The sequence below is a fragment of the Jatropha curcas genome, chromosome 9, assembly GCF_041381405.1.
Source record: "Jatropha curcas cultivar XTBG-Jc1 chromosome 9, XTBG_Jcur_1.0, whole genome shotgun sequence".
NCBI classification, from domain to species: domain Eukaryota; kingdom Viridiplantae; phylum Streptophyta; class Magnoliopsida; order Malpighiales; family Euphorbiaceae; genus Jatropha; species Jatropha curcas.
The window spans coordinates 7580368-7652456 of NC_143159.1; the positions used below are offsets into that span (position 1 = coordinate 7580368).

The 72089-nt window shown below is 30.0% G+C and overlaps 6 protein-coding genes and 1 non-coding gene across 11 annotated transcripts in view; 6 read left to right on the top strand and 1 right to left on the bottom strand.

The window, feature by feature from the left end:
• The first annotated feature begins 15804 nt into the window (after window positions 1–15804).
• On the top strand, window positions 15805–17938 carry LOC149493542 (2-oxoglutarate-dependent dioxygenase 19-like). Of its 2 annotated transcripts, none has more exons than XM_089725620.1 (4): window positions 15805–16076; window positions 16185–16405; window positions 16632–16977; window positions 17513–17938. In XM_089725620.1, the coding sequence occupies exons 1-4, from the start codon at window positions 15870–15872 to the stop codon at window positions 17753–17755; spliced, it is 1017 nt and encodes a 338-aa protein (XP_089581746.1). In that variant the 5' UTR covers window positions 15805–15869; the 3' UTR covers window positions 17756–17938. The 2 variants fall into 2 exon arrangements, with proteins under 2 accessions (XP_089581746.1, XP_089581747.1); XM_089725621.1 differs by having other exon boundaries at window positions 15806–16076; window positions 16647–16977.
• A 12478-nt stretch (window positions 17939–30416) lies between these two features.
• Window positions 30417–32363, top strand: LOC149493543 (2-oxoglutarate-dependent dioxygenase 19-like). Its single transcript, XM_089725937.1, has 3 exons — window positions 30417–30620; window positions 31345–31568; window positions 31775–32363. Exons 1-3 carry the CDS (start codon window positions 30417–30419, stop codon window positions 32361–32363), a joined length of 1017 nt encoding a protein of 338 aa, XP_089582063.1.
• A 495-nt stretch (window positions 32364–32858) lies between these two features.
• On the top strand, window positions 32859–33019 carry LOC149493544 (U1 spliceosomal RNA). The gene has a single exon (XR_016322763.1). It is a non-coding gene; the product is annotated as a U1 spliceosomal RNA (small nuclear RNA).
• Window positions 33020–36414: 3395 nt separating this feature from the next.
• Window positions 36415–38307, bottom strand: LOC149493545 (patatin-like phospholipase domain protein). Its single transcript, XM_089725535.1, has 2 exons — window positions 37346–38307; window positions 36415–36863 (listed from the first exon to the last, which is right to left on the bottom strand). The coding sequence occupies exons 1-2, from the start codon at window positions 38161–38163 to the stop codon at window positions 36803–36805; spliced, it is 879 nt and encodes a 292-aa protein (XP_089581661.1). The 5' UTR covers window positions 38164–38307; the 3' UTR covers window positions 36415–36802.
• An 18891-nt stretch (window positions 38308–57198) lies between these two features.
• On the top strand, window positions 57199–59973 carry LOC105629189 (Tetratricopeptide repeat (TPR)-like superfamily protein). Its single transcript, XM_012210734.4, has one exon. It carries the CDS (start codon window positions 57363–57365, stop codon window positions 59271–59273), a length of 1911 nt encoding a protein of 636 aa, XP_012066124.1. The 5' UTR covers window positions 57199–57362; the 3' UTR covers window positions 59274–59973.
• Window positions 59974–60746: 773 nt separating this feature from the next.
• On the top strand, window positions 60747–67628 carry LOC105629187 (2-oxoisovalerate dehydrogenase subunit alpha 1, mitochondrial). Of its 2 annotated transcripts, XM_037635634.2 has the most exons (10): window positions 60747–61175; window positions 64769–64798; window positions 64896–65033; window positions 65131–65313; window positions 65745–65902; window positions 66038–66137; window positions 66609–66720; window positions 66801–66940; window positions 67044–67229; window positions 67329–67628. In XM_037635634.2, exons 1-10 carry the CDS (start codon window positions 60918–60920, stop codon window positions 67494–67496), a joined length of 1473 nt encoding a protein of 490 aa, XP_037491562.1. In that variant the 5' UTR covers window positions 60747–60917; the 3' UTR covers window positions 67497–67628. The 2 variants fall into 2 exon arrangements, with proteins under 2 accessions (XP_037491562.1, XP_012066122.1); XM_012210732.4 differs by lacking the exon at window positions 64769–64798 and having other exon boundaries at window positions 60751–61175.
• Window positions 67629–68301: 673 nt separating this feature from the next.
• Window positions 68302–72089, top strand: part of LOC105629186 (proline-rich receptor-like protein kinase PERK10) — a 5659-nt gene continuing 1871 nt past the window's right edge. Inside the window, exons 1-6 of one of the 3 annotated variants that reach the window (XM_037635628.2) lie at window positions 68306–68758; window positions 69030–69200; window positions 69629–69762; window positions 70126–70223; window positions 70331–70665; window positions 71587–72024. In XM_037635628.2, coding sequence (XP_037491556.1) covers window positions 69032–69200; window positions 69629–69762; window positions 70126–70223; window positions 70331–70665; window positions 71587–72024 — 1174 coding nt within the window. In that variant the 5' untranslated portion in view covers window positions 68306–68758; window positions 69030–69031. Of the gene's footprint in view, window positions 69201–69628; window positions 69763–70125; window positions 70224–70330; window positions 70666–71586; window positions 72025–72089 lie in introns of all 3 variants that reach the window. The other 2 variants (XM_037635629.2, XM_012210730.3) reach the window with 2 other exon arrangements.

Below are 72089 nucleotides of genomic sequence, written 5' to 3' on the forward strand. Positions count from 1 at the left end.
AAACTTTGATGTTCTAAAGTCACAACATTAGAAACATCATTTTTCTGATTAGAAACACGATTCAGTTTAGAAATGCTATCATAGCTAGAACTTGTCTTCTCTTTAGAAAACGATTCTGAAATTGATTTTAGAATTCTAATCTCAGTTTTCAAAGATTCATTTTAAGAATTCAGATTTTTGCATTTTTCTTCAAGATGTGTCAGATTTTCAGAAAATTGGTTATTACAACTTTTAAGATCTTTGATTTCTATAATAAGATCTTTGCATGTAACTTCTTAATAAAAAGTATCTTTTAAATGATTACTTTCAGATTTTAATTTTCTGAAATCTTTCTTTAGAACTTTATGCTTTCTAACAAGCTTCTCAAACTCATTGCAAAGATTATTGTAAGTATTTAGAAGATCATTTTCTAATTCAGGTTCAGAAATACTTACAGTGCTTTCATCATTCTCATGGACCGTTGCATTTGTTTCGTTGATTCCAGCTTTCTGTGTTGAAATCAGAGTGCTGATTTCTTTGGAGTCAGAATCGATAGTTGCCATTAAACAGATATTAGCAATTTCTTCTTGATTGCTGTGGCTTTCAGGATTAGAATCATCTGAATCACTCCAAGCAGCTACGAGGGCCTGCTTCAGCTTCTCTTTTGTTGACTTCTTTTTTAATTTAGGACAATTAGGCTTGATATGTCCAGGTTTGTTGCATTCATAACAAACCACTTCAGAAGGTTCTTTCCTTGGTAAGTTCCCATTCTTGGGTGGAAAGTTCTTTTTGTTAAACTTTTTCTGTGGCCTTCCACTCTTTCTATAGAACTTGACAGAGATTTTCGCAAGTGTACGAAATCGCTACAAGTAATATAAAGTGAGTAGAGTATCGTATCCACAGGAATTGTGTACCAAGTACCAAAATTATATTATCCTATTATTATTTAAAGGATAAATGGGGAAATTGTTTATAGAAATTAAATTCAACAAGTAAAAATAAGAAATTAAGCAACCAATTATTGATTAAAGAAATCAAGGATTTAAAACTACTAGGGATTTTGATTTCACTTAATTCTATCCAATTTATTTCATTAGTTCATTAATCAATTTTAAATATTCAAGTAGGGGAAACAACTCTAGAATCACTAACAAGCTCTCCCGATGTATTGTTAGCTATTTTAATTCTGTTTAACTATCTATCTTCCAATAGCACAATCAAACATGAATTAAATCATTAGGTTTTGTAGTTTGTTTATGAATCCATAAATTAAGGTTGTTAATTCATGAAAACTCCCCATGAGTCAAACCATATAGCTTCCGCATCAATTTGTTATTCTCAGGTGATTTATTAACCTTTTCATATCAAAGATCCTTCTTCCGATAGTGATAATTAAAATAAATCAATCCAGGGGAAAACTCTGCCTGGAAGCATTAAGTTCATCAATAAATCATATCTTGAATAAGGAAAAATAAATCTAATTGCATAAATTGGAAAAGAGATTAAGCTACATCAAACCCCCTAGTATAAAAGTTTAGTTAGACATGACACTTAAATAAAACTCAGTAATGCTTGATAAATATTTCATAATCAATAAGAATAATGAAAGAGATAAACAAGATTAAGAGTTTAGAAATAAGAACTAGTAACAATTGACTTGGATGGCTTCCTTGAATCTTTGCACAACTCTTGAATACTTAACTTCTAAAACTAAACTATATACAAAGCTATAAAATGAGAGAAAGAAAGAGTGGAGTGTAGTGTAATGTGTGGGATGCGTGGGATCCTCCTTGGAGATGAACTCTACTCTTCTTTATGTAGACTTATTTGAGAGAGGATTCCACCTGGGTTAATGATCAAAGTCTTCTTTGTTAGGTTGTAAAGGTCTCTTTTAGGTCTCCATTTTCTTTAATCATGACTTACCCATGTGCATAGATTGGACCTTGGTTTGAATGTGAGGAAAGTTGTCCAAGATTAGCTCCATAAATTGGTGGAAGTTGGTTGGCAACTTTTGACTAAGTTTAGGATTCCTTGCTTGGCACGGGCGTGCTCCCTAGCACGGTTTGCGGCATGCGCGCCTCTGGAAGTCTTATGCAATAACAGCACGGGTGTGCTGATTAGCACGGGCTGACCGTGCTAAATCAATTTTTACCTCATTTTTGTCCTTTTCTTGCAAAACCCTGCATTTTTCCTCAAAATCAAATGAGTTGTGTTTCAAGAAAGCTTTTAAATAAAAACATATCAATATTACATAAAAACTAATTTAAATAAATTAAAAGCAATAGAAATTTTAATCAAAATTACAATAAAAATACTATAAAAATAACACTTATCAAAATTCCCCAAACTTAAACCATTGCTTGTCCTCAAGCAACAAAACTAAAAACTAAGAAAGCTAGCTTAATATAGTAGAGAATAATTATTCACAATTTCAGTAAGTATCAAAAGTCATTAACATGAGAATAAATCATGCGTTTCCTATGCTAATTATATTCTAGCAAAAATTCAATTTTTAATAAAAAACATTCCTTAATTTAAACATAAGTTAACAAGATTTTTAACACCAACAATTATTCAACTTATGATAGGTAGAGTATGAATTTTCACAAAAATCATTTAACCTTTAAATAAGAGATTTAAATTCAAGTTCAACATTCCCATAGGCAAAATTAGTCATTCCTTCTCCACAATTATAATGCATACAATTTAAAAGATCAAAAGGTCTTTATTTAGGTTGTAATGGGGTTTTAGGGGTATAATTTTAGCTAAACAAAGAAAAGGATAACATGGTAGACAAAAGTAAAAAGAATGTTTAATATCAGGATTTTTATTTATATTAAAAACAAATTTTTATTTGTAAAGGGAGATTAAATTGAAGTCTCTTACTAGCTCAAAATTAGATATATTTTCCCCATATCTCTGCATAGCAATTTTATTTTTTTTTTTTATTTCTTCCTAGCTAAAGTTCCCCAAACTTGAATTTTTGATTGATTGCTTCTTTTATGGGTTTTTTTTTTTTTTTGAAATTTTCTCCCTTTGTTGCTATTTTTTTTTTTATAAAAATCAAATCCTTTAATTTACACATTATTGTACTTAGGGTAGAAAATTAAGTTGGTTTATGGGTTAGGTTTAATACAGGTGAACAATAAATTTTGGTATAGGCTTTAAATTGGTTGCAAGGGTCATACTTTAACTTAGGTGGTTTAGGCTAAATATGAAGTTTAACAAAGAATGCCTAAATCATTTCTTTCTAAATGTAAGCACAAAAAAATTTATCTTGAAGAAAATTCTAATCTGTTCTAGGAATGCCAGGGTTAAATAAATTTTGATTAAAACACATCTATTTATCATAAATTTTAACAAAGTTAATATTTATAATCTTAGAAACAAATGGTTAAATCAAAGAAACATGTTAAGTTAAAAATTTAAATTTAAGCTGAAAAATAATTAACTTCGAAAAACAACTAAATTCATCACAAGTTAATGAATTGAAGATAATTTTTTAAACTTGCTCACAATTATTCCAACCATATTAAACTAATGAAAAAAACAAACCAAATAAAAAATAAAATAAAATAAAATTTTAACTAAAATTTTCCTTTTCCCAACTTAATGTAGCACATTGTCCCTAATGTGTGCAAAAATAAGACCAATTCCCCAAACTTATCATAAATCATCAAAACAAGGTGGAAAAATAAAATAGAGTTAAGAACACCTTACCACTATTGTATTGAAAAATACAATAAAATTCAAGGAAGCCAAGTGCATAGTTTCAATGCCTACATTCTAATAGTGAGAAAGGATTAAATACTACACAAAAATAAAAAGATATATATAAAAAAAATAAACTAAAAAGACGCAATTGTTTTTTTTTTTTTTTTGACGTAATTTTTAGAACACAAAGAAAATAACATAGTTGTGCGAAAATAAAAAAAAATAATAATAATAGTAATAAACAATACGAGAGAAATAAAAAAAATGACAATACTTAAAATAAAAGGGCAACAGAAAAAAAAAATAATGATAGAAATACTACACTTAAAGGAAAACAAAGAGAAAGAATAATAACAATAAAATAAAATAATAAAAAAAATAAAAACAAAGAATGCATGTGACGTTAATAATGGAGAATAAAAAAAATGAATGTCACTTTCACACAAAATATGACACATGTAGGAAAGAAAAATAAATAAATAAGAGACACAATTATTGTGAAGAAGCAACTTTTTTTTTTCTTTTTTTTTTAAAGGGAAAAAGACGTAATTTTTGGAACAAAGAAAAAAAAAAGGGATTAAATAGTACACAAAAATAAGAAGATATATATAAAAATAAATAAAATAAAATAAAAGACGTAATTGTTGGAACGCAAAGAAAATAATACAGTTTTGCGAAAACAAAATAATGACAGTGAGAAACAATACGAAAATAAAATAAAAGACCAACAAGTGACAATACTTAAAATAAAAGGCAACAGAAAAAAAAATAATAATGAAAAGACTACACTTAAAGGAAAAGAAAGAGAAAGAATAATAAAAATAAATAAAAATAAGAAAATAAACAAAAAATAATATGCATGTGACGTTAACAATGGAGAATAAAAAGTGAATGTTACTGTCACACACAACATGACACATATAGGAATAAATAAATAAACATGACACAATCATTGTGAAAAAGCTAACTGTTTTTTTTTTTTTTTTTTTCACATATGTGCTTCAAGGCACGGCCTGACCGTGCTGCCTGTGGTACTGGGTAGCATGGGGGTGCTGTGTAGCACGGGGGTGCTGGATAGCACGGCCTGGGGGTGCTAGAGTCTGACTATGAGTGTACCTTTCTGTGGAGGCAGCACGGGGGTGCTGTGTAGCACGGGGGTGCTGGATAGCACGGCCTGGGGGGTGCTAGAGCCTGACTCTTGCATTTTCAATTAGTTTTCAAGCCCCCTCTTTTTTTTTTGACCTGCAATATGAGTATAAAACATCAAAATAAAAGAAAATAATGGTTTAAAGATGAGAGAATAAAATGAAAAATATAAGTAATAGTAAAATAAAAATAAATAAAATAAAAATTTGCAAAGGAAGAGAAAGAAAATGATGGGTTGCCTCCCATTAGCGTTTTGTTTAGAGTCTTTAAACTCGACTTTTGAGAAGTTTATCAAATAACGGCATTGGCCCATAGTATGTGTCATGTAGTATCACACATGGGTCTTGGTTGAAAATGCCCTTAAGATTGGCTAGTTTGAGAAAATTTATGCTCGTCTTTTCAACATCTTGCTTTGAATGATGAACTTAGGGAAAAACCTGTATTAGATCATGGAGAACACAATTTATTAAATGTGGTATTATTGGAAAGAAAAGATCTTCTGGTGGTGTATATATAAAGACCATTGATGAGCTCAAATCAATAGTCTCAATTATTTCTTCATCCACCAATATTGCTTTCTGCTTACTCTCATGTAACACCCTCCGCCGAGTCCCGTGAGACCCGACGACGGATGCCACATTCGGTGCCGGAGACACCGTCATAACTGAACATACAAATCATTAAATAAGATTATGAATTAGATGTAATTGAGTATTCACAAGTGTAGCGAGTAATTTTTTTTTTTTTTTATAGATAATCATTTCATTTCGTTTTCATCTCTCTTTTTTTTTTTTTGAAAAATAGATTAGGAAAAATCCTACATAAATAGTGTAAGAATTTCCCTTTTAAAAACTGAGCTCGCCAAACATGTGAATACAAAACACTCCCAATTAAACTCCAAACTCCCAACATCTCCACATAATCATCATAACACAACAACACTTCTATATTTTCATAATTATATAAATCCTCAATAGCAGTTTAATATTCATCAATTAATTGCATTCAGTATATATATCAAGTCTTAATAAACTAATCATACCAACTCTCTTGAAATATTTTATATTCAATCATTTAATGAATCTTATGCTTATCTCCGAATATAGACACCAACATAATTGCTAATTACATGCTTAAGTTATAATTCAAATAATACAATTTCTGAAAATATAATATTTATACATGCCATAGTTCTTAAGTACATAAATCTCAATCTACTACTACCACAATAGTCACTTCTGCCCTGATGCTACTCTTCTAGTCTTCAAGCAGCAACCACAGTCTTTAACCTGCGCGTGATAAAAATCAACGCGCTGAATATAAAACTCAGTGGTGCTCATAATTCACATACTTACTAAAGTTGTGATGACAACTTACTTAAAACACAAATGGCATAAAATCATTAAATTTCAACATACATGTACATTTATAGCAAAAGAAATATCAAATAAACTATTAATTAATAACATAAAGAATTTAATTCTTTCAACTCATAAATTCATTACTTGCACATTTATTATACCAATACATATACTATTTATGTTTAAAACCATGTACCGAAATATCATACTTTGAAAATTCATTTGATAACATAATCATTAATTTCCAAAGTAAGGTTTACTAAAATAATATGATCTCATTCGTTTAATTCAAATACTTTGAAAGTAATAAGACGATTATAAATACAAATATGTTAATTCTTTAGTTAAGGCTCGTACTAATACAGAATAAACATAAGCAGATTTGATCGTGGCCTATGTTAGCGCCACCCCCATCACACAATCGTGGCCTATGAAAGCACCACCCCCATCACACAATCGTGGCCTATGAAAGCACCACCCCCATCACACAATCGTGGCCTGTGAAAGCACCACCGTGTTCTATGAAAGCACCACCCCCATCACACAATCGTGGCCTCTGAAAACACCACCGTGGCCTACAAAAGCACCACCCCCATCACACAAATAAGCGCGTCCGCCTATTTATAAGGGCTGATAACCCTAGCATATGATCATAGCTTCACATAACAAAATCAATCTCATCATACCACGTTTCAATCATGCATAGTAGAGCCCAAATCAAAATCATTCTTTTACAAAAGCAATAATTCTTAATCAAAACCTCTTCATTACTTAATACCCATCATTTCAAATTTCGCAACTTACAACTTACAAAAATTACCACATTCTTCAAAGGAAATATTGAAAATATATATATATAGATACATATACTTAATATAGGAAAATTTCTCCTAAATTCCTTTTCTTTTAAAACTTTCTTAACATCATAATGAAATTTATCATAAGAAACTTCTTATCATAAAAAAATCATACTTTACTTATGTAAAATTCAAAGCACATACACCTTAAATACCCATTTTTTTTTAAACTCTAAACATATGAAAGTTATCAAAATAATCATACTTATGTCATAGATATGTAGATAGCATACCATACAAAAAAAAAATAATTAAGTAAGCCTTACCACCCTAGAGTGGTTTGGCCTCTTAATGAAAACCAAGGGGAGGAATTTTCTTCTCCAACCAAGCATACTAACATGACTCTTATGCACCAAGGTATCCATTTCTATCCTCATCATGCATTATCTAATTCCACACTTTATCCCAAAATTTCCAACATTTTTTCTCATTTATATCCATTTAAACATATCCACAATACCACTTTTCAACCTTATATCTTATTTTTGTCAAATCAATCCTCAAACATACAAATAATCAAGAGAACCTCATCACACATGATTCATACATACATTTATCCAAATAAACCTATGAGTCAAGGCATAGGAAATTTCCAGCATTAAAATATCCTTGACCTTTGCTGTGTTTTTAAGACATAACTTGAGTTATAGGACTCCAAATTGAACGAAATTAGATTCATTAGAAAGCTAAGACAAAATACTACAACTGTTATGAAGGGACCACAGCCCAGTTCAATGTGTAAAATGGTAAACAGAAGCTAGGAACACAGACCAACAGTCCAGACCCGATTCAGCAGAACTATGTCCAATGTTTATTACATTCCTACTTCACCAAACACTCAAATTAAACCAATCTAGAACCAGGGCAGTCTCAAGACACAGGGAAACAACTTTCATGAAGACCTCAGAACCAAATCTTGTCATTATAGTGGTCAAAATAGGCACTCAATTCAGTGATGCATGTGGCCCGACATAACAGAGTCAGTTTAGGTATTTCAGCCATAAGTTGAGCTATGTATCTCCAAATGGGACACAAGAGGATGGGTTGGAAAGCTAAGAAGTAGACCTACAACTTTCATGAAGGACTCAGGCACAAATGGAAAATAGAAATGGTCGAAAACTAGTCCTTAATCTCACCCAATAAAACTTTTTCCAAAATTCAGCTTACTTTAACCATGAAAAAAAAACATGAACAACAAAGATACAAGGTAGAAATTTCTACCACATGCTAAATACTCATCAAGCATCACCCAAGAGCATGTTATTGCAACCAAAGTTCAACAAATCAATCATTTCATACCAAAATCCCAAAATACATGTATGATAGCATAAATGCATAAAATCAAAAATTCAAGTAAGGTAAGTGTGTTTATGAACACTAACCTTAAAAATAAGCTTTAGCAAGCTTAAATTAAAGCTTTCTAAGCTCTAACTTTGCCTTTACTCCATGGTAGAGGTTTCCCCAACCTTTGGCTTAAGTAGAGAATCTCCAAATTTCTTGAAACTAATCACCACAAATCACTTCTCAAGCTTAATTCTCTAAGATTAATTACTTAAATCAAGTTGGGTGGGTTTAATTTGGTGGATTTAACAAGTAAGAAGTGAAGAAAAACAAAGAATAGAAGAAGAAGAGGAAGTGGCGTTGAAGAGAAGAAGAAGAAGAGAAAAAGTGGTTGCTCAATAATTGAAGTTGACCTTATAAAGTGATCAAAGGGTATTTTGGTCTTTTCCCCATAATTGGATGGCTAAGATTAAGCTCATCTAATGGCTAAAAATATTCTCCAATTCAATTTCTTCACAATATTATTTATCTCCACAAATTTCTCAAATTACTCCATAAAAATTATTCCTCAAATTTCCTTAATTAATAAAGCATCATAATTCACTATTCACTAATTATCTAAATTCTCCAAAAATATTCATTACTTACTTTCTACCCATAAAAATCATGCATACATACTCCAAAAATATTAAAGAAAATATAAAACATACATAGTAATTTTTTCGGAGCAAAATAATACCGACTCTCGGACCGGTAGTACTATTCACAGACCGGTGGTACTATTCATAGACTAGTAAATCACTACCCATTCATAGTTAATCATACTCAATATCTTCCTCGGATCTAAATAAAATATCATCCCCCTTTCTGTAGCACCATTCATGACCCGATAAAATAATATTATTTTAAGATTCGAAAATTTTGGGGCGTTACATCTCATCCAATGTCCCTTCCAGTTGTACCTCACAGTTTTCATGGTCATTAATAATCATATCTGAAAACAAGAAATTGAGATTTAATTCGTCTTCAAAGGAGTTGCATTTTTCACATATAGGCTTTACTTCTTCTAAATATGCAATTTCCCATGAAGTTTTCTCAGAATTGCACTCCTCATCTCGATATCCATTAATGGCCATGGTTATCAATTCTACTGCTTGCACCTCCAAATTATTTATTGCTGCTTGTTGGATTTTAAAATTCTCACGAGCTTCATTCATAAATTCAATGTGAGATTTAGTAAGGGCAGTAATCAAATCCTCTAAATTCTTTTGCTTTTCTCCTTCATATTCAAAATTTTGAGGATATCGGTGATTCCAACCCCGCGATGAATGATCCCAATGACAACGGTAGTCAAAATCTGCCATATCATTTAATATGTAAAGTACATCTTCATAGCTACTTTCTAGAAGGTGAATATTGGTTGCTAAAAATCCATTATCTACCCAATTTCTAGTTTCCTCATCTAATCCATAATAGAATATGTAAGTGAGATATTTATTAGTAAAATTATGACAAGGAAATCTCTCCAACAATTCATTAAATCTTGCCCAAGCTGCATAAAATGGCTCTAAATGTTGTTGAATAAAATTTGCAACTATTTGTTGATAATACATCTCAAAAATATTGTACAAGAAAATAATGAAAGTAAAGATCAATAAAAACAAAGAAACAAGATACTACAAATAATATAAACAAATATTTCAATTAAGAAATAAAAACAAAATGTCTAAATTAATAACAAGATAATTCGTATTGATATTGGTATTACCAATCCCTGGCAACGGTGCCAAAAACTTGACAGAGATTTTCGCAAGTGTACGAAATCGCTACAAGTAATATAAAGTGAGTAGAGTATCGTATCCACAGGGATTGTGTACCGAGTATCAAAATTATATTATCCTATTATTATTTAAACGATAAATGAGGAAATTGTTTATAGAAATTAAATTCAACAAGTAAAAATAAGAAGTTAAGCAAGCAATTATTGATTAAAGAAATCAAGGATTTAAAACCACTAGGGATTTTGATTTCACTTAATTCTATCCAATTTATTCCATTAGTTCATTAATCAATTTTAATTATTCAAGTAGGGGAAACAACTCTAGAATCACTAACAAGCTCTCTCGATGTATTGTTAGCTATTTTAATTCTGTTTAACTATCTATCTTCCAATAGCACAATCAAATATGAATTAAATCATTAGGTTTTGTAGTTTGTTTATGAATCCATAAATTAAGGTTGTTAATTCATGAAAACCCCCCATGAGTCAAATCATATAGCTTCCGCATCAAGTTGTTATTCTCATGTGATTTATTAACCTTTTCATATCAAAGATTCTTCTTCCGATAGTAATAATTAAAATAAATCAATCCAAGGGAAAACTCTGCCTGGAAGCATTAAGTTATCAATAAATCATATCTTGAATAAGGAAAAATAAATCTAATTGCATAAATTGGAAAAGAGATTAAGCTACATCAAACCCTCTAATATAAAAGTTTAGTTAGACATGGCACTTAAATAAAACTCAGTAATGCTTGATAAATATTTCATAATCAATAAGAATAATGAAAGAGATAAGTAAGATTAAGAGTTTAGAAATAAGAACTAGTAACAATTGGCTTGGATGGCTTCCTTGAATCTTTGCACAACTCTTAAATACTTAACTTCTAAAACTAAACTATATACAAAGTTATAAAATGAGAGAAAGAAAGAGTGGAGTGTAGTGTAATGTGTGGGATGCGTGTGATCCTCCTTTGAGATGAACTCTACTCTTCTTTATGTAGACTTCTTTGAGAGAGGATTCCACTTGGGTTAATGATCAAAGTCTTCTTTTTTAGGTTGTAAAGCTCTCTTTTAGGTCTCCATTTTCTTCAATCATGACTTACCCATGTGCATAGATTGGACCTTGGTTTGAATGTGAGGAAAGTTGTCCAAGATTAGCTCCATAAATTGGTGGAAGTTGGTTGGCAACTTTTGACTAAGTTTAGGATTCCTTGCTTGGCACGGGCGTGCTCCCTAACACGGTCTGGGGCGTGCGTGCCTCTGGAAGTCTTATGCAATAACACCATGGGCGTGCTGATTAGCACGGGCTGACCGTGCTAAATGAATTTTTACCTCATTTTTGTCCTTTTCTTGCAAAACCCTGCATTTTTCCTCAAAATCAAGTGAGTTGTGTTTCAAAGAAGCTTTTAAATAAAAACATATCAATATTATACAAAAACTAATTTAAATAAATTAAAAGCAATAGAAATTTTAATCAAAATTACAATAAAAATACTATAAAAATATCACTTATCAGAACTTTTTAAATCTTTTAGCAACAAGTGTTAAATCATCACTATCAAGATCAGAATAACTTTCTTCACTAGAATCTACCCTCAAAGCCAGTCCTTTCTTTTTCTTATCTTCTATTGTCAAAGAAGATTTCATTTCTTCTGAAACAAGAGCTCCTATAAGATAATCATAAGTGACGGGAGTCTCTTTGTAATTCATGACAGTTCCTATAGAATCCCACTTTCTAGGTAGAATTCTAAGGATTTTCTTAACAAGCTCATCTTCTGAAATTTCCTTACCGAGAGTTCTCAAAGGATTAACTATATTAGTAAATCTAGAATTTAACTCTGCAATAGTTTCTCCTTCTTTCATACTAAACATTTCATATTCTCTCGAAAGGATATTGATTCTGAATTCCTTAACTCTATCTGTACCCTCATAGGTGACTTTAAGTTTTTCCCATACTTCTGTCGCCGATTTACATCCAGACACTTTGTTGTATTCTGTTGCATCTAAAGCACAATGAAGAATATTAATAACTTTTGCATTTATAGCAATATCATTCCAATCAGCATCTGTATATTCTTCTTCTGTTTTTCTAACTGTCTCATCTCCTACAACTTTCATGGGAATACGAGGACCAGTGGTAACATTTCTACAGCTGTTTATATCAACTGATTTCATGAAATTCTCCATTCTAGTTTTCCAGTAAGAGTAATTAGAGCCATTGAACAAAGGAGGTCTAGAAACAGATTGTCCTTTTAAAGAAGTAAGAGGAAGTGGGGTTGCCATGGGATCTTATCTCTTAAGCAGTTAAGCTTCGGTAAGTCAAGAGCCAAATCTCTGATACTAGATTGTGGGTCCCGTATATGTATGACAAAACCCAAGAGGGGGTGAATTGGGTTTTCTAAAAACAGATATAAATTTTAGAATTTCAAGATGAAATATAGAATTCTAAGTGCAGCGGAAAAATACAGAACTCATGAGATTAGAATATGATTAGAACTACCTCACAAAGTTCTATTCATAAAAGATAGAAAGTGTGCAAAGTGCAGCTATTGATTAGAACTGCTTCACACTGACTTATTCAATATTAGAACTTCTTTATGAAGGAAAGCTATTGAAATTAGAATTTCCTCATAAAGTTTAGAAAATTAATTAGAAACCCAAGCAGTAAAATATACTGTGAATAGAAGAACTGTTTAGAACATGGTATATTCACTTATCAGAATTCCAGAGTTCTAATGTTCAGAAAAGATAAGACTTATTACCGTTTTAGAACAACAAATTCATTTTCAACTTTAGCATTTCTAAAATATAAACAGAAGTGTAATAAAAGCAGTATCAAGCAAACTTCAAAAATTAAAAGATCAACACAGTGATTTATAGTGGTTCGGCACTAACTCGCCTACATCCACTCCTCAAGACGCATCTTGAGATCCTCAACTATGTTATCTCTTTTCAAGGGTAAGAGACAAACCAACAGTATAAGGCAATAGATCAACACCTAGATCTACCCTTTTATCCCACTAGATTTTTCAAAGGTTCTAGTTAACCTCAACCCTTTCTGTTTTTGGCAGAGTACAGAAACTCAATTCAAGACATTAAAATCTCACACAAGGAGAAGGTCGCTTGATAACCTCTTTCACAATAGCTTCTAACCTAAGCTATTACACACAAATGTTTATCAAATAAAAGCCTGTCTACTGTAGATTACAGAATCTAAATAGACAGAAAGAAATGCACATATAAGCACAGGAAAAACAGTTTATCAGATTAGAAAATCGTTTAGAACACATAACCATTTTTCAAAAGTAGCTGTAAAAATTCTTTTCTCTTTAAAGATAAAAACGTTAAGTGTAAAGATGAAAAGAAAAATGGGGGGTAGAGAGTAAGTTTTGAGAGATAAGAATTTGATCAATGAGAGAATGCTCTTAAAACCAAAACTCTTACTTCACCATAGTTCAAGACGTGAAAGCTCCTATTTATAGAGAGCATCGTGTCTCTTGCTTTTGGAAAGTGAATATTTCATTTGAAATCAGAATATCTTCTTTCCTTATTTAGAAGATACGAAAATCTTTGTTACCAATTTATTTTATCCTTTTTGGTAAGAGAATAAAACACGATTTTGCTTTCCTTTAAACAAAAAGATTTTCGGCAGCATTATTTGGAAAATATTTTCGAATAAGATGCTCTTACTAAAAACGAAAAGATTTCTCCCTTCATCTTAAGATAAGAGAATAAATTGAAGTACTCTTAGATTTTTCAAATGATATTTTCGAAAAGTAAAGAGTATGATTTATTACCAAAAACATTGGAGACGTAATCTCTTTAGTTTTAGGAAATTAAATTATTTTGATTTTAAAGAATATTTTCGAAAATAAAATATTTTTACGAAAGAAATTATTTTGAAGAATCTAATTTTCTGAAAAATATTTTTGTTGAGAGAAAAATTAATTTATGTGCTCATATATGGATTTTCTCTCTATCCTACAAAGTATTCTAAAAACCTAACCACTAGGGTCTTTGAATATCTTCTCACTCAATGTAGGACTTGCCTTGTACGATTTCTTTCCATAGTAATTCTGCATAAAATAATATTAGCACAAATAACATAATTTAAATTTATTTGTTTTGTATTAATCATCAAAATCCGAGATTAGAAATTGACCCTTGAGCCAACAGTTGTAACCAAAATAAATAAATAATGCCTTGTGGTTTTCTTAGAGTTTGCGTATGAAGAAATTATTGAGTGCATCACAAGAATGCAATACTTATTTAAATCGAAATAAATCTTAAAAAAAAAAAAAAAAAAAAAGAAAAAGCAGTTACGGGAGGGACATGCATGAATTACCAAGAAAAATATGTTTTGGGGAAGAATACAATTCCGATTTTGGGGAAGTGCATCAAGGAAAAAAGACCTGTACATTTTATGGCCTAAAGGGTTACTTCCTGGTTCCTAAAAGTATAAAGATTTATTCCAAATAAAAATCGAGCTTAACTTACTCGAACCTGATCCAACGGCTCATCTTGACCGAACTAATAAATTTTTTTTTTTTTTTGTTAAAATGGAGATACTTCTAACTATTTCGTAATTAATAGCCTGTTTGGAACGGGGTGTTTTTTTAGTATTTTTATCAAGTAAACCTTTTTGGGATTTAATTGGTTCTTCCATTCTTTTTTTTTTTTTTTATCAATATAACACATCAATGCAATGAGTTGGAATGACAATTTTTTTATCGTCCATATTTTTTTTGAACCTAAAGAAGAGAATTGATGATCTTTTTCAAAACGGATTTTTTTCTATCTGACCTGTATTGTTTTCAGATTTTAAAAAAGATAATGAAATAATTATTTTTACCGAACACTTCTAATTTAATAACTATATAAGCTAAAAGTTAATAGCTAACAATTAAGTATTAATAAAATATTTAACAATTACTAAAAAAATTAATATTGCGGAATAAATTATATGCAAAAGAAAGAATAGAAGGGATTAGGGCTTTTCTAATTATTACTTGCTGTTTGGATTTTTTTTAGACTTGTCATGAGTTGTAGCAACCAGCAAAGGCTAGATAACCTTCTGCATTACTAAGATTAATGTTTATATTATTGAATTATTAGTTATGGCTCACTGCATATATTGAACCCTACAATATAATATATATATAGCTTGAAATGCAATTTTGCGAGAAAGTGACTGCACAACAACAGAATCACCATAACGTATAGAAAGCGATTGTCCAGCGACAGAATCACTGAAATGTAGACTGGTGATTCTTTTTTTTTATTCTAGATTTTTTTTTTTTTTCCTAATTAACATTACACAATTTGTCCTTAGAAATTTCTTTTACGAGAACATTTGATTACCGAAATTTTACAAAAAATAAGATTTTAATGTTTAGTTGAGACAAACTTACGCACCCATTTTTTTTTCCTAGGAAATTCTTATCATTACACAAATATTTAGGATACTTATAGTTAAAAAAAATTAGTGGAATGAATTAAATTTAAAATTAATCATATACTAAGACGTAAATAATCAGTGGCAGCAGTTGCCTCCACTATTCTCATTGTATATTTGTCACTGTAGACATGATAATTCCATATTTTTAGATTTAAAAGTCACGTTCTTAATAATATAAAAATTTTAATAGCCTACAGTCTACACTTCGTGTCTATATAATGCAATGGTATGTAGTGGTAATATCCACGCATGACATAAAAATCTTGTCTCTTCTTCCTTCTAAAAATCGAAATGGCAGAAACAGCTTCACTTGTTACCCAGAACCATTTTGAGCTCAATAACATCTCTATTATTAACCCCGTGGACTCCATTAATCCAAGAGCAAATGATGAAATCCCCACCTTCGATTACTCTATGCTTTGCTCTGAAGATCCTGAAACAAGGTCTAAAACCCTCATAGACCTCGACAAAGCATTGAAGGAGTATGCCTGCTTCAATGTGTGTAAATTCATAAGAAATGTGTATATATGTTCTTTTCGAAATAGGAAATTAATTTACCATTTTAAATACTTCTCCTGAGTTGTTTGTTTTTCTATGTTTCTGTAGTTGGTAAATCATGACTTACCAGATAAAATAATTGAAGATGCACTCAAAGGAATTTCTGATTTTTATGATCTGACTGAAGAAGAAAGAAAGGAGTATCAGACAACGGATCCAACGGATAAGATTAGAAGGTGCCTTTTCACCACTAATGGTGAAAACAGAGAATGTCTGAGGGTGGTCACACACCCTCAGTTTCATTGTCCAACAAAACCAGCTGACTTCAGGTAATTATTAATTATTTTATTATTAGCCAATTGATGATATTTTTATCTATATTGATGTTTATTCATCTTTGATCAATTTCCTTCTTTTTCTAAAGTAGATCCGCCGCTGGCGACATATAAAAGAACAAAACAATGATTTGAGGGTTCGAATATAGGACCCGAAGAGTTTTTTTTGTTCTATGACTTTAATCACTTGTCTCTTTAATAAAAAATTATAAATTTCTAGCTTTGTCCTTGGCAGCGAAGCATTTGGGGAATATGTGAAAAGATTTAGAAAAATAAAATGTGGATTGGCAAGGGCATTTTCGAAGATTTTGGGAATGGAGGATTGTTACCTTGAGAAGGCACTGAAGTTGGAGTCAGGGTTTGATGTAGCAGTGTTGGGAGTATACCCACCTTGGTTCGAACTCAAAGGTTCCTACGGAGTACCGGCTCATAGCGATTCTGGTTTTTTCGTTTCGCTTATTGAAACTGCTCCCATTAGTCTTGATGTTTTAACCACTACTGGCAACTGGGTCAAGGCTAAAATTCCTCCTCATGCCATTCTTGTTCTCCTCGGAGATCATTTTGAGGTACAAATACAATTACGCAATTTAACCATGTATTATGATAAATTAGCTTTATTTTAACTGATAATTTTATATCGGCTTTACCTACAAAGAGCAACTCAAGTAATAAAATACCAATTTCGGTAAAATAAGTGTTTTGATCCATAGGAAAATAATTATAACAGGGACAAGTATCTACCAACTTTAATAGCATTTATACAACATACTTAACATATTATTTTTTTAATAATAATGTTATTCAGATTTTAATAATATTAATTCCTTTTTTTCTAAGAACTCAAATTTGAAATATAGAGGAATATATCTCAAGTCTAATAATAAAAAATTAATCTATTATCTGCATATATATTTCTAATTCATCTATTTTTTAAAAAAAAAAAAGATAAATTATTATTTAGAGTTTTTACCAAATTAATAAGTTTATTTGTTCTTCCTTTTGAAAATTGAATTAAATAGTAAATTACATTTGCTGAATTAAAAAAATTAGTTTTTCTAATTTATTTTTTACCCATAATTATGATTACATGTGTTTATGCAGATATTAACAAATGGGAAATACAAGAGTCCAATTCATAAATTGGCTCAGGACAATGAGAGAAAAAGAATATCAATGGCTACAATTCATGGACCATCTCTAGACACATTCATGGGGCCAGCACCTGAGTTTGTGGATGAGTCTCACCCACCGGCCTACCGTGGGATGACCTACACTCAATCTCTGCAAGCCAATGGGTATCACCTAATTGATGTACACTCCAACATGCCACAAGTTCGTATTTAGTTAATTAAATAAATAAATAAAATAATATGAATCAATGAAGCGTTCATAAATGTTTATTATAGACAAATAAAAATGCTTCGTCGTTTCTAGTATTAGCAATATTGTACTACGTAGGTATTTATATGTTTGGACATGTACTGTCTGTGTGCTTTTCAATAAATAAAAGTAGTGGTCATGAATAAAGATTTTGTGCTCTTCCTTTCCTTCTTGGCGGAATAAAGGTGCGAGGATTCGAATTAAATACGCATAATTAAATTAAATCGAATTAGAAAATAAAAAATAAAAAATGGTCAAACCACATTGATTTCATTTTTAAGGTTGATGTCTTCCGGTTGCTTCAAATCTCCACCCTTAAATCCTTTAATTTATATGTGTAAATTGTAACTACCACTTTTTAATGGGTTTGAATTTAACTTGTATTTGTCAGAGGATAAAAAAAGGAAGTTGAACTTTTTATCTTTTTAGATTAATCATAAATTTAGTGTCCAAAATTTTTAAAAATTTTCTATTTTGATTTCTAAATAGAAAATTTTCAAAATTAAGTATTTGAATCATTAAAATTTTTTCAATCTAAGTGTTTCAAATCTTTATGGCTCGTCGAATTAGCAACATAGACGTCTAGATTGCACCGATATGCCAATGGACCCAACCTTCGAACTGCCAAAATCAGATGCAAACAATGACATAGTGGCATGAGATCATTCATCCTTGACGAGCAAAACCAACATATTTTTTTGTTTTTCTTTTTATTTAATATATTAGTATTAGAACCTGCACGATGCGCGGTGCAATATTAAAAGATGAAATAATCTTTTATAACATCATTCAATAAAATGATAAATTGTCGTATTCGTACGTTCCCGTATCTCGTACCTTGTGTTCATGCAACCCAGCTCCTGGTATATGAGATTAGTTCATACACCAAGCTAGTCAACCAAAGTTTTTTTTTTTATTATCAATAAAAAATGAACTGTTTTTTTTAACTTGTTTTTAATTTATTTTTGTGTCATTGAAAAAAGAAATTAAGTATTTTTTATTTTATGTTTATGATTTATTATAAATGATTGTTTATTTATTTGAAATATTAATGTATTACTTTTTTAGTGTACCGTGTTTTAAACATATGGATGCCTTACCTTTTTTAAAAATTGTCGTATCTTGTATGTTCCTGTATTTCGTGTCTCGTATCCATGCCACCTAGCTCTCGGTATATGAAACTACTCTATACATCAAACTGATCAACCAAGATTTTTTTTATTACCAATAAAAAATGAAGTGTTTTTTTTTTATTTGTTTTTTATCATTGAAATAAGAAATTAAATTTTTTTTATTTATTATAAATGATTGTTTATTTATTTGAAATATTAATGTTTTATTTATTTAGTTTAGTGTATATATGCGTGTGCATGTCATATTTTTTAAAAGTTGTCATATCCGTACGTTCTTGTGTCCCGTGTTCTGTGTTCGTGTAACCTAACTCTTGATATATGAGACTATTTCATACACAAAATTAATCAACCAAGATTTTTTTTTTATTACCAATAAAAATGAAGTGTTTTTTTTTTTAAATTTGGCTTTATGTCATTGAAACAAGAAATTAAGTTTTTTTTATTTTATGTTTATAATTTTTTATAAATGATTGTTTATTTATTTGAAATATTAATATATTACTTATTTAGTGTAGTATATCCAAAGCATATGAATATCCTACCTAAAAATTATTGTATCCATATGTTCTTGTATCTCGTGCCTCGTATTCGTGGAACTTAGCTCCTGGTATATGAAAAAGCTCAATAAACCAAGCTAATCAACCGATTTTTTTATTACTAATAAGAAATAAAATGTTTTTTTTTAATTTGATTTTGTGTCATTTAAATAAGAAATTAAGTTTTTTTAGTTTATGTTTATAATTTTCGTATCCATACATTTCTATATCTCGTGTTTTGTGTTCATGCAACCTAACTCCTGGTATATGAGACTATTTCTATAGTTTTTTTTTATTACCAATAAAAAATGAAATGGTTTTTTTTTAATTTATTTTTTGCCATTAAAATAAGAAATTAAAATTTCTATTTTATTTCATGTTTATAATTCATTATAAATGATAGTTTGTTTATTTGAAATATTAATGTATTACTTATTTAGTATAGAGTGTCATAAACATATGGATATCCTATTTTTTAAAAATTATTGTATCCATACGTTTATGTATCTCGTGTCCCGTGTTCGTGCAACCTAACTTCTGGTATATGAGACTATTTCATATATTAAGCTAATCAACCGAGGTTTTTTTTTATTACCAAAAAAATGAAGTATTTTTTTTAATTTATTTTTTATCATTGAAATTAGAAATCAATTTTTTTGATTATTTTATGTTTATAATTTATTTTAGATGACTGTTTATTTATTTAAAATATTAATGTATCACTTATTTAATATACTGTGTCATAGGCATATAGATATCCTACTTTTTAAAAGTTATCGTATATTGTATGTTCACGTATCTCGTGTCCCGTGTTCGTGCAACTTAGCTTCTAGTATATGAGATTGCTCCATACACCAAATTAATCAATCAAGGTTTTTTTTTATTACCAATAAAAATGAAGTTTTTTTTTTTAATATTTTTTTGTGACATTGAAATGAGAAATAAATTTTTTTATTTTATTTTTATAATTTATTTTAAATTATTGTTTATTTATTTGACTTATTTAGTATACTGTGTCCTAAGCATATTGATATCCTATATTTTAAAAATTATCATATCCGTACATTCCTGTATCTCGTGTTCTGTGTTCGTGCAACCTAACTCCTGATATATAAGACTACTCCATTCACCAAGCTAATCAACTAAGTTATTTTTATTACTAATAAAAATGGAGTGTTTTTTTAATTTGTTTTTGTGTCATTGTAATAAGAAATTAAGTATATATTACCGTTGGTCTAATTGAGAGAGGGAAAATGTTAAAATATAATTGAGTGGAAAATGTTAAAATATAAAAAAAAAATAACTGAAGGATGGAATGTGTTATGTGCTTTGGCTTCTCATAGTGATTTACTGTGGGTGGTATTGGGGGATTTTAATGATGTATTGGCAGCTTATGAGAAGTGAGGTGGTCGTACGCCAGCCATTAGTTTGATTAATGGGTTTCGGTCTGCGGTGCATGAGGCCTGTTTGTTTGATTTCCATGTATCTGGGTATGCTTTTACTTGGGAGCATGGGAGGGGTAGTGATGCTTTTGTGGAGGAGAAGTTAGATAGAATTCTAACTAATCATGACTGGCGACTTCGGTTTCCCCAAGCTACAGGTTCGGTTCTTCAAATTACTTCTTCTGATCATCTTCCAATTTCTTTGGAAATTCGTTGCTTTGTTCCACGGGGGCAGGCTTTACGTTTTCGTTTTGAAAATAGCTGGTGCAGGGAAGTTGTAACGTCCCATTTTTCTATTGAATCGAGTCGTTGCTTAGAGTCGAGTCGGGCTGATCCAAAACCCGGTTCGATCCATTAGATTCTAGAGTGGGCTAGAATGGGATGTAATTGAAATAAGGAAAAGAAGTGGACTTACTTGAAGGAAACAAAAAGATCAAAGTATAAGGATTAAGACTTGATTTCACTAAAGTATAAAGTTGAGGTATTAAGTTGTACCATTTTGACACTTGAGGTACCATTTGGTAATTTTCATATAAAAATCAATGACATTCTAGAGACTACCCGTGGATTCCATTTCATTTATCATTTCTTCATCCTTATCTTCATCTTCTTCCTCTACTTTCCTCTTCCACTTTCCTTTCTCCATCACGTTTAATGGTGGTGAAGATTTTAATGGGAGTTAAGCATTAATTCAACTTCTATTCTATCCAAGTAAGTAAACCTTCTTGAATTTCATACTTGAATCATTTGGTGATATTTTTTTTAGATGGTTCATAAGAATTCTCATGTATAGGAGAGGTGAGCTTAAAGGTAGAAGAAAAAGGAAGCTAAGAAGAAGATTTCAAGCTTGTTAAGCGAAGGTGTGATAGCTCTTTTCATTTACCATTTTCTTTGCATGAGAAATTGTGTGGTGTATTGCTAATGAGACAATATTGCTTCATGTTGAGTGGGAGGACTGGTAATGGTGAGAAAACAGGGGAGGTATTGAATAAATGAAGTAAATATTGAGTTTATGTTGAAACAGGGCTTGCTGGAAATTTGACCAGTAACTTCATCTTGATTTTGACCCCATTTCATGATGGAATTAGGAAGTGTCACAGAAGAGTTATTTGTTCCTCTATGTGTTAGCTTTACATGGGTTTTTGAATCATTCAAATTGGAGTTGTATATTGAGAGATATGATCAAAAGAGTACAGACTGTGCAGGCTGGAAGACGCGACGCGCGCGCGCGAATTGCATGAAGAGTTCGCGTTGCACTTCTCGCGCTCGCGAATTTGAATTACGCGCTCGCGACTCTCACCTGAAACTCTCTGACTCTTATTTGGCACATCTCGCGCTCGCGACTTTCAAGTACGCGCTCGCGACTTGTGCTCGCAACCTTATTGCCTCTCATTTGGCCCTTCTCGCGCTCGCGACTTGCAAGTGCGCGCTCGCGACTTGGCCCTTGGCCTGTAAGCGCTCGCGACCTTCACCGCGCGCTCGCGAATTTGGCCTGGGAACTCACTGTCTCTCCTTTTGCACTCTACGCGCTCGCGACTTTCAAGTACGCGCTCGCGACTTGTGCCCGATAACTCACTGTCTCTCATCTGGTGCTTTACGCGCTCGCGACTTGGCAAAGCGCGCTCGCGACTTGTGTTTTTCTGCACTTTTGGATTTCATTTTCAATGCAATTGTATTCCTTTGCTTCACTTATATGCCTCCAATCATTTTAACACCAAAATACAACATGAGAACATGTATCAAAACAACATGCAAGCATGCAAATGATGTGAAATGAGGTAAACACAACTTGTAATTGTATTCTATGCAATTGTGAAATAATGTGAAATGGTGTATGAAGTTATGAATTGTATTCCTTTTCTCAACTTGTATGTTTTCAACCATTTTAAAGCAAAAAGACATCATGAACACATGTATAAACACAAAATGCAAGCATGCAAATGGTGTGAAAATAACATGACACAAGCATGCAAATTATGACACAGTTACTTGGCTTTTGTTTTATCTATTGTCATTCCATTAATATGTTCCATTGAGGTTAGGTAGAAACCATGTAGATAAGGCTATGTCGTGACATAGAATAGCAGATCTGCGCCCTATACAGTTTGTTACTCCGGCTACAGGCCGTTGAGTGGATATGATTATACAGGCCATAGCAGCCAAGCATACAGTTTCATCTAGTTTTATACAGTTTTTCTTATCACTTCGGTTTCACTATAACCTTATGGAGCTATACAGTTATATTGACTACAAATTGCATAATCATACAGTATACTAAACAGCAAGAAAGATCATCAAGTTAAACATGAAAGTATCATGATATGTGTGCTTACATTCCATATGTGAGTAAATGTGTATTTATTTCCCCATATGTATGTGCTTATATGTTTCTTCATTCATTGTGATATTCACTGAGTTTAATCAAAGTTGCAGAGTTCATACAGCATAAAGAACATCAGGTAAGATCATGAAAGTATCATGTTATATATGCTTACAAGTTTATCTATTTAATTCTTAAGGAGCCATACAGTCATGAAATGTTATTAATCATAACTTATATGATGTGATTAAAAGTGCATAAGTCATACAGCATAATGAATAGCAAGTAAGACAATGAACATATACTGCTATGTAATCATACATGTTTATTGATTTCATTCATACAACACAATGAACAGCAGGGAAGACCATGATAGTATCATAATGTGTAATTTAAGGTTCATGTAAAGGAGTTATGAGATAAGTAGATTAATTATGTTTATGAGTTAGAAGTTTATTCGTTGCTACAAAGAGACATTCATGTTGAAATTTACTGATTCTATGAGTATCAATGCTTTATGAAATTGGTATTTTAAGTTAGTTGCCATCGCACTTTGTTTAGTATGTGAATTATGAGCACCACTGAGTTTTATACTCAGCGCGTCGATTCTTATCACGCGCAGGTTGAAGATCGTGGTTGCTACTTGAAGACTTGAAGAGTACTATCAAAGCAGAAGTGACTATTTTAGTCATAGTAGATTGAGAGTTGTATTAAGAATTATGGCATGTATTAAGATTTATGGCATGTATAATTATTATATTGTTAGAGCTTATGTGATTGTAAATATAAGTGAAACATGTAATTATTTTGGTGTAAGTAGTTGGAGATAAGAATAATACTTATGAAATGATTGAAGATGAAATAGTTTACTATAGTTGGTATGATTAGGTCATGAAAACTTGATATAGATTCTGATGAAATTAATTGCTAGATATTAAATGCTATTGAGGATTTATACAATTATGAAAATATATATATAAAGTGTTATTGTGTTATGATGATTCTTTGGAGATGTTGGAAGTTTAGAGTGTAATTAGGAGTGTTTATATTCATATTTTGCATACAGTATGATATCCGCATGACAGGACATAGGTTCAACCAGATTGTAGCTTCTCAGCTCGGTTCATTCGGGTTTAACGGGTGGACCGGGAAGGGATGTTACAGAAGTTGCTTGCCGTGATTTAATTATGCAGTGTTGGACTAATTTTAGCCACTTGGGTGTTACTAAACGGTTGGAAGCTTGCGCCAGGATCCTCTCGAATTGGGGAAGGGAGTTCAAGCAGAAGTTTAAAAATGATTTGGCAGTTTCTTTAAAACCATTTCTGTGTTACGTGGCTCTCGCCATCAGGCTGATGTGGATCGTTTTAAGCAGGCTAGGCACCGTTACCATGAGCTTCTTCATCAACAGGAAGTGTACTGGAAACAAAGAGCCAAGTTGTTTTGGTTGGAGGAGGGTGACAGGAATACTCGTTTTTTCCATAACTCGGCTACTGCTAGAAGGAAAAAAAACCAGATTGTGCAATTACAAGATATCAATGGTGAATGGCAGAACTGGGGGACTAATCTTGAACAGGTAATGCTCAATTACTTCAATGATTTATTTTGGGCAAAATCTTGTAACTCAAAAGTGGTTCTGGATTGCATTCCTTTTTTACTCACTTTGGAAGATAATAATATGCTGTTACAACCATATTCAGCCGAGGAAGTGAAGTGTGCGGTTTTTTCTATGAAACCGGATAAGTCACGTGGACTTGATGGGTTTAACCCGGGGTTTTATCAGCAATATTGGGACGTTGTTGGCCCTGACATAACAGCAGCTTGTCTTAATTTTTTACGTTCTGGAGAGTTTCCTGCTTCATTAAATGAAACTGCCATAGTGCTTATTCCAAAGAAGTCGGATTCGAAAGTTATGGGAGATTTGCGTCCGATTGCACTTTGTAATGTTATGTTTAAGGTGATGACAAAGATGCTTGCCAATAGATTGAAGAAACTTCTACCTAAATTAATCTCTGAAAGTCAGAGTGCATTTGTTCCTTGTAGAAGCATTCAGGACAATTGTATTTTGGCTTTTGAGGCAATTCACAGTTTTAATTGTCGAACTCAGGGAAAGGAGTTTTCGGCTGCTTTAAAAATGGACATCCGCAAAGCATATGATAGGATGGAGTGGTCCTTTGTCCGGGACATCTTGTGCAATTTTGGATTTTCTCCTGTGTGGGTTGATTTGATATATCGGTGTTTGTCGATGGTCTCATATTGGATTTTGCAGAATGGTAAACAAATTGGGCCTATTGTTCCTACAAGGGGACTTAGGCAAGGGGATCCACTCTCTCCCTATATTTTCATTCTTTGTGCAGAAGGTCTATCTAAACTGATTCAAATGCATAATTCATTGGGTTCGTTACATGGGAGTCAGATTTCGAGGGGAGGACCAGTAATCTCTCATCTCTTTTTCGCCGATGATAGTTTGGTATTTTTTAGGGCTGAGGAATTAGAGGCCAGGACCTTGAAAATTTTATTACTGGCTTATGAACAAGCTTCGGCCAAGAGATAAGCCTACAAAAGTCGTCCATCATGTTTAGTGCAAACACTCCGGCTGATAAGCGAAACTTAATTTGTAACACCTTAGGAGTTGAGGAAAAGGACTCTTTAGGGTGTTATTTGGGGCTCCCGTCGCATATTGGATGAAAAAAGAGAGAGGTATTTGGCTATCTGAAAGACAGAGTTTGGAGGAAGGTTAGCTCTTGGAAGACTGGAATGCTTTCTAGGGCAGGCAAGGAGATTTTGTTGAAGACGGTTTTGCAAGCTATGCCTTCATATATTATGAGCCTGTTTTTATTGCCCAAGACATTGTGTTATGAAATTGAGAGCATTATGAATAAATTCTGGTGGGAATCTGGAGGTGCTAATAGCAAAAGTATTCATTGGTTGGCTTGGGAGCGTATGGCATATCCAAAAGGGTTTGGTGGAATGGGTTTTAAAAGGCTACGCGAGTTCAATGTTGCCTTATTGGGGAAGCAAGGTTGGAATATTATCTCAAGACCAAATGCTTTGATGACTCGGGTCTTGAAATCAAGGTATTTTCCAACCTCTAATTTTTTTTATGCTTCTTCGCCTTCTAATCCTAGTTATCTATGGAGAAGTATTTGGGAGACTCGTGATTTGATTAAATTGGGTACGTATAGGCGGATTGGTAATGGAGCTTCGACTTTAATTTGGGATGAGCCATGGTTACCTAATGCTAGTAATTCCTTTGTGACTTCACCTAGGCAGATGGGTTCCAACTGTTATAAAGTGTCTGATTTGCTTGTGAATGGAAGATAGAATGCTCCTTTATTGGAAAGATTGTTTAATGAACGAGATAGATCAGAGATTCTTTCAATTATACTGCCCAATGCACAGGTAGATGATAAGTACTGCTGGAAATTTGAGAGAAAAGGGCGGTATTCAGTGAAAAGTGCATATCGGAAGTTACAAGCGCCAAGGGTAGGGATGGCTACAGATTCAATCCGTTTGTGGAAGAAACTGTGGAGGTGTTATGTTCCTCCAAAGATTCTGAATTTTGGTTGGCGGTTGATTCGAGAGGTTGTCCCCTGTCTACAGTTGCTACGGAAAAGGAGAGTCGATGTTGAAATTATGTGCCCTATGTGTCATGCTTGTGAGGAATCTTTGTTGCATTTATTTGTGCAGTGTTCATTTGCCAGATCAGTTTGGATGCTAACGAGTGTTGGTTGGCAATTTCCTCGAGTTAGTTCTTGGAGAGCTTGGTTGGAAACTATTTTTCAATGTTCCTCATTGCAGGCGGCAGAAGAAATATTTATGATCCTATGGGCTTTGTGGTCGGCAAGGAACAAGAAGGTGTGGAAATTCCAATTTGTTAGTCTGTCTGGTGTTGTGCAGATGGCAGGACGTGTTCTGAACGAGGGGCGCAGCCATCGTGCCAGACCACCGCGACTTGGTGTTGGCAACCTGGCTGACAGAGCTTGGTCAAGTCCACCTGCAGGATTTATGAAAATAAATGTGGATGCTTCTGTTTTGCCAGGCGATAATGCAGCGGGTGTTGGGTTGGTGTGCCGAAACAGTTTTGGTGGGCTTATAGCTGCAAATACAATACTTTTGCATGGGAGATTTGATGCCTTGCATGCAGAAGCACTCTCAGTTCGTGAGGCTTTAAGTTGGATAAAGGCTAAGGCATGGAGCTATATCATTGTGGAATCAGATGCATTAATGGTTGTTAATGCCATTAATTCGTCTATTGAGAATGATGATTCGTCATTTGGTTTAGTTATTTCGGATTGCAAACTTTTAATTAATGAAATTGGCAATGTTGAATGCCGTTTTGTGTATAGGTCTGCGAATGCGGTTGCTCATTTGCTGGAAACTGGGTCACATTCCTTGTCAGGCCTTGGAGTTTGGGAGTCTGTTCCCCCTCCTTCTATTGTTGATCAACTTTTAATGGAGTAATGAAATACCCAATATTTATTCAAAAAAAATAAAAAGTTATAAGTATATATTACTATTGGTCCCTACAGTAGGAAACTTAAAGATCTAGTTTGATTGATTTTGTAGAAAACGTTGTGATAATTAATTGCAGACAAAATTTAATCGTTGGTCCCTACTGTTTTTATTTTTAGTTTTTTAATTTTTAATAATTAATCCCTAATGTTCCCCCTCACATGTGATAATCTTAAAGACTTTACACTTGACTTTCATATAATGCGAACTACTCAATTTTTATATATTACATAGATTTTCTTACACGAGGTTGAATTGAATTGAATTAAGAACTGGTGGGAAGAAGGAGAGAGGAGAGAGATCAAGGGCATATAGATAATCTCAATACGTCATTCATTTGCATGGTATGCTATGTGATGTTTATCAACCCACCCAATTTTAGTCAACTAAACAAATTTTAATTGGTTGCGTCTAATAGATTTTCGGCTGCCTATATCAACAATAAGGATAACAACATAGACATTTAATTACAAAATATTTCATTCAGACAAATAAAATAAAAAATTTTAAAAAAATGAGACGCTAAATTTATAATTACATCATTTATAAATAATAAAAGATATAATAATAATGTCATTTTGCTGCATAGAATAGAAATGGATCTAAAATCCTAAATTACTTATCTGTCAAAATTTTCAGATCTAAATTAATTCTAAACTCAAAAAAAAAAAAAAAATTTCTACAATCAATTACTTAAATGAATCCAATTTAGTTACAAATTATTTGTGGACCTTAGATGTCTATGTGGATATTTCAGCGAGCCACAAACACTTGATTAACAAAATTTTAGTGTTTCAAATGCTCGATCATAAAAAATTTTTTCTACAGACATCAAAACAAAATATTCTGAAAAAGTTTATAATTTAATAAATAGAATATTCATAGTCCAATATGTTGGCTGCATAAACATCTTTAAAGAATCCAAACAACCCATCGACTTGACATTATTAATTAAATATTTATGATGAAAATAATATGCATGAATTGTAATAAATTTCAAATTGTTTGTTAACTTGTACAGCGTGGTGCCCTTCTAATATATTATGTTGTAGGATATATTCTCTGGAATCCTTGTTAGAAAATTAATAATAACATATATAATTAGTAAAGAAATTGATAATAAATTGCCACAACCTACGTATAATATGAAATTGAACCATAATGTAATTAATGAAATTGACCACGTTTTGAGTCTTTGTTTTTTCCTGCATTCTTAATATATTTTTAGCTAATTTCCACTTTCATCGAAGTTAGATCTCTTTTTAGGTAGGTAAGACAAGAATAAGACAAATAAAATTCATCAAAGAAAGAAAGAAACAAAACAAATAAATAAATAAATAGCCTCTCCTTGTTTGAGAGGAGGCGAAAAAAATATAAAATAAAAATGTGCAAGGATCAAATAGATAAAATTAATATTTTTAATCTTTTATTGATTCATTTACCATCATTTACATCTAATAATTTCAACGGTTTGAGGGAAAATTTGATAACGAGCATCATCCTTCGATAAATAATCACTATGCGTTAGACCGATAGAATTTGATTAATCGTGTTTTTTTTTGTCGTTAAGGTGCAAACATATAAAGGAAATTTGGGAGGTTGAAGGTGAAGAAATTGGTTGAGCAACAAGGAAATTTAGAGATATGGAAAATTAACAATAACGGGAGCCAGTGAAAATCAAGTTTACATATTGATCAACGAGGTACATGTAAAATCAGAAATCTAACATAACCAACTTCCAATTTGGAATACTAATTTTTTGAATATAAAAATTAAAATTATATTTTCAGATGGAGATTAATTGGCTTTCTTCTAGGTAAGTGTGAACCTCTCCTTCATTTTATGTTCCTATCCCTAATCTTTTATCTATTCAAAACGTAGACAGTTTTTGCTGGCGATCATTAATAAAAATATTAATGTAACGACTTTGAATTAACTATTACCTCTCTTTAAAATAAAAATGCACAGTGGGATTAAATTATTTTTCTCTGCCGGCAGAAATAGGTTTCAAGTTGTCTGAACTCTGTAGCAATGTCACCAACACCTCTTAAATATAAATTCATTGCATCACATTCACATGCAATAATCGTTGGTTGTTAAAGACCTGCTACGAAATATATATATATATATATATATATATATATATATATATATATATATATATATATATATATATTAATTTATTGTTTCACTTCAATTTATGTGCTCCGATCCATCAACTTAAAAGGGTAGGGATAAAATGCATAAAAATGGAGGATCACCGATTTGAATAATCCAACAGGTTATATATTTATACTTATGATTATTTTTTTAGAATTAAATATTCTGTAATATTTTATAATATTACTATTGAGTTCCTCACATTTATTATAGAATTATAATTTAGTCTCTTAAAATACTTTCTGGATGAAGTGACTAAATAGTTTCATGTGATTAAACTTCAGGAACAAAATGAAATTTTGCAAAAGAATAAGGATGTATTAATAATTTTGATAAAAATTTAGGACTAGATAATTAATTACTCTTATATTCTTAGTTTAAAATAAATTAATATGTACTGAAAGTCTGAAAGGGCTCCTCAAAAAACTGCCTATATAAAGACGGAGAGGCAGAGCCATGCACGCAGATTGAGCCATTTCACAAGTTTCTATCTTTCGCTTAATTAACAAATTAATCACATCGATGGCTCAAGCACTTGTTCAAGAGGTTTACCAATCCAATAGCTTGAGCAGTTCTGCCCATTTCTCCAACTCCAAACCCATTTTGGCTGTGGATGATGAAATCCCCACCATTGATTACCTCAATCTTTTCCATGATGATCCTGATCAACGGTCTAAAGTTCTCCAGCACCTCAGCAAAGCGTGTGATGAATACGGGTTTTTCTATGTAAATACAAATTAACTTTTTGTCGAATCACAAAAAGTTCTTTTTGTGAACTTAGTTGGATTAACATACTATTCTTTCCCAAGTTGTTTCAACTTTTTTTTTCATCCCTATAACTTTTATCTATATTTCATTTTTTATTAAATTGAGCCCAATAATTTTTGAAAATTTTAATTCTACATACTAATTTAATGTATATTTTTAAATATACATGTATTTAGCCCCTCCTAGTTTTGAAATTTTACTTATTACATACTCTAAATTTCTTGCATTTTTTCTTCGTATTTTTTTTTTTTTTTTGTCATTTATATATCATTATAACTCACATAGAAATATTTTTGATAATATAATTATGAAACTTAAAAAATTAAAAATGTTTGTATTTGTTCCAATTTTTTTCTTATTTTTGCCTTCGTCCTCCACCTATCTTTTAAGTCTAATTTCATTCCTGCATGCGATGATTAACAAATCATCATACATACTATATATTTAAGATATATTATATTATATATGTTATAAGTTGTCTTGTCTGTATAGCATGCCACATGGTAATTTGCATTCATGTGGATCATCGCAGTGAGAGCCTAACTATCTCATAAATTTGCATTCATGTGGATCAAATTTTATTTAATTTATATTTAAGTCAAAACTATCAAGTAATTCTTTTATTATGTTACGATCAAGTTAAATTAATTGGTGATTTGATTATGAGATTATGTATTTGCAGTTGGTAAATCATGGTATTCCAGATAGTGTGATTGAAGGTACACTGAAGGGGATTGCTGATTTCTTTGAACTAACAAAGGAGGAAGAAAAGAGAGAGCATCAAAAAAGAACTACCAACAATAAGATTATGTGGGATCAAAATTCTCATAGTGGGGAAAATAGGGAGTATCTAAAGGTGATTGCACATCCAGAGTTATATTGCCCTAATAAACCACTTGGCTTCAGGTATCGAATTAATAGCAATTTAAGTTTAAAACTCTTAATTTTGTTAGAAAAAAATTTACTTGGAAATGCAGTTCATTTCTACTAATTTAACTATCTATTTATTTTTTCATTTGAATTAATATTAATATATAATACAGAGCACTTATCTCTTAAAATATGCACAGTATGAACACATTAATATAATTTGTTATTTATATTTGATACAGAGAGGCTTTAGAAGAATATTTTAAGAGATTCCAAGATGTAAAAATAGGGTTAGCAAGAGCAATATCGAAAATCTTAGGCTTTGAAGAAAGCTACATAGAAAAAGCTTTGAAACTCGAATCAGGTTTCGATGTAGCTGCCATGAATCTCTATCCACCAAATTTCCAATCAAAAGGTTCCACAGGAATTCCTTCTCATACAGACCCTGGTTTCATTGTTTCTCTCATTCAAGACGTTAATGGCGGCCTTCAAGTTCTATCCCATAATGGGAAATGGATCAACGTGTATATTCCTCGTAATGCCTTTCTCATTCAACTTGGTGATCACCTTGAGATTTTGACCAATGGGAAGTACAAGAGCCACCTTCATCATGTTGTGGTGGAAAAGAACAAGCTTAGAAGAATCTCATTGGCAACACTCCACGGACCTGATCTAGACACATTTGTGGCTCCGGCAACAGAGTTTGTCGATGGGTTTCATCCTCCGGCTTACCGTGGCATGACTTACAAGGATTCTTTGGAAGCTAACGGTCATGGTGTGATCGAAGTACAATCGTGCCTTGAACAACTTAGGCTTCAAAACCATAATTAATTAGTCTTTTAATTAATACATGTATTAAGTGCTAGATTATTCATTTTGCAGAAAAATTTGACTAATTATGGTTGTAATGCATGCCGAACGGTGATGAATAATTAATCATTATACGATAAGCTCGAAAAAATTGGCATTATCTCTATAGAAAATTATTAGTATATGATTATAATAAGGTTACTTTCATGTGATGGATAGTACCAAGTCAAGTTTATATAAGGAGCTTTTAATTAATTCAACAAAGGAGCCAAAATTTATCAAAAAAAAAAAGTTGCCTGGTACAGTCTGAAGTTGTAAGCGTAGATGATCAACCTTAAAAACGAAGTTAAAAATAACAGGATCTGATAGGACAATGGAAACTGGTTGGCGGTCGGCAGCCGGCAGCAGATAAGTTCTTTCGTTTTTCAAAAACTGCGTGAAACCCCACATCTAAATGTATGCTGTTGAAAAATATGGCCGAGTACTATAACTAGAGGCTAAAATCTTCAACATAACATACTTACCTGGACGGGGTCAATGGTAGATCAAGAAGGACCATGGCCTAGATCAGTGACCTCCATTGCACTTTGGAGGGGTGCTTGTCTAAGGTCTCCCCAAGAGGGAGAGCCTACGTCATAATTTGTGGCAGCGGGGTTCTGCGTTCGCGCGGCCCCTTGCCAATTTATATATCGAAACTTTTCGTTTTGCCTTATTTTACTGATGGCTTTTTCTTACATGGGCTTGTATCGTCTATAATATTAGTGGCCTTTTTCTTATGGGCCTAAGGCTAATAGTTAACCCTTTCTACATTATTTGTCAACAAGTTGACATTATGGATTTGTATAAATTTTGTGAAATACAAAGTAGTTTATTTAAATCTTATTTGATATGTGTGTGTGTATATATATATATATATATATATATATAATATAATTGATTTTAATGGAGGACATTTTCTTTTTTCTTTAATTCATAATTAAAAGTAAGAATGATTTAAACGAAAGAACAAAATAATTCAATGGGTTAAATTTCTAGTATGAATCAATTAGTTTGCAGAACAAAATGGGCGAGTTACTAATTTTAGTCCAATCTCAATGCTAAAATACTTACTGTGAATTGGGTTTTACTGTCTTGGGCCAAAGTCATTTAAATGGGCCGAAGAGCTTCTGAACCAGGCCTCTTGATCCATTCTAAAAAATTGACTTTTTCCATGTCCTTTGTTTTCGTTTCTTCCTATATATTATTTTATTTTTGGAAACTTACTATTTTATCATTGTATTATATCAAAATAAATGAGTTTTAATTTTTTCTTTTTTCCGAGATTAGTTAAACGGATGCAAAAGAGAGACTAACTGTGTATTTTTAAAAATATAAAAACAATATTGTATTATCACGGCAATATAGGAACAAAATTATAATTTTTCCTTATTTGTTACCTAAAAATTGTTGATGGTTGTATTTGACAATAACTTTTTAAATATTTTTTAAATGCTAAATGTTATCTTTATAGTGTTCGGTGCATAGCGCGTGAAATAGCTTTTAAAAGTTAAAGAAGCATTTTATAAAAAGTTAACTCATATAACTTTTAACTTTTAACGTTTTATGAAAAGCTATTAAAACAATTAATAACCGCCAAAATAACTAATTTTTACTAACAGACCAATAAATTATGACATTTCTAATTTAAGATTCTCTCTCTAAAATTAAAAAAGAAATCCCTAAAATCAAAACATTTCTTCTGTGCTTGATATGAAATTAACAATGAGATCTCAAAATTTAAGATAATTTATACTAAATATTTTTTTTAATTCTATAACAACTAAATAAATAAAAAGGAAAATTACGATTACATTATTATAAAATACAACTAATTTGTCCCTGCTTTCTAGAAATACTTTTTCAAGTTTCAATATTTTCGTTCTGTCAAAAATTTCAATCTTTCCATCAGTTTTCTTCAATTTTTCTGTTTGTCGAGTAAATAATGAAGGGTGAAAAGAGAGAGAATTTATAATTAATCGAAAAATACCCTTTTTATTTTATGTTATTTCCTCTTCTTCAAGGATGCGCAGAGACGCTTTTTGAAACTCAAGTCAAAATCATCGCTACTATTACATCGCTAGAACCATCACCGGTGTTGCCATTGTCACCACCAGAATATACCAACAAGCTCATTGCTTTCTGTCATTGCCTTGGTTATGTCTCAATAGAAGTAAATAACATGACGACTCTCCTTCTCACTACTGCTTTACCGCTATTATTTTCAATTCCGCCACCGTCGCCACTGGAATGCAGGGACGAGCGACGCCTTCTCTAAAGCTTTCAATTCCAATGATAGTAATTGCTTTTGCTACCTTATGAGAAAGCCTTTGATCTATGGATTCCTATTGAAGGATTCGAGAATGGTTTCTTTGCCTTCTATTTGTTCTTTCGATTATGGTTATGGAGGCCTAACGATGATGGACAATAGAGCTTTGAAATCGATTTGCTCAGGTTCGGATTTGAAGTACATTCTTGATTGGTCAATTATATTGAATGTTTGATTTTGTTTTTATTATTTGTCGTTTTGTTTCTCGATTAACTGAACCATAAGAAAATCTTGAACTTTCTATTTATTTTGTTTCCTTTCATATAATCAATTTGAGAATTTAGAGTCTTAGAGATCCATAATCTCAAAGTACTCTCTAATGTCTTTCGAGCGCTATAAAAGAAGAAGAAGAAGAAGAAGCATGTTATTAACCTTCAAAAACATTCTATTCGTTTTTGTCTTTTGCTTATAAGATTATTTATGTCATTTTCTATTCACTTAACGGAAAAATTAGAGAAAACTGACGGAAGGAATGGAAGCAGTGACGGAATAAAAATATAGAGACTTCAGGAAGCATTATTAAATTAAAAATTAAAATTGCATGTATAAGAAAAGACAGGAGTGATTTTTCAATTTAGACAACTGTTTATTGCCCTAATATGAACATGTTGCTTGTGCAGGGAGAACAAGTAACTGGATTTGTAAAATAGATTTCTCAATCAAATTCAAAGAAGTGTGAGACTCACCACACGATTTTCAGGTAATGGTGTGAGATGTGAACTCACTTCAGAAGAAAAATAGAAATAAAAGTTTCTGTGATTCTTGAGTGTTACATCACTCAGGAAATATTTTTTAGAATATTCAATTATTCTAGAATGTAAAGCATCCGTATTATAAAGTCATCTTTTTAGGATATATGAAATGAAATAAAATAAAAAAATCTAGCCTGTAATCGTAAATATAAATTTCATAGTCAAACACATATTTTTTTAAATATTAAGAGGACAGTTTATATTAATGAAATTAAATCGGTCAAATATATAAATTCACCTATAGATTTTATGACTTTAACCTTGCAACACTCACATTTTTAAAGAAAATTTATTATTTTCATAAAATTATGAATTATGATAACATTTCATATAATTCCACACCAAATAATAATACTTCAACCTTTTAATATATGTTTCACTATAATTTTGCAAGTTGAAAGTTCGATAAGTTGATTTTATAAGTTAAAATATTTAATAATTTACTTGATGATCCAACCAATTATTTATTGTTTTGAAAGGCAATCAACGATTAATTGGATTAATAGAATTTGAGTGGTATAATTTAATCATATCACAGATTTATTATACTTTTTATTTACATAAGGGAGGATAGACTTCGCTATGGCTACAGAAAGAATCTCTCAATTGCAACGGCAATAAAGAAACTCAGACCAGTTATTTTATTTATATTTTTTTTTAAAAAACCCTTCAAACTTGTAAAAATAACCCTTCTAATTTATACATTTTATTTTTCAACTGAACCATAATACATAAAGTTTTTCTGAAATTTATAAATTTCAGATTCCATTAATCTAAATTATCACTATGTAACTTTATCTTTACCATTGAGATCAAAGAGAAAAATTTTCTATAGAAGTCTTCAAAACTGTTCATATTCATTACAGCAATCACTCAGTTTGAAGCATATACAGAAAAGCAAAAACAACTCATCCCTCATCACTATTCACTAAGCATATTATAAAACTTCAAAGAATGAAACAAAAATGCAAAAATTGATACACATTAACAAATATCTGAAAATTCAAAACAAACTCCCTTCAAACATCATCGACAGTATATATTTATCCCTTACTATAATAATTATTATTATTATACACCAACTTATTGAGAGCGTGAAATAACAAAAAGTAACAGTTTTAGCATTCTTTGATTCTTCAGAAATTGATTCTTTAATTCCGCGCAGATTCGAGGATAGCATCGGTTAGACCATACATGGTGGTACCTTAGCTCGAACAAAGGTGGAGGATTGCAGTAGATGACCAGAGTGAACTTAAGATCACATCTCATATGATACGAGCTTAGTAGTTTAATTGAATTAAGTTTCATGAGATTGATTCTTTATTCTGCCTTATAACTCTCTTTTATTCTGCCTTGTATTCTCTCTTCCTGAAGATGAAAGACCAGCATCCACCTTTTCGACGCCTGCATTGCAATTAAGAAAACCCCATGTCAAAATCACCAATTCTTGCAATTCATTTCTCTTTTTTCTTGAACAAAGACTTTAACCAAGAAAGGCATTAGAAAGTCATATGCAATCTTTTTTTTTTTTTTTCTGTTGTCATAACTCATAAGAACCTTAAAATATTTTCAAAAATTAAGAGATAAAACGTTTCTTGTTTTGTTGAGTAAGTAGAAAATTCCCCTGTTTGATACTCTGTTTTGCAAAAGAGCATCTCAAAGAATTACAGAGATCTAGAAAAGATTAATCTTTGAAAACAATAATTTAAAAACATTGATAATTAATTTCAGAAACTTCAATCCAATTTATTTAATTAAATGAATTTCTCCACCATTGCTCAAGCACATTATGGATCCTTCAATAGATCTTCCAAAACTTAAAAAAAAAATTAAAAAAAAAGGCAATTCTAAGAAAATTGAAAAAAAAAATCCATTTCATTTCATACCTGCCACTGCTATTTCTGCTACTACTTGTACTGCTACTGCTCCGACTGCCACTGCTTTTTGAGCTTCCGCTATTACTACTAAATCCAGCACTGTCATTTTCCCCTGTTTCTGCAAATCTATTCTTCCACCACTCATTATCTACACTACTTTTAGCAGATCCATCAAAAAGCAGAGGTTTTGGTGATACCCTTCCATCTCTTACACTATTATTCACCGTTCCTGAGTTGTTCTTCTTCTTTTTCCTTCTTGAACCCAAAGAAACTGGAAAAACCATTTTTAAAAGAAACCCACCCCCACTATTATGCGTGCTTGCACTTCTATTCATTTGCACTTTCTTATCATGCCTTTTCTTCTCTTCACTATTTATACTAACATTTCTTTCTTTGCTAAAACTTTCTTGTTTTCCTTTTTCTCTTTCTTTTTCTTTTTCTTTTTCTTTTTCTTGATCAACGATTCCATGTTCGACAATATCTTTCAAGGAAAGCTCGTAACACCCTTCAGGCATTCTGCTTACCATTTCCATTAATTCTCTTTGGCCTCTAGCTATAGCTTGAGCTCTCGAAGACGGAGATAAACTCCGGTAATGGTTTTGACGGTGTTGAGGACTTCTTGCAGGGCTTGTTCTCCATAACGGCGGTGAACAGACCCCGGAATCTTCATCGCCCATTAGTTTCCTCTCTGCTCCGATTTCTTCCATATTATTCCAATAATTCAGTTCTATTTTTCTTGGGGCTTGGACGCCATAACCGAGGCTGTAACGGTTATAACCGTCGCTTATTCGATTGGAAAAATGTGGATTTTTAGCAGGATCTAACATGGTTTTAACTGATTATAGGGGGAAAAAAAAGAGAGGAAGGAGAAGAGCGTTTTGTTCTTGTTGTTGTGTTGTTGATGAGAGTTGGGTGAGGAAGAAACAGAATCACCGATTCGCTTTTGCTTTTCTAATGGCCAAAGATTATGTCATTATCTTTGCAATGAAGGTTTTAATGGTGAGTCATGGGTATGTGGGACCCTTTCTAGACTCGTAAAAGTCAAGGTGTTCTAGATGGTGGGTTGTGCTATGTGGGGTCCATTTAGCTCCTCTTTCTCTAAAAAAAAAAAAAATTTCCCCTCTTTTTATTTTTTGGTCTTTTAAGGAGCTTCGGTTTTATTTTATTTTTTTTAAATAAATCCAAATTAAAACATAATTATTATTTTTATTATAATTTAGGAGAATTAATAATTTTGTAATCACTGTATAATAATCTTAAACGGCTTTTATTTTTGAATAAATAGTAATACAAAGACAAAAACTTTGAAATAATTTTTATATAATTGTCGAGGAAAAAATTAAATCACCAAAACTAGTAAAGTTTAGAGGTTAAATTTTTATGACTATTTTAGATTTTCATATCCAAATTTTTATATAAAAAAGGGATAAAAAAGTAAATACTTGAATATTTAGGTTTAAATTTTATTGAATTTAATTATATTATATTTATTGTATGTATAGAAAATTTGATGAAATTAAATAAAATTCAAAATATATTAGTCAAATATTAACTAATAGAAAGTAGAATATAGAAATTATTTATTAATAATTATAAATAATCAAATATTAAAAATATTTATACTCAAAGTGAGTATTTCCATTTTTATGGTGAAATATTGAGTATATGACTTTCTATTTGAGGGTTTTTTGGGATTTTGAAAATTTGTGAATGGAAAAGACTATCCTATCTCCATCCGTGAACTTGACTTTTTGTGGTGTCTTATATCAGAAATCTTCCACATAAAATAAAGAAAATGTACAAAAAAAAAAAAAAAAAAAAAAACAAACAAATCACTTTCATGATGAATAATGCTAAATAGGATTAGTAGATTTGATATATAATTTTTGTTTGTTTATTGTAATATCATTTTCTTTTATAAAGTGAAAAGCCAAAAGCCAACAGCTTTTTGCGCTCCGTTTTGCAATCATAATGTTTGAGTAGCGTCGACCGTTTCCATCTTTTATGGTATTAGTGCATAGTGCTTTTTCTTTTTCTTTGTTTCTTTTTAAGCCAATTAATTTATAACCCCTTATTTATATATTTACCACAGCCTATTATCTTTAAATATACATTTTTTATTTGACTTCTCCCAGTTTATGTTGTCATCAATATTCAGTTAATGACGTTCCATTTTAATTTTTGTTAAGTCAATTTGGGAATTGACAATTTGCCCATAATCAAAATCTTCTAAAAAATAAACTAATTATTAATAATTGATGGTGTTAAGCTGTATTTAGCCATCTAGAAATACTATATGAACACGATCTTTATGTTATTGTTCAATGATTGACGTTAACTAGCAACTATACATTTTTTTTTATCACCGATTCATATTTTATTTTTTTAAATTATAAAATCAGGAAAAAATTTATCAAACTTAAAATATTAAATCTGAACCGGCAGGCCTCCTTTATACACTAAAAAATACAATTTTAATTTGATAATTGAAAAAATCTGACTACTAAATACAAACGGTACAAGATAGACATAGAAATAAAATATAAACTAAAAAAAAAACCTGTAAATATCAAAATAATACAGCTCTTATTTGTTATAGCCAATTAGAAAAAAGGTAACTAGCAAATATACGTGTGCTTCTTTGTTTTGTTTTTCACATTTTAAAAATTAAAGTCAATGGTTGAAGTATTTATGTAATGACCAAATGATCCAATTTTAAATCTCAAAAAATAAAATGATAGTCCTTCTATTCCGATAAATTTGAATATTTTTGATTTTTTTTTTGTCTAAACTCTGTTTTAATCAATTGAGCATTAATTTAAAAATAATATAGTCAATCATTCTTATTTTTTTCTTGAAATAAAAAATATTTTCTTAATTCTTGTGAAAAGTTAAAAATTATCAAATTTAACAGAATAGCTGAATACTATTAACAAATAACAAGTAATAATGCATCGTCCTTAGATGGGTAAAAGACATTGATATGGAAAGCCCAAAACATTTTTACATTCTGTGACTTCAAAAGGAATTAGTTGATATAAAAATATACCTCCTATTCTAAAAAACAAGAAAAAAAAATACTAATTTTGATTTTACTAATATTAGATTATTATTGTAGAAATGTTTTTATTTTTTTAAATGTTAGTATCCTTTTGTACTTTGTATTTTAATTTATTGCAATATTTGTAATATTTATATGGAAAACAAAAGGACAGAGTGGTTATGTTTCTTCCTTCCTCTCTTTTACTTTTTTATATTAAATAATTAAAAAATATATATTTGGGAATTCTAACTACTGATTTTTACATTATGGTAATAATAAAAGATATATGAAATATTCAATGCATTTGTATTTAAGCGATCCAAATATTTATTAAATATTCTATTCATTCATAAATATAAATCATTTAACATTTTTGCTGATTAAAAAAGTAATTAATTTTTTTAAATTATAACAAAAAGTTTTATTAATTTGACTAAATTATCTTTATCGCACATCATTAATATTTAATGTACTTAATATATATAAAAGGTAAAATTAAAAAAAATTTATTAATTACTCCTTAATATTCTCAAAAACAACAAGTATTTATAGACAAAAAAACTACTCTTTAACGACTTACCATATTTGCAGACAGAGGAAACATTAGTTTTAGCATGCCTTGCAAAATTGAAATGTATCACATTTTTATCATTGCTTAATATATTTGTATGATATTTTTAATTTGTATGTTCATGTTCTGTGTTTTCTATTTAAGCAATATAAAATATAAAAATACTAATTAAAAAAAATAAGTTGTATTCTTATAGAAAATTAAAAATAAATAAATATTCTGAGTACCTGATAAGATATTTTTGAAATTTTATATTGAATTTTTTATTTTAGATTTTTTTTATTATAGATTGAAATTTAGAAGCTTAGCTCATATAAAGTTGAGGCTCTAAAAACTCAGAATCGTAGTTTTTTTATTGATTGTGATCCGCTAAGATGGGCACCTAGAAATTAGATACACTGGGACAGAAAATAAGCTGTGGGCTCCCACCAAGGTATTTTCTTCTTTTTCTTTTTTCTTTTTTTTTTTTTGGAAAGTAAAGCTTTATAACATTATTTTCTATTTTATTTATAATAATAATATTATTATTTTAGTTTCTCTATATTATTTTTCCTCTTATCTAAATAAAAAATATAAAATAAGAAGGTAAAATGAATTATACCATTTTACTCCCTTATTTTACATCATTCCTTATATATGCAATAGTAACATCAGTAACACATTTCTAAAAAATATTTAATTTTCCTTATATATATATATATATATATATATATATATATATATATATATATATATATATATATATATATATAAAATTTAAATTAACTGAATATCTATGTACAATATTGTATTTTTTTTAATTGAGATTTTATTTAATATGCTTGTGAAAAATTGTTATGATATGAATTCGATATTATTTTATCCAATTATTTTGTAATTGGATATTATTATATTATGATGTACGTAGGCAAACTATTAAATCCAACAATTTAATTAGTAAAATTATACATAAATATATGTGAAATTAACTTGTATCAAAAATGCTTTTTATTTTGATCTAGTATAAATTGACACTTACCATTCACTTTTATTTTAAAGAAAATTGGCAATTTATTAATAGAGAATATAATATAAGTACATTATAATATTTTTATAATAAGAATAAGAGATATAATTATAAACAATTTAAATCTTCTATTACAAGTTGATTTTGACAGAAAGATTAATCTTAAAAATAAAAATTAATTTTTTTAAAATAGAAAATAAAATAAAATATTTGCAACTTTACCATTTTAAGAATTTTCTGTAGCTTAAGCAGCAGAAGAGTTTAAAATGTTAAATGTTAATGGAAAAATATAATGCTCTATCAACTCCATTAATAGAATATCATTTTCAAAATTTGAAGATTTAAAATTTTCAACCAAAAAAGAATCAATGAACCATTCTATATTTCGAACTATCAGAAAAAGATTAAAAAAAAAAATTTGATATATTGATTAACCCCTCAACAATGAGCAATAATTCTACAAAGGAATGAATATATAATTATTAAGAAATTAAACATAAAATCAGTTCGAAGTAAACACGCAAATCTGAAAAATATTTAAAAAATTAAATAACATAAAGAAAAAGAACAAAAATGAACCCTAAAACGCTTGAAGAACAAAATTTTGAAAATGTAAAAATTGTAACTCGCAAAGACGTTGCCTTCCTTTTTTGGGTCAATTTAAGAACCATAAATAAGTTTCAAACAAAATGCATATAAAAACAATAATGGAAATTAAAACCAGAAAATAGGACAATAATAAGGTGACGGAAGAAAGAATTCTATTTTGAAATTTCCTTTTCATTATGGAGTAATCCAAAACGAGACTTCTTCTAGATAGCGTGTCCTTGAAGAGAAAGTAAAATAAATAAATAAATACTTATAACAGATTTTTTTTTCTTTGTTTTTGTCTAATTATTTAGTAATTTGTCCAATTACTAGTCGACAACCTATCTTCTCTACAAATTAATTAATGTGCTTGGCAATTGAATTTGGTAAATAATAAATGAGCTACGCAATGTAGGTCACGTTCAACAATATAATTAAACTAGATAAAGGCTAATGCATTATTTCTTTTACTGTATATTATATTTTTAATTTTTAATTTAATTATAATTTATAAATTGTATGTAGCATGTATTGTTACATAGTGCACGTGAACTCTTCAATATATAAAAATTTAATATTTTAAAATGTTGACTTGAAGAAAAAAAGTAAGTGGTCCAATTTATAAAAGAAAAAAAGAATATATATATATATATATATATATATATATATATATATATATATATATATATATATATATATATATATATATATATATGCTCGTGAACTTATGAAAAGATAAAATATGTTAATTAATTCAATCATAAAACAAAAAGCTAAAGTAAAAATTCAAAAATTAGGATTTAGATATAGATAATTATCTTAAATAAATATTAAGTTTTAAAATAAAATTATTAATGACTTGTGATTGATTTCTAACATTTAGATAATAAATAAAAATTTTAAATAATTATATATTTAATTTCAACCTTACTAAATAAACTAAATACACGTTAAACCCTATAATGAATAGATTTTATAAAGATATATATTTGATTTAAACTAAAACACCTAATGATGCTTATCAAATATGATGAAATTTTAATGAAGTCATAGACATAATAATGCAGTAGCCAATATATGGACAGGCAAAGGACTTGAGAAACACATTGTACCCTCACATAGATAGCTACAATTTGTTCATGAAGTATCATATCTCCTCTCTCTGTGCTCTCACTCGTGAATAAAACTCCTACATAAACTGTACAAAGAATCGTTAACCTCAAAAAAAAAAAAAAGAGATGGTTGTCAGTTCCATTCATAGTCCTTGTTGCCCTCATGGCATTTTACAAATTTCAAATAAAAGAGATGGTTGTGCACCAAGCTCAATTATAGAAAAAAAGAGATAAGAAAATCTCTTACTTAAATTTAAAAATTTAAAATTTAATATCATGTATGTTGTCGTAGATAGCTAAGATAAACAATTTATAAAGAAAAAAAATTGTTAAGAAAGGAGATGAAATATTAGAAAATTTATAAAAAAAGAAAAACAGAAATGCTGAAAGCACAGAGTGCCAACTCAGCTTTTTAAAAATAATTTTGGCTTCAGGATTATATAGATACATATAGATTGAATTAAAATATTTTGATTTCGTTGATAAATAATTGAATCCAACCGAAATAACTGAACTTAAATTACTATTTTTTTTAAAAAAAAAAATCAATTTAGCTATAAATCAAATCAAATTGATAAATAATTTCAATTTGATTCGAGTTTCTGATTTGAATTAAAATTTTATTTCTAAAAATTTATAATATTAGTTATTCCACTCTGTTCAAATTTTCTTAAAAAAAAATCAAATCAAAATATAATATTGAATCAAATAAGTTAATTGAATATTTTTTAGTTATATACCCATAAACTAAATATTTTTTATTAGCAAAATAAATTTTTCTTAAATTATAATATTTTAAAAAAATTAAATTTATTCAAGTACTAACCCGAGCTAATAGACTTCCTTTCAAAATATATATAGGATTCTATTAATTAATTCATTAAATGGTATAATTACATTTTAGGAAAGTGTTTATGCAGGCTAGATTGGTAGTTTGTAGACTTGTAGTTGTAATGTACTGCATTAGGAGCTCATTAAATTGCATGTACCTAATAATTTATTCCATGCAGTAATGAACCAGATAATAAATAAATATTGCATATACATAAAAACTTAAATAAATAAATAAAATATATTTTGTGATAACTGATAACGTACGCAGTACGTGCGCACTAAGCTAAACGACATGTTAAATACACGTTCATTATCTTTTTTTTGTTTTTTGAACAAAGACACGTTCATCATCATTCCTTTATTAATTCCCTCTAGTTATTTAAAAATTTTATAATTTAAATTCAACTGGGTTCTGATTTTTGTCTTCAGCAGTAATCCAGAAGGGTTTTATTTTTTATTAATTTTTTTTATTTATAATATCCAAGTCGTTGTTTTATTTTCCATACGTGAATTAAAAAAAGAGAATAATCAGATATTGTATCTGGTTTTGTCAAATATTTAATGCTAATATTTGACTTTCAGTTCCATTATGCCAGCCGACAAATATATTTATTTAAAAATCTAAGGAATTTTGGTTTCAAGTTACAAGCCACCATGCATTTAATTTGGGCGAAATAATATTTAAATAGATTTTAGATTTTATACTACCGCATTTCCATATATAAAGATTTAGCCTCCATTTAATTCGGTGGTTTATATTAGTTGATAATTAACAGCAATTAGTTAATGTTAATTATGACTTCTATCAACCTTCTGCTGCTGATTAAAAAATTTATCAAACGCTTGTAACATAGGTGTTGGCTTGTTGATTATGAAATAACTATTATCAATGAGCTGAACTAAGCTTATTTTAGTTATTTCTTTTAAAAGATCATTTATGTTTAATTTTTTAATATGCAACTGTTTGATAAAAATCTATATTTCCTAATATATATACAACATTCAATATTGTAGAGAAGTATTTTAAATAAAAGCTAAGAAAAAAAATATAGTTTAATTATATTAATTAATTTTTTTAATCAATCCGAATGGGGTAATTTAGTGGCAAAGAGCAATTGTGGGGTTAATCATTATGGCTTAGGTCATGGGTTTAATCCTTTGCAACCCAAATTTGGGTTATATATGTATGACATGAAATATTATGATATGATATTTAACATTTTTAACCAAAAAAAAAAAAAAAAAAAAGACTAATTCTTCAACTCTAACCAGCAATAGGTTTTTGTATGCATTTAGAATTTTAACTAAACCAAAACGCTATCTCTATTATTTATATTGTTTGGCTACACTAGAGTTGCACATTATCCGTTCTAAACCCACCCAATCCAAGCAATCCAATTTATATCTTCAAATCTGATGGGTTTGAAGATATAAGAAGTTAGATTGAGCGGATCATCTTTTTAATTGATAGGTTGGATTATATCATGGATTCACTAAATAAACCCGCAGATCCGGCTCAACTATTAAATAATGTCAAATAAATAAATATACATTTACATGTGTGTAATTATTAATTATTTAGTTTTTTGATTTAATTTACAATTTTAAATATAAATACTAAATTATTTACATATTTAGAAGATATTACCTTTTAAATAATTGTTTTTTCTTTACTATAAACTTGTTTTGAATTGTTTCTATTGGAGTGCATTGATAGAGCTAGAAATTTTATTCAGAGGGCGAAAATAAAATACTTGATTTACCATCTAACAAACTTTAAGTTAGAAAACAAATTGTACTAAGTAGACAACTTGTTTTTGACAAGTATCAAATGATCTATTATTTTGATTCAAGTGATAGATAGTATTCGTTGTTATAATCATGAAAAAAAAAAAAAAAAGAATAACATATTTTCATAAATACATTGCAATTCTAGACTGAAATTTTAAAAAATTTGAGAGGTGTCATCTATTAATTTATATTCTTAAAGTGAAAAGGATAGCGTTTCCAAATAAATATAGTTCACTTCATATTTGTCCTTATTTTCATTTTTATATATATACATTTACATCTTAATCATTTATTTATGAACGAATATTCCTAAATCCTTTTTGAACATGAAACTAATTTCGTCTTAGAATTCATGATTGTCCCTCCCATAAATGATTTACCTATAGTTAAAAGTTATATTGAATTCAATGAAACTCTTTTATTTTTTTTAATTTTAAATATTACCAATGGAGGTCGGAAAATTCAACCAATAAATATATATTGCTATTTTATCGACTTTAGTTATTCATTAAGCAGTACTTTTTAAATAAAGACATGATTTATTTTATATGGTTTAATTAATTAGTTAGTTAATTTTAAATTAATTATAAAGTACTAATTCTTTTAGTCTGTAGTAAAAGTTTATATTATTTATCTATAGTGTTTGGATTTATAATTTTGCTTATTATGAATTTTGACAGAATGATATTTAAATTAATTACATTCTGAATTCTATTAATTTGTAATACAAAACTCTAATAAAGAAATATATATTATTATAAATAAAAATGTGAAATATGAAATTAACATATCTATATCATAAATAAAATGTAAAATGGAGCAATGGTAATTCGAGCCATGGTTGTTTACGGCCATAACAAAACTAAATTACCGCTCAACTACACTGAATTTTCGAATATATTACTCATAATGCAAAATTTTTTAACATATTGCTCAACATACTAAATTACCGCTCAACCATCGGGCTGTGCCGCTATGGTCGTTTAAAACATATTGTATAATTATGTTCTTTAGTATTTTTAATTTTGTTAATTATGTTTTTTATTATGAAATTTAATTTTTCATTGTTGATTATGATTATGATGATGATAATGATCATGTTAAAAATTTTAATTTTGATATTGTTATTAGAATATATTTGTTGTTTGTGAAAATTATTATATAATTAAGTTTTTAAGTATATTTAATTTTTTTAGTAATTCCTCTTCAGTAGTTATATTTTATTTAAAAATATTTTTATTATTATCATTTATTTGACCTTCAAGTTTACATTAAACTTGTATCAAATTCAATCCGTTATTAACCCGCATGTTAACGCATTTAAGGAATTAAATTGGATTGATTTTTGCTTGCTTGTGGGTTCTTTGTTAACTGATTTTTGCTTGCTCGTGGATTCTTTGTTGTTCTTCTCCTTCTTCTGACTTGCAAATATGCCATAGAAATATCTCTTGTTTTCTTATTTATGCGATAAAAAAATTATAAGGTCAGTTGAATTTAAGATTTTATGGTATGTAAATTATAAGGTCAGTTGAATTTAAGATTTTATGGTATGTGTTTTATTAAATTATTGCAAATTATTTTTTTTAATGAAATATTTTCAATTGTTCTATTTATAAATATTATAGGGGTATTCTTGTCATTTCTAACGTCCCATTTAATTAATATAATTTTGCTTCTCGGAAATTTAGTATATCAACCACAATTACATTTAACTTCCCTGCAAGTAAGTTTTTTGGAATTCTACTTCCCAAAAAGTAAGTCGAAATGAATCAAACGAGGCGTAAATTCAATTATTAGACTCAAGAATTAATTTATGAAAACTCATATCCTGAGTTCGAGATAAAGCCAAAATGATTGTCTATGTTTCTACTATTATGAACAAGTCTTTCCGGATAAAATTAGCTTAGAATGCAATTCACTTCGACTTATCTAATTATTTATTGGTACAACTAATTTTAATACTACTATAACCTTTGTGTTGTAATCTTTATAACAGCTTAAAGTTATAATACTGCCTCCGTCTCAAAATATAAATTATTTTTTGGTGATTATTTTGTCGCAAAATATACTACCTCTGTTCCATAATACTCCATCCGTTAACAACTAATTTTTCACAAAGATTAAGAAAGTAGTTTAACCAGCTTTTTTTGTCATTTTTTTCTAATTTACCCCTAATTACTCATTTATTCCTCCTCTAATATTAATGTATACTTTAAATTATATTTCAATCTTTAATGAGACTTTAAATTCTTTGTTGGAATAAAGGGAATACAAACAGTTGCAAAAATGAAGTTTATGTTCTGACATGTGGAGAGAAATTCGTTTTATGTCCTCTATTTGAAAACAATTGTGTAAAAATATGAAAATTTGTGTTCATTTAACCTTTCAACTGCCTTTGATTATTGAAAATGTACTTTAAATATTGCGCAATTTTTTAAATATTCGATGAGTTCGTAAGAATTCCTTTCAATGTGGTCAACTTGAAAATTTTTTGGTCATTCTCTATTCAAACTCCATTTTAATAAGTGCTCATATAACCTATACGAGTACATTTTGTCAATGGAAATTGATGTAAATAAATCCACTCTCCAAAATTTATTCACATTAAATGCTCATATATACTTTTGTCTGTCACTATCTTGAGAATCTCCCGCACTAAAATCTTTACAAAAGACTAAAATAAGGGTAAGATAGACTTTTATATTGGCATGGTTTTCCAAAGTACCTAATTATGCAAAATTTTCTATATAAAAAGAATACCAGAAATAGAAACTTTTTCTATATAAAAAGAAGGGAGGGAATACTTGTCACATTTAAAATTTCACGTCACTTAAGGAAAACTATTAAATTTGTCTAAATTACAATAAATTATTGAGTAAATTAACTGTATTACCTTAATTTAATACTAATTTTCTAAGAAAAATATTAAATTAAAATAATAATTATTGGTCATATACAAAAAGTAAACATGAAAAAAAAAGATTTATTACTCCTTGAAACCATAAATATGACAAGTATTATGGAGTGAAGATAGTAAGTCGTTTTGAGTATTTTAAGAAGTAATAAATAATATTTTTTTAATGTTACCCTTATACATTAGATACAAAAAATATTTATACCTGTAACAATTGATTTTGAGATAAATGATAATTTGATAAATTTACCCTTAATTTTGTTATAATCTAGAAAAATCAATTGCTTCCTTAATCCTTGTGCAAAAATCTTAAATCAGTTATGTTTTAGAATAGAAAGAATAGTTTTTTTTTTTATTTCTTTTATCCTAAAACATGAATTATAAATGAGGTCTTTCTTTTTAGGGATACAAGTCAAAGTCATGCCATGACTAAATGACATATAATGTGAATTTTACCTAGAAAGAAACACCGATTAGTTGAGCATATAATGTAAAATATGGCGGACAAGATCCTCGTGATACTTTAAGTAAATGGGGTTGTTAAAAATTATTGGCGCCGTTTGTTGGAGAAAACCATATTTTGGTTTTATATTCGAATTTACAATTTTATAACTATGTAGATAATTTTGATATTTCATTAAATTAAAATTATTATTTTATTTTTTTAGAATAAATGAAACTAAAAATTTTATTAAGTGAAAATTATACGTTGATATGAGATATAGTTTAATAGATTTTTATATATATAATTTAATAATAAACCACTTATACAAAAAATAAAAAAAAACGTAATTTTAATTTGAAGTAAGCATAATATTTGTGCCATATGCGATTGCTTGCTCTACTTGATAGCTATTCATGGCCATTGTTTAACTTCATGGTCTTTTTACAAATTCGATTTGATTACCTTCAAATTTCTTTTTTCTATTGGAGATGATATCTGCACTTGTTTCTCCATAACTATCTAAATAATAAAAGATATTAGACAAAATCACCATAATAATAATAACAATAACTCAGAATTAATCTGAGAATAAAATTTCAATATATGATAAACAATAAATTCTAATATTTGAGAGATAAAAACTCAAATCTGTATATAGATATAAAAATTATATGTAAAACAAATAAAAAAGAAAGCTTTTAAATTTTAGGATTGGGAGCACTAAAACGAGCTTTATTACAAATTATTATTTTGTTTGCTTTCTTTTGTATGAAGCATGTCGGTGTCATTTCCAACTCAGACTAATCAACTAAGTTAAAAGTCAAAAAAAAAAAAAAAATTCAAATTTTATCAAAGGAAAATAATGAGAATTAATCTTATAATTATTCAATAATTGATTCAGAAACTGCTATTTTATAATTATTAAATGAGAATTTATATATAAAAAAAAATTCTGAAATTGATGTAAGAGAAAGAAAAAGGATTAGACATACTTAAATTCAATAGATATGGCGATGATCACGGAGAAAAAACCCAAGAAAAGAAAGCAAAAGCAAGAATAAATTGCTAGTGGGAATAAAAGTGAATAAAAAAGCAGTCCAAAAAATTTACCCCACAGCAGGTGACATGAATGGGTTCTTAATCACTAAGAAAAGTAAGGAAATTATTTTTCCTGCTTGCTTTGGGTGATCTCAAATCACTTCACTGTCAAGTGTCAACCCATCAAATATATAAAACAAGCTACTCAAGCCTCTAATGAAATCATAAACATACTATTATAGTTGTGAATTACCTGCTTGACAGAAAATTATAATACAAGGAGAAACTTCAGCTAATCTCCAACAAACAATCATATCATACTGTTGGTGCTGGCCCAGAAATAGGCCTAAAAGGGCAGGCCCATAGTCAAGAACCATGAGCAAAACTTAAAATGGGTAGCAAGAAGCTAGGACCTGTGTTTGGGTTAAGTAAGTCCAATATGTATAATATTATGTAAATATTGTCAGATAGCATAGGAAATGAATATTTTTTAATGAGCACTGATAGATGCCACGACTCGTTCTCGTTCTGCAGCACCGCACATATTCTATAATTGTGGTGGGCCACGATTAGACAGTTGTATAACATAATGTATATATAGTGTCATAGGACAGTATGTACAATTCTATTCAAAAGAAAGGGTAAAACGGATAATACGCCGATAACAATACTTGGACATGACATCAATAATTTGTTTGAAGAAAAAATGTGTTTTGCCCTACAGCACGTGAGACTATAATTATTGTGACTATTAGGAAGCTTACCGTCTAGCTAAGAATTAACATCCTATATATCTTTCAAAAAAAAAAAAAAAAAAAAAACACCATATATGTGTATTTACATAAAAATTATGATGAAAAAAAAATATGATTAAATTTAATAAACTTATTATTCTTAAGAAATTATTAGTTTGATCGATTATATTGATTTGTACTTAATATTTAAAAAATTTATTATTACAACAAGAAAGAATATATTGAACTTATAATTTTTTTTAAGAATTTTCATTATAGTTTTTTTTTAAACAAGAATTTTCATTACAGTTAAATTTATTATCGATAATAATAAATAATGTATTTGATTCCTAATCGATGAAAATTAGAAATATAATCTGAACTAAAACATATAAAGCCACATTATATATTAGTAATATCTGCATAGATATATTAATAGACATTAAAGCATTATTGAAAAAAAAATAAATTATAGATATAAAATCTCTAAGAGCTCAACCTGGAGTCAGCTACTCCACAAAAGTCATTAAAAATCCAATCATTTAAATTTGTAGGGTTACTGGTAAAGACATGAGTATCTAAAGGTAAAAACTCATCATAAGAGACTACCCAAACTACACATCGAGTTTGCTTTTGCTTTCCGATAAATGTGGTTGACATCTTGAACCAAACTTCACCAAGGAGCTGCTAATAAAAAATATGAGAGAAGAGAGGCCATCAACAGAAGTGAAACGATCCGAAAAATACTTTTCAAAAATTTTTCATTTAAAAATATAATCATAAAACCTAACCAATGAAATCAACGGAAAAATATTTTAGTAATACTAAATCGGATTCGTAAATCAACCTGAATTTTTCGAAAACCAAGCGAAAAACTCAAAAACAAAGCAAAACCGGTCAAATCTCTGAATTGAGCCAAATTGATTCGAATTGAACCGGAATGGCCAGAAAATTCTAGAAAACCATTTTCTTTTTTAAAAATCATCATTCAATACGAGAGGCGTGGACTGGTCAATTTTTTAAAATAACAATGCATAAAAGCATACAACACAAGAATGAACAAAAATTTTTAATTTTATTAAGAAAAAAAAATATACAAGTACAAAATAAATTTTTGTGAGTGAAACAGGCCAGAAGCCAGGTTGGATAACGTCTATTGAGCCGCTTCTTCCTTTTGGACAAGGGCTTCATCCTTCCACTTATTGGCCAAGATTAAAGATGCTAATGGTTTCAGGTTGTTGTGTTCAGCGACCACTCAGTTCATTATACTAATAATCTCTCCCGCTAAGACCTCATCTTTCTTCGATTCGGCCAATTTAGCTTCTAGGTCTAGGATCTGCATGCGGTCAGCTTTCTTTTCACTTTATTCATGCCTTCACGGAAGATGCTTTATACATGGCATCCAGTTCTTCACTTACCTCAAAGTGATACTCAAGAAGCCATAAGGTAACTAAAGGGCAATTCATCTATCCGAGATAAAGTTGGCATTCAAATGGTGATGGGTGTTCAAGCAAGAAAATTTAGCATTGAAAGTATAAACGATGATGCGACAAGAACCTTGCAATGCCCAATTCTTGATAGTTTGCCCACCATCGGACTTAAAGGAGAAAGGTTGGCTCTGATACCAATTGTAATATTCCAGTTTATCGTAAGATATTATCTTGGGAACATTGACAGATCATTTTTTCATAGTTTTGTTTCGATTCGAGTAAAGCCTTACTGCTCTTTTAAAAGACATTTTGCTAGTCTAAAACATCTAAACTTAAGTACATAACACTTAGGTACATAACTTCTCACTTGTACGTATCAGATGAGATTTGCCTAAAGCTTAACTTAAGTGCAGTTGGGACGTTAAGTAAATAATTATTCTCTAAGAATGAAATGTTTTTGGTTAAGTTAATTGTTCAGTTATATTAGATTTTTGCATGTTTGAGTTTTTATGTTTACATCTGATGTGGGAGAAATTACGTGAGGAATGAGGAATTTACTGATTTTTGTTGATTTTTCATGGAGGTTTTATTAAAATATTACCAATTAATTTAGAAAAGACAACCACCAAAATAGGCTACTACAATAAGTTAAATACTTGGCAAGCTTTAAGCCCAAAAATGGATGTCTCAAGCTCACATGGTGTGTAAATACCTAGAACATTCTAGAATACTTTCACCCACAAGATATTTTAATAAAATATCCCACCTACTCTAGAATGCTCCATGTAATCTCCACCATACATTTTTGTAAGTAAATCATAACCATACATTGAGGATGTGGAAATGCCTATAAATATCACCCATCACCTTATTTGGAAGAATGAAGCAAAAACCAAGCCCAAGAAGCAAGTAAGTAATTCCTTCCTTAAGCTTTGTGAAAATTTGCTTCTTATTAATACAATATTATTTGGTGTTTTGTGTTAATATTATTTTGATTGTCTTTCCCGTTATTATTTTTAGTGTTATAAATTATTAATCAATCTTGAAGTTTATCACTATATCCAATAGGTTTTGTTATTCTTTTTGCTATTAACTGAGGAAGGAGGAATTTCCAACTGCACGTTAAATTTTGAGCTTCCAATGCGTACCAATTATTCTATTGCAGCCTAAACTGGCATTGGATTAAAACTAAAATTTATTCTTAAACTGTTGGCCAATTCTCAATATGCCCCAAAACCATTTTTTCTTTTACCAAATTAACATAAAACATTTATTTTAGCGCCAATTTAGCTCAATGTATGACAATTAACACCAAGATGTAAAATAAAATTTAGAACATTTCAAAAATTAAAAAAAAAACATATGAAAAACAAAAACTTAAATTAAAAAATTGTATAAACTCGTAGAAAACGTCAAAATTTTAAGATTTTTCGTTTGACCAAATAATAATAATAATAATAACAATATAATTATGGAAAATTATATTATATAAATACTAAAACGCAAATCATATTCACCGTTCATGGAACAACATAATACCATTTAAACCGTGTTCTTTTTATAATATTTCTATTTCACCCTTATAGGGACTTCGTTGCTGTTGTGCTGACTCAAGCCGCCACATGCCAAATAGACCAACTATTATAGTTATTAGCAATTAAATACATAATTAAATACATAGATCGTTCATCTGAACTTTGACAAATTAACTCTACGACATCCCTAATTTTATAAGAGACTAATTATGCATCTCAATTAAAATTTTTTTCACCAATTAAGTACTTTTCTACGCTGGAAGCTGAGAAGGTGGTTACAATCGCTCAATGGGACGTGACGGAAATATAATTGTGTCAATGTGGAAAAATAAAGTTGACCTGCACAAAACGGTTATGTTTATCTCTTCTTCTTCAACATGTTAAATTCAGTCTTTTTCCGCTTCTCGTTCTATATCTCATCCCTTTCCTCCATAAGCTTTAGTCTCATGTGTCGACCTCTGGTGAAATCACCACTGTCGATTATGCTGAAGGAAAATTAATATCTGTCTCTCATGAAGCTCGGTTTTTATCCATGAGGTCCTTCGGCAACCGAGCGATTTTTCAGGCATCATTTTTGTTCGTCGTTGCTTGCATTTTAGGGGTTGTAGAGGTGAGTCTATTGATTGGATTTGCTTTTCTTAGTGTAATAGCGGGTAAGCGTTGGAGTCAGTGCGTTATTGGGTTTTTTAGAAGTTGAACGGGATTTTGCACTGGAAATCAAGTGATTTGGTGCTTGGATTAATCACAGAGATCATTCTGGGAGCTATAATCCTTTTTTATTTGAATGTTGAATAACTATAATCCTATTTGAATGAAGTCTACTTTTTTATTTGAATGTTAAACTACTGCAATCCTTTTCTCTTGTCTTTATCTTCCCTCTTATCACTTAAATCACATGATATCTTTTCTTTCTTTTTTTTTCTCTATTTTCTTTCAAATCTCTTAAATCCCATAATTTCATTTCAATGACTATGCTTTTGAAATTTTTAAATAATTTCAATTTGAGAAATAATCTTGAATATATAATCTTTTTTTTTTTTAACATTTTTTGTGAAATAATTACAATTTTGAAAAAAAAAAATGAATTTTTGATACAACTTCAACACAACTAAAAACATAGAAAGCAAAAAAGGGTAAGAACAGAGGAGTATTTTAGACGGTAAAAAGTGCTTACCAAGAATGTGATTATCCTAATTTTCTTTTACATAATTACAAAACAAAATAGGATAATCTAGAATTAAAATTAAAAAAATTAACTAACCTAGGATAACGAATAGATTATAAAGATCCCTCGTCATCTATCATTTTTCCACTCGTAAAAGACCAACAAATCATGGAGACTTAATCATCCTTTTTTTCTTTCCCATTTTCTTATGGCCACAATAATATATTAATCTACTTGCTTTAATATTAAAAAAATAAAAAAACTGAAACTCTGTTCGTAAGAAATTAATAATTTCATATAATCCTTTGATATTTAATATAATTGAAATTAATCTTAATTCTAGCATTTTGTAAATAATAACTTCACATTCTATCATTTTGTATATCATGAAGTGGAAACAAGAAACATGAAAAAAATTAGTTATTTTAATTACAAAATGAATTAGAAAAGTAGTATTACTTGGATAGTTTGAAGAGAAATAAACAGAAAGAAGAGAAAAGACTTTGGCACGAGATAAAAGCTAAAAGACGTGTTATTTCTACTTGTCATTTTATTTTGACTAAATTATCTCAGTAAGCATCAGTGTTATTCACGCGAGTCTGTTAGCATGAATATGTGCAGAACTGATGTAAAAAAAGAACTTGAGGTACATAATTGATTCCTTGCAAAGTTGGAGGTTCTGTGAGATTACTTTTTGACAGTTTAGTGGTAAATTCATGTATTTGGCCAGTTATTAACTTCTTGCACGGTTCGCAGGCTTAATAAATTGTTTTTAATTTTTTAACTGTTGGTTTTCTGATGGAATAATCTTGTCATTGGGAAATAACATTGACTTTGGAAATCAATTTCCTTTTTGACACTTAAGAGCCATTGCTTATAATTTTTGGGACCAAATAATTGTACACTAAATTTACATGAAGATATTTATGATTCTTCATTTTCGTCTTTATAAATTTATAAAAAATATAATATAAATAAAACTATTATAGAGAATATCACGGGCTAATTACTGAATATGACCTATAATAAAATTATTATAAGTTGAAAAGAAATTAATTAATTCTGTTTCATTTATATAATTTACCTACTTTTATTTGAAAATTTTGTTATATATTTCGTAGGTTTACAAATTGAGATATTTAATGGACAAAATTTTAACTTAAAAGAGTCTCTTATAAAATTGTGATTTTAGTATATATTACCTTTTTATTAGACTTATTTCTTAAGTTATAAGTTTTACTTAAAAAAAAAAAACATTTAGTAAAGATATTCACTTAAATGAGATATCTAATAAATATAATTATCAAATAATTTCCTTTTTTTTTTTTTTACATAAAATGAACTCCACGAAATTAAACTTTTATTCTCAATTATAATGTAATTTTAATTTAAAGTGTAAAATTTAAAACATAATATAAATTGAAAATAATTATATTTGTAAAAATATATTTTCATTATTTAAAATTGAATTGAAATATCGGACAGTAAATTTAATTTTATAAAAAGTAATACAGAATTTTGTATTACTAATTGATTATATATGGTATTTACATATATTTAAATTGGTATCCAATTTAATATGTTTTCAACGTCTTAAAATATCTATAGATTAATATCAAGTGATTATAAACTAAAATCTAAAAAAATATTAATGAAGTGATACCTTACGAGCCAAGCGGGAATAATTTCGCTTGTTAGAAACAACAATTGTCACATTCAGTAGAAAAGCAATTACTTTGGCGTCAAACTTGGAGGTAAATGAGCTTTATGGTTTCTTTATTTATGGGCATGTATGAGAGATTGTAGCACACAGCATTTGTATGTACCCTCTTCTAAAGCAAAGTCAAAAAATTCATCAACTCACAGTCTCTTATTACTCTCGAATAATAGACCATTGTTTATCAGTCAAGTCGTTTACTTCTGCTAAGATTATCCATACCCAGTTGTTAAAAGTTGGGTTTAATAGTCATACTTTTCTGGGTAATCGCTGTCTTGATCTTTACTGTCAGTGTTTTGGCTCCGTTGATGATATTTTGACAGTATTTAGTGATATAACTATTAAAAATACTATATCTTGGAACATTTGCTTGAAAGCTATGTTAAATTTGGGCCATTTTGAGATAGCGCGTTCTCTGTTCGATAAAATGCCTGAAAGAGATGTTGTTAGTTGGAATTCCATGATTTCTGGATTCGCCTCATATGGGTATTGGGATTCTGCATTAGGGCTTTTTCGAGAGATGCAAAATGTGGGTGTGAGACCAAGTGCGTTCAGTTACTCGATTATGATGTCCTTAGTTTCTGTTGCTCATCATGGGAAGGAACTTCATGGCAGCTTGGTTCGAAGTGGGTTGAGTGCATTTAATGTGGTGATTGGGAATTCCTTAGTTGACATGTATGGGAAGTTTGGCCATGTTGATTATACTTTTGGTGCGTTTTTGACAATGGAAAAGTTAGATGTTATCACTTGGAATTCATTGATTTCAGGATGTTGTAAATCAGGATATGCAGAATTGGCATTAAATCAGTTCTGTTTAATGAGATACTTAGGTTATTCGCCTGATGAATTTACATGTTCCGCGTTGATCAATTCTTGCTCTAATTTGCGAAATTTGGACCAGGGTAAGCAGATTTTTGCTTATTGTCTCAAGTTGGGATTTCTTTGTAACAACATTGTTTCAAGTGCCGCTATTGACCTGTTTTCCAAATGCAACAGATTAGAGGATGCAGTGCAGCTCTTTGAGGAGCTAGAAGAATGGGATTCTGCAATTTTTAATTCCATGATTTCAAGCTATGCAAGGCATGGTTTTGAGGAGGATGCTTTCCAACTTTTTGTGCTTTCCTTGCGGGAGAATATTAGGCCTACTGAGTTCACAATCAGCAATGTTCTAACATCTATTTCCATTTTTCCAGCAGAGGTAGGTACTCAGGTCCATTCGTTGGTGGTTAAATTAGGTTTCGAGTTGGATGATATTGTTGCTAGCTCAATTGTGGAGATGTATGCTAAATTTGGATTCATTGATTATGCCATGGAAATCTTTAAGAAAATAATTGCTAGAGATTTGATATCCTGGAATACCATGATTATGGGTTTGGCTCACAATGGCCGAGTAGTTGAGACACTACACATTTTTGAGGAACTACTGAGTAGAGGCCCACCACCAGATCGCATTACACTAGCTGGTGTTCTACTAGCTTGCAGTTATGGAGGTCTTGTTGATGAAGGAATGACTATATTATCATCAATGCAAGAAAGTTTTGGGGTAACTCCTGGTAGTGAGCATTATGCTTGCATTGTGAACTTACTGTGTCAAGCTGGTAGGGCTGATGAAGCATTGAAGATAACAGAAGGAACGCCTTATGAACCCAGTTCTTTGATTTTGAGACGAATGCTTCAAACTGGTTTGATTCATGGAGATCTAGAACTGACAGAGATAGTAACAGAGAGGTTAATGGAGTTGGAACCACAGTCCTCTCTGCCTTATTTTGTGTTGGCTCGAATATATGGGTCAAGGAGCCAATGGGAGGGCATGGTTCGAGTCAAGAAAACCGTTGAAAGAAAAAAGATGAAGAGGGTAATTGGATGCAGTTGGATTGGGATAAGAAACCATGTATATACTTTCAAGGCAGACCAGTTACAGCATCATGGAGGCAAAGACACGTATTTGTTATTAAGATTGCTGGATTGGGAGATAGAGAATGAAGGTTGTTTTTTTGGTAGCATGATAAAGTGAGGGCTATGAAGAGTTGTTTACTTCAGTCTGGCTATACGACCTGGAATGCAAGATTATGCACATTTATCATATAGAATTTTTTGCTTGCCCCATCCTTTACCCAAAAACAATGCTGGCAGAGAGAGCCTTTTAGTAAAACTGCAGTTTATCCATTACCTGTTTGGATTTTTGCTGATTTCAAGACAAACCAATATATGGAATTATTTCATATGATTGTGCCCCAACTGAGTTTAATGGTTCATCACTGCAGAAGGACCGTTACCAACTTCCATATTTGTTAATATAACTTGGCTTGTGCCAATCAAGAGTTAAACTCCATCATTACCTTGACAATGAATGATCTTATATGCATCGGATCAAAAGTTGGTCAATTTCACAGATAGAAGGAATCAAGCCATTATTGAATCCCGAAGCCATTTTGGTTGTATGGTGGCTGCCTAAGCATTATACGAGTTAAAATTGCGTACAGCGCAGATAGCAAAGTGGGCCATTACCGTACATCATTCGAATGGTGGTGGGGCATAACTTCAATCATTACTAGTTTTTTTAGACACTAAATGTCTTCCTTGCATGTTGTTTGTATTCATTCATTTTTCATACTGTTTGTACTTATTGATTTTTTACATTATTTGTACTTGCTGATTTTTACTTGTTGCAAAGTAAATGCAATTTATTTTATATATATAATTTTTTTTGTAAATTATAATATTGAAAGGTTCGATTAAGGAGAGGGCTATCCTGCAGTGTTATTTTGATTTATTGGAACATTCACAAAATAAAAAAAAAAAACATTGCATAAAAATAATAAAACAAAAAAAATTCAATAATTAAATAACTTGTTAAGAAAATAATATATCGGTAAACATTTTTATAATTATAGAATCAAATTTTCATGAAAATGAAATAACTTGTCAAACGATTTAAAATTTCTTGTAATATAATTAACTTAAAGTTAGAACAAAATAAATAATATTACTTTAATGTAAAGTTGTTTTCTGTCAAATTAGGTACGTTGAGATTATGTTTTCTTCTGAATAATTTCAATCCATATCCTTTCATATATGCTAATGCATTTAAAAATAAAAATAATATTCTTCAAAAGGCTAATTTTCATTTTTTTTTTCTTGAATATTTTCGTACTTTAAATATGAGACTAATTTCATTTAGTTTATAACTATCCATTTTTATAAATATTTTATTCGTCTTTAATAATTCCTTTTTATATAATATTTGTCATATGTACAATATTTTGATTTTCATACCTAATCTATGTATATTAATATACAAAGAGAGGCCTTTTTTTTTTTTTTTTTTTAATTTATAGAAAGAATTATTGGCTAGTTCTCTTTTTGAATTTATTCTCATCTAAGGAAAGAGAGGTCCAACCTAAGATGGATGTATCCAAAATGATGTGTCACATCCAGCAAAGCCAAGCCATGCATGTCAATCTCTTTCTTCCCATCCCATGAGATTCATTCTCCTCCTAGTAGGTAACTATGCTTATAAATGCCTCCAAACTCCGTGTAGGAAACCACCATAATTCACTCCTCTCCAATCAAATTTACGTTCCTCCTCCGCCACTGCCACCGCCACCGCCACCTACAAGGAAAAAAAAAAAAAAACAAGAATTGTTAATAACTTAGGATGGCAATTTGGTTCACAAAATCAAGAACCATTTCTTATTATTTGAAGAGAAAATTGGGTTTCTTGGGAATTCTCAACAGAAATTCTTGTTTGGAATCTTCACCTCCATTAAAAATCCCAGTTTTGGATAATAATTCAACTCCAAAGATATTGTTTCAACGCGATTCAGGCTTCCATTTACTGTTTCAGCGATTCAAATCCACCAAAGCTGCCGGCCAACTTGATCCCTCGTACTCTAGCGATGACGAAAATGGTCAGGTATTTTCCTATCATTTTAATTTCTCTATTTTCTTTTTCTTCTCGGGCAATTGCCTTTTAGCCTAACAAGAAAGTATTCATATTTCTTAATGGAAATTTAATTAAGATAATCAAGTGAGTAATTCCTCCCTCCCTCACAAAATTTGTCAATGAGATTTTTCTAACATTTATGCCATTACACCCGAACTGTAGATAATTGTTTTTGAAAGCAACTTATATTTCTTGGGACATATTTTCCACTGAATTTATTTTCTATTGCATTGAAGAATAGAAAATTAGTTTAAGAATATTGAAATTATAATTATAATAAAAATTCTTACATTATAAAAATGACAAATTGTTGTTATGATAGAAGATTGCGTATGATCAATAAAACGACTATCAATTAGAGTGCGTAATAGCTCACAGATGAGCAAAATTTATAAAAATGAATTGTGATTTTGATTGATAATTAATGGTAACGAGGAATGACAGATGGGTACCGGTAATTTGTAAATAACAAAAGTGTTTTTATAGTTTTTTTTTTTTGAGGGGAGTATTTATAGTATTTTATTATTTAATAATGAAGGCATATAATTGTGTTTCTTAGTGGATAGCCCTCCAATTAAGTACGAGGCATCTTATCCTTATCCCTGCTTTGTCCAATGCAAGTTCAGGAAGACAAGATGATATTGAACTCTTGCCTTCTCTATCCAGTTTGAAATAACTAAAGTACAGTTTCCATTATTTGGGCTATTTTATCCACTTCACTATCTTCTTTGAATGGATCCACGTTGCGAGAAATTCTAGATAGATTCAGTATCAAATCAGTTATGGACTAATTTAATAAAATAAAGTTATACAAACAATTTGCTATTTTCTAGTTTATTTTTTCGTTAGTTCTTTCACGTTTTTCATTTGGTTGAAAATAGAAAACCTAATCTAATTATTTTGGTTTAGGAGGTAATGATGTGAAATCGGAAAGAAAATATAAATTTATTTTATTAGGTGGATTTATAGTGATTGAACTTACCTAAGAATTTCCTTCCACATTACTTTTTTTTGATGCAATAAGGAGAGGTAAAAAAAAGTGAGGTTATATCAAAATTAGAAGTAATGGGATATGATTGATGTTGGTTAGCTAGCTACCCCATTAATATTAATGGGGTTTTATATGTGGATGATGAGAAATTGCACGTCATACTATCATTAAAGTAGAGAGGATTTTCTTTTACATTATTATTTTTTTTTAATGAAAAACTTTGGCTCTATTTGATCATATATATAGAAGACAGGGACTTATCACTGGAAGCATCTCATGTGAAAAGTACATTTCAAATGGAATTAATCATGGAGGAGACTGGAAATTTTTTCTTATAATGAATGATATTTTCACTTTCAGAGCTTGCTTTTCTTTTTTCTTTTGTTTTTTTAAACATTTGTTTTGGATGGCAGTATTTTTTTTTAAAGAAAAGAAAATAGCTAGGAAAATATCTAAGAAAAGGAGTTTTCTCTTGTTTGGAAAAAGGAGGAAAATAATGAACAAAATAAAATTTAGCTTATTTTTCCACCCATATTTGGTATTTTTCTAATTTGAAGAGAAGATCAACAAAAAAAAAAAAAAGTGAAAATTTAATTTTTTTTTATGAAATTACCTAAATACTTCCAAATTTCAATAATTGTCATCTCCAATAATATTTTTTTTTCCCTTTAAAATTTTATCACTCCAAATAAAGAAAAATATAATTTACTTTCTTTTCCCTTTTTTGTAAACAAAGCCTTTATTAATGTCAGAGTTAGGTCTTTTTCTTTTGGTACTTATCAAAAACATTATTGTTTAGACAAAGAAGAGTGTTCATGAAGTAAATAATGTTGGGAAGAACCGAAAACCGGAAAAAATAATTAAGTGAAATTGGATGGAGGATAAATTTGTTCAAAATAAAAATCTTGCTCATATATAATTATACACATATATATATATGGACAATTATGCAAAATATGTAATATCTATTTGCACATATTTATTTAATTTAATAAATAAGCAAAAAAAATATTGCCTTCATACATTGAACAATTTCATGTGAAAAAATGACTACATGGTTCGATTAGGGGTGGAAGCGGTCTGGGTATTTTAGGATTTTAGCCCTGCTCCGATCCATTTAAATAAGATATAAATATAAATGGATTTGGGACGAGTACAAAAAGTGAGATTATGACCCGTAATAGATACGAGTAGGGTACGAGTATAGATCTTTAAATACCTGTTATGGGATACCTGCAGTATCCTATCTACTATTAATAAAAATTGTATTTTAAATAAGTTCGGATTTTTAATAGTTAAAATTTGGGGGTACCCTCCTTGTAGAAAGGTATTTTAAACGGATTTTGAACGGGTACGAATAATAAAAATTTAAACAGATTTAGATACGGATACTTAAATAAATTTAATAGTCATCTCTAGATGCGATTGACTTCCCTAGACTGAGTTTAGGGCTCTACTTAGATCAAACTAATGAAAATATGATTTTTTTTTTTAAAACGGGAATATTTCTGACCATAAATTGAAAAAAAATAATAATAAAGTACGAAAATTTATTAAATTTTTTATTTATATTGATTTGCCTATGGATGGGGAAATGAATCCGGTCTAGACAAAGGTGACCTCATTGAATTAGTAATAAATCTATTTAAATAATTAAAAATCAGTATTTAGAGTCAGTTTATAATCTTATCTTATTGGCATAAATATGTAAAGTTGTTAGTGGAAATTGTGTTCAAAGAGATCTGCAAATTTTTCTTGCAAAGATAAGGATATCCATTTCCTAAATTCTTTGTGTTTTAAATTATTTTTTTGAAAGCTGTTTTCTCTAAGCGGATGATTAGCTTTACATGTTACATGAAACATTCGTGTCAAATTAGTATATTAGTTTAATAATAACTTATGGGTGCCACCTAATTTTTGCATTTTTTATTGCAAGCATGTGATCATTACTTATTAGTATTGTCTTCTCTTAATATCAAAACTATATCTTTTGATTTCGGCTATATATATATGTTTTGATTTTAAAAATAGAAAGGTTTGACCAAAATTGGAAAAAGGAAACCGAACCTCTTTTGATTTTTTGCTTGTTTTTTTTTTTTTTTATAAATTTATTTTGAGTATTAGAGAGGATGGGAGTTAGATATATTATTTGGTCGTATGTAGGCTTTGTTCATTTCAAAAAATTCCAAGATTCAGTATATTATTTTATTCAATAAATGCATGTATATATTTTTTTTCTTTTATCATTTGATTCGGTAACAATTTTTCATATAGCGTAACATTTCAATTAAAGTCAAAATAATACATGTTTGTTGACATAGCACTTATACATGTTTGGTCGTATGTGGGACTCAAAATTTTTGAGGGACCCATCATGTTTCTAGAATTGCAATTTTTATCACAATAACCATCTTATGGGGCATGTTGACTAAAAATCTGTTACTAAAAAAAAATTTTTCTGAGAAACAACCTTATACATTGAAGTCGATAAATGTAATTTTCAGTTATAATTTTAAGGCAGCCATCGTTGTACCTTAAAAGTACTTATTTATAACAAAAACTGCAACTCCAGGTACATGATGGCTCTCTCGAATATTTTAAGGTACCACAGAAATAAAACTTTGAAATTCAGAGGTAATTTTATGCATTGGACATTGTGTGTTAGTAGTCATAATAGTATGATAATCTTGTTATATCAGGCCCTGAATTTTCCTGGAGGAAAGGTTACATATATTTCTGAAATGAGATTTATTTCTCAATCTAATGAAAAGAGAGTACCCTGTTATAGACTTCTTGATGACGATGGAGAGCTAACAGAAAACAACGATTTTGATGAGGTAATTGTGTTTTATTTTTAAAAACAAATTGAACCTCAATGCTAAACACAGTAATTAATTTATTGTTCTATTCTTAATAATTTAAAAATTTTTTAAGGTAAGTGAAGAAGTTGCAGTAAAAATGTACAGAGAAATGGTAACACTTCAGATGATGGATACCATATTCTATGAAGCACAAAGGCAAGGAAGAATTTCCTTCTATGTCACATCTAATGGTGAAGAAGCAATAAATATAGCATCAGCAGCTGCACTTGGTCCAGACGATGTCGTTTTGCCTCAGGTTTTTCTTTATTTCTTTCTATAGTTCTTATAATTGGATTGGATTTCATTATATTAAATTTTATAAAATTAAAAATTCATAAATAAAATAAATACTTTTTCATATCCAACATGAAATTACAACTGAATTTTACAATATTTTTTAGAATTCATTTATACAAATCGAATGAGACTTGACTATACTATATGAGACCACCTCATATATTAAACCAATCAACAAAAATTTTTTTTTCTTGAAATTTGTTATTGTGTTTGTCCTTTTTTTTTTTTTTTTTAATCTCAGCGAGTAGTCGAAGCATCTTCATTACAAACAAAAATATACCTTTATTTAGTTTGGTATATGGATGAAATCATATAAAATCATATATTAGAAATAGGTAAATCTTTAACATGCAAGATTATATCTTAATGATTGAAAAATTCAACATATAGTATCGAGAGCCAGGAGTTCTACTGTGGCGTGGTTTTACATTGGAAGAATTTACCAACCAATGCTTTGGAAACAAGGCTGATTATGGAAAAGGCAGGCAAATGCCAATTCATTACGGGTCCAAAAAGCACAATTACTTCACAGTTTCCTCACCTATAGCGTGAGTAATACATTATCTTCATTCCTCTCTACTTCCTGCTTTACCAGTTTCTATTTATGTCAATCCCATTACCATTTATCACAAGTCAGAACTAGTTAATCTCCCTTAGTTCTTATTGAGTTTTGCTTTGTTCAGTACCCAACTTCCTCAAGCTGTTGGAGTTGCTTATTCTCTCAAAATGGATAAAAAAGATGCTTGTGCAGTCGCATATATTGGGGATGGTGGTACTAGTGAGGTAATGAAATTATCAGGAATAATCTCTCTAGTTTATTTGATATTGGTAGAGCTGATCAAGCCGACCGAACCGAATTTTGTTTAGGTCGAGTTTGATTTGTTAAAAAGTATTCTCAAGCTCAGCTCGTTTAAAGTAGCTAGGCACAAACTTGACTTAAACTCAACTCATTTGAGTTATAAGCAAGCTTTATGAGCTCAAACTCAAGCTTGAGCTCATTTGCATGCTCATTAACTTAATAGTGAGGTTGTGAGCTTTTTATTTCAAAGCTGAGTTCGGCTCATTCATTAAATGTGCAATCGAAAGCTTTTTTCCAAGGAATTTATAAGCAATTTGGCTCTTATAAGCCATTATAGTATTTGATGTCTATATCACATTTTAATAGGCCGAATGGCCCGCAAAAAAGAAAAAAGTGCTTAATGACATAAAATTATCCCTTTCTAATTGTATTGATTAACTAATGTTAATTTTCAGGGAGATTTTCATGCTGCTTTGAACTTCGCAGCAGTTATGGAAGCACCTGTCATTTTTATCTGTCGCAACAATGGCTGGGCAATCAGTACCCATATCTCAGAGCAATTTCGAAGTATAAACTTCAATAACTTAATTATATCTATAATTAGCTCTAAAAAAACATCATTCACTCATTAGATGAACATTTGACAGGTGATGGCATTGTTGTTAAGGGTCAAGCTTATGGAATCCAAAGCATTAGAGTAGATGGAAATGATGCACTTGCTGTTTACAAAACAATTTGTGCAGCTCGTGAAATTGCTATTAATGAACAAAGACCTATCTTAGTAGAGGTGGGATTGAAATTTTAATTAATTTTCTGGGTTCTTGATAATTCTTTCAGGATTTTTCAAGTTCTGAAAATTAATATTAGCGTCAATCTAAATTTGATTTCAGGCGCTCACATATAGAGTAGGACACCACTCTACATCTGATGATTCAACTAAGTATAGGCCAGTCAATGAAATTGAATATTGGAAAATGGAGAGAAATCCTGTGAACAGATTCAGAAAATGGGTTGAAAGAAATGGGTGGTGGAGTGACGCTGATGAATCAGAGGTTAGAAGCAGCATCAGGAAGCAGGTGAATTATTATTATTATTATTATGATAATTAAATAAAAAAGCTAATATATTTTGTGTCAACAAATCTTTTTACTTCTTAAATAATTATGTTCCTGCAGTTACTGAAGGCAATTCAAGTGGCAGAGAAAACAGAGAAGCCTCCCTTAGGAGATTTGTTCGACGATGTGTATGATCTTCCACCATCAGATCTTCGCGAACAAGAAAAACAACTCAGAGAAACAATTAATAGACATCCACATGACTATCCCTCTGATGTCCCTCTCTAGAATTTTGCCTAGCTTAGCTTACAATAATTATTAATTAATGGTGCATTTTTAAAGTTTGAAACTTGATGTAAATAATTTCTGGAAATAATGTTCTGTCCCTGAATTTCATAGTGACTTCTAATTTATCTAAAATTGAATTTATTCGGTGAAAATGGATAATATGTTTGAATTGAGAAAATCGAATTACTAGATTTTTTTTATTAATTTGCTTTTCACGTGAATTAACTGATAAAAAAAATGCCAAATTGGTCTATTTATAGCCGATTCATCAGAGAAAAATTCAACACACTTATTATTTTTCAAATTATTATTGCAATAAGTGCCAACTATTGGTGCAAGGTCTTAATTGTTACATGATTTCCAAATTTGCTTCATGCATTTATGCAGTAAAATTCTGATTCATTCCACTACAATTCTGATTCATTTATGCAGTAAATCAATCCAACAGTTAATTGCTATTTAAAAAAAAACTGTCAAATTTTTTTACTAATTTATCTTTTTTCTCCTTAATCAAAGGACAATAATACACTCACTTTCACCAAATAATTTTATATGTAATTGGATAAGAGTAGCTCACATTTTGATGCGACCACCAATGTCAAAGCAACCAATGAAGGGTTTTTTGAAATTTATTATTATTTTGTCATTTTTCTTGAAATATCCTAATTATAATAAAAGAATATATTTTTGATTGATTTAGTTCATGGATGGTAAGTATACTGAGAGTACGTAGTTTCTTTTTTACGTGTAATATACCATTTTTGGGTACTTTCTAAGGAATTCCTGAGAGAGACATCTTTCCAGGAATTACGATTTTAAAGAATTATTCAATCTAATAGTAATCGAAAACCAAAACAAACAGAAATGACGTCCTTTCGAACAAGTTCAGGGCGACAGGGAACATTTCCCTCGTCGTTCTTAAGCTCTAGTATTGGATCAGAAACAAACAATCGATTATCTTTGATTCTCCATGCAAGAACACCGTGAACTAAAAAGGCAATGGCACAAACAAAGATTGGCAGTTAGAGAATTTTAAAGAATCAGGAACGGGTTTCATTACAAATTTCAAATTTCTGCATATAATTAAATTCAACTCCTTCTCTGTAACTGAACATGACCCAACTAAGCTCAGTGATAATAGGCAAAGATCATCAATGTCAGTACTCAAAATACGAAAAGTTTTAAGATTTCGGAGCCCCTGAGCAACGGACAAATCCAAGAATTAAACTTTCTCGTTGTTGTTATCTTTGTTCCGCCTGATGGTATATTCTTAAAGTATAATCCTCTTATATTCTGTTATTCCGCGAATCTACTCTTGTTCTCCTCGAAAATTCATTCTACATTAACTTCATTATCTTAATAAAACTATCTCTCAATGGCCAATCCCAATCTTTCTTTCCCATATTCCAATTTGGTTCGTTTTACACCTTCCTTTATAGCAAATGCACACTACTTACTAAACTTACAGTATAAAAACTTCAATAATCTCAAGTTTTTCATTGAATTTAGATCTTTCTTATCCTTGAAAACCAGTTATGGAGAATTCTTCGCGGTCACATGTTGTTATAGTTTATGATGCCACTAAAGATCGTGGCGTGCATGAGCTTAGACGCACCATTGATGAAGTGAGACTGAGAGGTGACATTCTTCATGGTGGTGATAGGCTCATTGTTCTTGGAGTTCTTCATAAGGTGCCTAATCCCAGTAAGTGTTTGATTTAATGTCTCAATCACATTTATTTGCTTAATTTTTGGTTTTTCCATTTCTTTATGGATAATAGTATTCTGAATTGTCAATTGTCATGGGTTTGGAAGACTTTCTTATATATATGTGCTTCAAGATTGACTAGTATTTGTAATTATCTTAGTTAATTAGTGATAAGCATAACCAAATAGGCTGTTGTTATTTTAATACATCGCAAGTAGGAAAAAGAAAATGTCTTGCAGAATGCTAATGTTGTTTGCAAAATTTTGGCCGTGATATATATATATATATATATATATATACATAAATAGCTGATATATAAGAGAACAATGTAGAGGGAAAGATAGAACTAACTCTACAGTAGGTTCATTACTAAACCAACACTTTTTCCCTGATTCATTTTTTTTTTAACCTTTGGGTTGGCATAGTGGGTTACATGAAAGCGTGTGCCGATTCCTTTGGTGGGACAAGTGCTCGTATCATGGAAGAGGAAATTTCAAAGAAAATGGATATGTATGTAAACATGCTCCTGCAAAGTGCTGAAGTTTGTGAAGATGAAGGGGTAATTAGTAAATGCTCTATTGCTTTCTTCTCTTTTTACATTTGATTAGCATTTGATTATTTATAAGAGAAACCATGTATATTTTTTAACAGAAATTTTGCATTTTTGCAAAACAAATGAGAACAAAATCCTAAAGGTGAAACTATAAACAAGTTGCAGGTGGAAGTGTAATAAATGGAAATAGTACTTTTACGGTCTTACAATTCCAACAAAATTCTTCTCTGAAATATGATGCTGCTAATAATATATATGCATATATATATATAGTACTTTTACCTTTTGTTATGCGACAGGACTGATCATTCTGGAGAAGCTTGCAGTTGTTATCCTTACCATTTATTTTCTGTTGCTTTCAAAAAATAGGTAATTATAGAAGTTAAGATTACAGCAGGAACTCCCATGAAGCAGGTTATAATTCAAGAAGTAGTATCTTTTAATGCAGCTTGGGTTATACTGGATCGGTAGTGATTTCTTTTTTGATTGATTTAGAATTTTAATTTTTCTGGTGATTGGTATTGAACTTTTTTTATTTTATTTGGATTAACCAATGAATTATTTATCTGAACAGGCATCTGAGGAGGGATTTGAAGTTTTATCTTAAACAGATACCTTGCAAGGTTGCATTAATTCAGGATAACTTTTCTGTGCAACTCAAGAAATCTCAGACTATGAATGAAACAGATCCCATGGAACATAAATATTTTTATTCCATGTCCAAACCTGTTCCACTGTTGAATTCTCAATCTGATGAAAATGAAGGACAGACTGAAATCACTTGCAGAAGTTACTCATATATGAGTTCCATTGACAGCTCTGATATGTCTAGGACTAACCCTTCGTATGGATCACGTGAACATAACTTTTCGTTGGATTTTGAGTCATCTGCCAAGCAACATAAATCAGGTCAGCATTTCTAGCTATATGAGCAAATTTATTTGTTATGATATCTTACCATATTCTTGGTACAGCTGCTAAGAATGATGATACTATACTTCTGTTATTCTTCAGAAGGTATGCTTGTTTATTAATCATTCAAGAAATGCTTGTGGACCTCCTGAACTTGATTACTTTTTGTAATTCCAAGAAAACTATTAACCATACATCTACTGCACCTAAATATGTGCGCCATGTGTTGATTCACATTATTATAGCTTTCATTTCTGCAAAGCAGTGATACATAAAATATTCACAGTGATATAAGAGGTAATTACTATTCAGTCCCAAGGGTTTGTAAATTACACTATTAAGGACATAAGGTCTAACCGTTAGTTTTTTTCGTTAAGTGGCGATGAGCTATCAAAAATTTTCCAAAGAGGTAATTACTGTGAAATCCCTTAGATTTGGTCAAATACACTAGAAAGGACTTTGGTTTTCAAACTTACGCTATCCACTTCCTATATTATCAACCATGGTTAATTCAGTTATTATATGGGTATTTTTGTATAATCACATTTGTATCTTTTGACTTTTGTATTTATTATTATTATTTTTATATTCACTAATAGAAAAGGAATGAATTTTTTGCGAAGGGACTTACTAGTGTAATGGAATTATAATGTAGGAACTAGAGTATAATTCTGAAAACTTAAATCCTCATTAATGTATTTGACCAAAACCTAGGGACTAAATAGTAATTATATCATGATATAATGATAAAATATATTCACCTTTTGCTCTGCTTCCCTCATAAACATATTCTTTTTTTCGGTAATCATATTTCTATAATTTATTAGTTTCTTCGTGAAGAAATGAGATTATCTTGCTTTGTTATTTTGCACATACACATTTCCTTGGTATGAATAAACAGAATATTATGTTATGCAGACACATATAACAAAGCAGAGAACAAACAAATTGCTCAAAATCACAATAAAAAAGCCTCTAGATGGCAATCATCGGAAGCACCCCTTCTATGTTCTACGTGTGGGGCAAGGACTGAATTGTACATCAAGGAGTCAGTTCGATTCAGCTTTTCCGATATTCAGCTTGCAACTAAGGATTTTTCACAGGAGAACCTATTAGGAGAAGGTGGATATGGACATGTATATAAGGGTGAGCTTAAAGATGGACAGCTAATTGCAGCAAAGGTGAGAAAAGAAGCAAGCACACAAGGATTTACAGAATTTCAGTCCGAGGTATATGTCTTAAACTTTGCTCGACATAAGAACATCGTCATGCTTTTGGGCTTTTGCTGTAAGGAGAACCTTAACATCCTGGTTTATGAGTATATTTGCAACAAGTCTCTGGATTGGCATTTGTTTGGTAGGTAACTGTCAACATTGTGCCCAAATCATTGATTGTGATAATTTCTTCGTCTCTTTAGCTAA

Coding starts and splice junctions, on each gene's coding strand:
- LOC149493542 (XM_089725620.1), top strand. CDS start 15,870: ATGGCAGAAACAGCTTCACTTGTTACCCAGAACCATTTTGAGCTCAAT. Junction 16,077..16,184: donor AGGAGTATGCCTGCTTCAAT/GTGTGTAAATTC, acceptor ATGTTTCTGTAG/TTGGTAAATCATGACTTACC. Junction 16,978..17,512: donor TCCTCGGAGATCATTTTGAG/GTACAAATACAA, acceptor GTGTTTATGCAG/ATATTAACAAATGGGAAATA.
- LOC149493543 (XM_089725937.1), top strand. CDS start 30,417: ATGGCTCAAGCACTTGTTCAAGAGGTTTACCAATCCAATAGCTTGAGC. Junction 30,621..31,344: donor ATGAATACGGGTTTTTCTAT/GTAAATACAAAT, acceptor ATGTATTTGCAG/TTGGTAAATCATGGTATTCC. Junction 31,569..31,774: donor AATAAACCACTTGGCTTCAG/GTATCGAATTAA, acceptor TATTTGATACAG/AGAGGCTTTAGAAGAATATT.
- LOC149493545 (XM_089725535.1), bottom strand. CDS start 38,163: ATGTTAGATCCTGCTAAAAATCCACATTTTTCCAATCGAATAAGCGAC. Junction 36,864..37,345: donor AGCAGAAATAGCAGTGGCAG/GTATGAAATGAA, acceptor ATTGCAATGCAG/GCGTCGAAAAGGTGGATGCT.
- LOC105629189 (XM_012210734.4), top strand. CDS start 57,363: ATGTACCCTCTTCTAAAGCAAAGTCAAAAAATTCATCAACTCACAGTC.
- LOC105629187 (XM_037635634.2), top strand. CDS start 60,918: ATGGCAATTTGGTTCACAAAATCAAGAACCATTTCTTATTATTTGAAG. Junction 65,903..66,037: donor ACAGTTTCCTCACCTATAGC/GTGAGTAATACA, acceptor TGCTTTGTTCAG/TACCCAACTTCCTCAAGCTG. Junction 66,138..66,608: donor GGGATGGTGGTACTAGTGAG/GTAATGAAATTA, acceptor GTTAATTTTCAG/GGAGATTTTCATGCTGCTTT.